Here is a 70244-nt window from a genome sequence, read left to right as displayed (position 1 = left end):
TTTCCCCCAATATTCAGGATTAATTGTAGCAATGGATCTGGGTTACTGAAATCCTAAGCAAGAAACCAGCAACCTGCCCTGGCCCTTTCTCTGTCCCATGCTCGACTTTGGGACAAATGTCACATGGGAGATGTGAGGCCATGCACTGACCCACTTGTTTGCTATCAACAGACATTCCCACATGCAGCATCTTGGAGGTTGTGGGATCAAACCCTGCAGCTTTTCCCTGTGGTTGTCCAGAGCACAGAAGGTTCTTGACTTGGGCAGGTAATCCCTGGAGGACATTTATCCCACAGAGATGCCCTGAGCAGGTAAATCCCCACCCCATCCAGGCTGGACGCCTTGTCCCTGGGGAACTAGGCAGAGTCATTTGCCCATCATTAATGGGAGCAGACAAAAACATGACCACTGAGGTGGTGGTCAGACCTTGGTGGCCAAGACAGAGTTATCCTGGGAAATCTAACCCTCAAACACATAAACCTTTGCAGCAAGGGAACTCTGAGCCTCATCTCTTACACCCTGGAGCCAACCTGGCTTTTGGCCTTGGGGCTAAAGGATTCTTAGATTTCTAGTGGATTCTTGCTGCTTAGCTCTGCCTGAGACTCTCTGTGTAGCTTTGGCCAAATCGCCTTGAAGGGGGTGGAGGAAGATACAGTGCAGCAACTCCTGAGGGTGGACAGCCCCAGCTTTCCATCTGCATGAAGGAATGGAGCAGATGGGCACCAAACTGGAGTTCCTGAGAGTTCCAGTACGGCTTCATCCTCCTCCTCCTCCTCCTTCAGGGCTGGCTTGGGGCAGCCATGGATAACAGGCAGTCTGCATTGGCTGCCTGTTTTTTGGCTGCTCTGTCTCCAGCTCAGTAAAGACAGTCCAAATATGATCCAGAATCACCACGTGCCTCAATTTCCCCATCTGTTAAACAGGGATAAGCCTTGATTGCAGCATTGGGATGTCAGCGTTGCACTGCCATGCAGAACCTGATAGAAAAGGGCTTTCTCAGGGAGGGGGATCAGCACCCTGGAACTGAGCACCTCCCCTGATTGGGCATCCCCCATCCATGGTGCCTCTGCTGATTTTGGGCATGTGCTCATCCTTCCTTCATGCCAGATAAGAAACTGGCTCAGGAAACTGCATCCATCCTGCATCTCGTGTGAAGGCAGATTGTTCACGGGCGGAGGAAATCTCCTGGAGAGTGAACCTTGTCAGCAAAAATGCAAATATTTAGAGACAAAGTGTTCATTACAGCAGAACTTGATTTCAGGGTCAACCCTTTTTGCAGCAAATTGTTAGCCAGCTAAAATGTTTATTGTCACCACACTCTGGCAGTTTTGACAGTACCTATCAAGTTGAGCTTGACAATATCTGCATACGGCTTCTCCAGCTTTCCCTCACGCAGCCATGAAAGGGATTTAAGACAGAATAAAACAGTCAACAGATAATTGGAGCTATCCCCTCCTTTGTGGAAAAGCTAGGGCTGCCATTGGCCAGGGGAGATATTTAGACTGTTGGTGAGATGGTGGTGGGGTACATAGAGAAATATCTTGATGCTTTTATTTATTTCAGATGCAAAACTGCACACATGGAACAATAACCCACCCCCAGTCTGGCAGTGCATCAACAGAAATCAGACTACAAAGGGACGGTATTTCCTTTGGTCTTTTTCTGTGTGAGCCACATGGCTTCCCAGGCCCCTCAGCGGGGAACCACCCAGATATTAGTGCAGTTTCTGTGATTATCGTCCATTCTGGTTTGTGTTCTCTTCTGCTCCCCTTAATGCCTGCACAGGACTGAGACCAGTGGCACCTGGGAAGAGGATCACACTGCTGGCAAGCTCAGAGCTCACAGGCATGAGCTCCCATCTTTGCTCTGCTCCAAGGCCGGGGGATGGATGGGGCCAACTCTGCCTCACTGCTGAACTGGAAAAAGGGGAAGCAGCAGCAGTAATTTTGGAAAAAAAAGCAACCAACCAACCAACCAAACAAACAAACAAAAAAACCCCACAAAAAAACCCCCAGGGCTAGATGCTGATGAAAACACCTAGGAGTGGACAAGGCAGCTGCAGCCACAAGGCCTCTAATAAAATTTTGGGGCTTGCTCTGCTAGACGAAAAACAGCAGCTTTTCAGCTCAAGGAGGAACTCTTTTTATCCTGCTTTTTGCTCCTCCATGCCTTTACCTTTTCCCCCAGCTAATGCTCAGGGAAGGTGAGCCAGTCTGGAGCCACTGTGAAGGGGTTTTGTTTCCTTGCTTGCTGGAGCTGAGTGAAGGCTGTTTCATCTCAACAGGCTGCTCCCAACACCCCTTAATTTGAGAACTCCTGCATGCAGGAAGCAATGGAGTTGAGTGACCTTGCTGAATCCCGGCCGCTGCAGCTGCCAGAGAACAGGGGAGGAAAAGAAAAGAGGGGAGGAGGAAGAGGCACTTTGCAGTCTCCCATTAAAGCCCCAAGAGGCTGGAGATGAGAGAGCGGAAGTTTCAAATTGCCAGAACGTAATTCTGAAAGTCATTTTCCAAGCGCAGAGCTCTCCGCAATGTCACCTCTCATCTTCCAAGGTGGGGATTGAAGGGACAATAAAGCACAGAATATTCTGCAAAGGCAGAGCTGCTAATTCAAAGAGGGAAGAGGTGCCAGTCCCCAAATGGGCTGTGTCACACCCCTTTCTGCTGGAGAACTGTGCAGATGTAGCTGTACAAGGGGCACAGCTCCAGCTCCTTTCCCCACCCATATCCAGCCTGGATGCAGGATCCAGCTGGCTTATCCAGGCCCTTCAAAGAGTAAGGATCTCAAAAGAAGTCCCTCTATTCAGCAGTTAAGATTTTTAATTTGCCTCAAACTCCTGACTTTCAATCCAATGGCAAAGATAATGATTACTGTGATCGTTATTTTCTCAGACCTCCGTGACACCAGCAGAAGACCATGATGGGTGTGTAGAAGAAAAGGTGCACTTTGATATTCACAACCCCCTGCCCCAACCCAGCAAAGCTGTCCCACCTGCTCTCTCTTCCTGCCTGCAAAGAAATCTGAATTAAGGAGTTAGATGTATTCAGCAAAGAGTTTGGCCCAGGGTCTTGCCTCAAAGAGTGAATTGTCCTCTTTTTCTCCCTACTTTGTCAACCTTTATTTCAGCTGCATCCCCCTCGAATTGATAAAATAAAAAATATCCAAAATATGCAGGCATGTCCTGCTGAGATGAATTGCTTTCAATTCTCCTTCACTTAACATCAGCTTTGTCCCATCTTCCTTATTACTGGTGCCTACTGTCCCTCCAAGCTCAGGTTTTCCCCCTTTCCCAAACTACTGAAGCTGAGACTGGGCCAGGTTTGCTCTCTTTTTGTAAATGCACTTATTTTCCCATCCAGGTAAAGGTGCAAGTTTTCACACTGACAATCAATTTTTCCTTGGAAATCCCTTCTGTCTCTCTCATTTTCAGAAATGCACTTTTCCTTCTCTTCAAGCCAGGGCTGATCCATGGAAAGAACTGGCCTTGTTTTAACCTCAAGTGATGAGCTGGGAGCAGGGGGTCCACAACCTGGAGACAGCACTTTGCCCTCTAAGCCAACGGGATATCAAAGTTCAGTGCTATCCCTGGTTAGTTGTATTATTATTATTATTATTATTATTATTATTATTATTATTATTATTATTATTTCCTGGTAACTATTTCCCTGCTTTTCCATCTGGGAGGCCAATGAGAGTATTGCTTGCTGGCCTCTATCCAGTTTTCTCCAGCTGGGATCAGTTCAGTCCAATGTTGCCATCTGTCCTTTGAGGCAGGGGGACATCCTCTTCCATTTTGGATCTCTCCCAGAACCAATTCCCCCTTTCCCTTCCCCAGTACACCCTGGACTTGACCAAAGCATCCAACAAGCTGCATGTGGCCATCATTAGACTGGTGCATTTCTAAATTGACTTGGGCATGTGAGAGTCCAGTGACTGGGCTTTCCAGAGCCCCGCCAGCCTGTGGATTGCCCTCAGGGCAGTGGCCTCTGTCCCTGTCCACAGGGTCACCTGGGGGCTCAGGTGAGCACAGGTTGTCCAGAGAAGCTGTGGCTGCCCCATCCCTGGAAGAGTCCAGGTTGGACAAGGCTTGGAGCAACCTGGGATAGTGGAAGGTGTCCCTGCCCGTGGCAGGGGCTTGGAATGAGATTTTCTTTAACCTCCCCTCCAAGCCAAACCATTCCATGACTGCCTTCTCTGGGGATGCTTCCCCTGGGGTTGTGTGTCTGCCCCACCACCACCCACACCGGGATGTGCCCGCTGTCACCGCTGTCACTCCTTCTCTGCCCTCATTAGCGGCAGGAGGGATGCGCGGAGCCCCCGCCCGCCGGGGAGGACGGGTCCCCTTGCCCTGCTCCCCCCGCTGCCCGCCCGGAGGGGGGGCCGGGAGGGGGGTGCGCATCCCCGGGGCGGGGGGGACCGGATTGGCCGCCGAGTGCGCTGCGAGGATTTTGCGGCGCGGCCCCATTGGCCGCCGCCGCCCATAAGTTTTTGCTCCGGACGGGAACTTTTCCCAGGGATGATGGAGTAACCCCGGGCGGCTCCGCGCCCGCTCCCCCCGCCACCCCGGGCCAGGCAGCCACCGCCACCCGGCAAGGATGAAGCTCTGCGGGACTTTCCTCGGTTCGTAGCCGTTCGCCGGCGGGGTTTGCGGTGGGAGTGTAGGGAGGATATTCCTTAGTGTGTCTCTCTCGTTTCTCCCCTAAAGCACTTGAGTTTCTCAATTCTGCCTAAGTCACGCCTTGGCAAAGGGGCTCTGTCGCCGAGGGCGGGGGAAGAGGGACCCGCAAAGTATCCTCCTTGTTTTATGGTGTTTCCCCGCGATCAGGCGGTAGAAAGAGGTTCCCGAGTGCATTTCGGGGCGCAGGTCTCCCTGTTCGCGTTTCGCCAGCGAGGTGCCGCTGTCACCCCCGCTTCTCCTCGCGGCGCTCCGGGCTCAGCTGCGAGGACGCTCCAGGTGCGGGGGGTGCTCCGAGGCACCGGCGGGGCTTTGTCCCCGCTGCCGCGGGTTTCACCTAATTACAAAGGACTAGGAGAGAAGGGGAGGGGGGCGAGGAGAAAATCCTGTTTTCTGCAGTTTCTGGTCGCAGTTCTGCTGGGCAATGGGGTGGTGGTGGTGGTTGGTTTGATTGGGCTTTATGGGCTCTTTTTCCACCCCTCTTGCACGTTGCTGGATAATAAAGGGGTGCGGGCGATGTTATTAAATAAAAAAATTAGTTCATGCCCGTTCAGCTGAGTGTGTGTTTCAGCGCCTGCATTAAACCGAGGCACAAAAGAGGAAGTTTTGGGATAATGCGAGGTGCCTTTTGCAAAAGACGATGATTGCTCCAATTGTTGTTCTTCAGGGAGAAAAGAGCTCTAGATTTGGCTTAGACAAAGGCATTGCCTCTTCGGGAAGGACCCGCCCAAATCGGAGCGAAGGGGCGCGCTGGAGAGCGAGCAAAGGGTTATTAAAAGTTTTTTTGTGCCTGTGCATGTTGTTCCATCTGCCAGGGGCCTGTAGTGGGCAGGTTTCTTCGCAACCCTTCAGCTGTTCCATATACAATATTAATGCTGGCCATTTCTATTCGGCATACAACAGCACTAATTGTAGTCTGAGGCATTAAGGCAGCCAGCCCATCTGCATAGAAGCTTTCAGAAAGAAACAAGGAAAAAAAAAATCTTTCACCCCCAGCTGGTAACCGGAGAAGTTGGTGCCAATTACAAATGCGTAAAGTTTGAGATCTAATTTTCTTTGAAACAGACTCAAAGAAGCCGATGGAACACCGTGCGGTGGGTTTATAGCTGTGTTTACACAAGCAAATGGAGTTTTATTTTAAATAATTTCAAACTTGAAGAGCTTGATCTGAAAACACGAGGGGGAAAAATGCCATGGAGAGCAGGGGAGGGGTGTGAAGGGAATCTGCTTTTAAAAATCCTCTCTGGGTTCAGCTCTGCAGGCGCCCTGCAGGCAGGGACTCTCGGAGCCCCCGTCTTAAACCCCCTGAAGACGAAAATACGTGAACGTTTATTTTAGACCTCTCAGCTGCACGTCTCCCTTCAGGGAAGCGACGTCTCTTTGAGACCTGGAAACGCACGATAATTATCTCCTCCCTGAAGACAGCTGTGGGGTGACTCTGGAGGGGTTTAGGGAGCGTGTGCGGGAGAAACACTTTTAAAAAATGGCTGAAAAATTCCCAAAAAGGTCGAAAGTGCGGCGGAGGGAGCGGGGAGCTGTCCGTGGTGCTGACCCGCCGCCGCCTGCAGCCCACGCGTGGCCTCGAGTTCCGCCGCGGGCTGCTCCAGCGCGGGGTGTGGGGCTTTTGGCCTGAGACGGGGATCTTCTGTGGCTAGGAAGGGAATTAGGGGCTGCGAGGTGGGAATTCCTGCCGCTGCTGAAGTTGGTAGCAGTGAGAAACTCCGGGAAAGGAGCCGCTTCTTTGCAACATTTTGGGTGAGGAGCAGAGGGGAGTCTGGCGAGTTTGGGAACAAAGAAAAGCCGAACACCCTCTGGCAGCCCAGAGCTCAGCCGGATGGTATCAGAGCTGTCAGCTGCCTTAGGGCTCGTAGGTGCGTGGCGTGTTAATAAATGCAACAGCAGCAGTAATAAAATCCCTCTCTTAACGCTCGGAGAGGCACATGTGTGTGCTCATATCCATGCAGGCTGCGTGTTGCTCCAATTTATGGGGGAGCACACGCAAGTAAACACACTTCCCTGCTGCCTCCCAGCCGAATCCATTGTGCTTTTGTTTCTCAAGTTTTAGCGTTAGGGCTCTAAATGAAACAGCGGTGGAGAGGAGCAGGCAGCATTGTGAGCGGAGGGGAGCCGAGTCCACCCAGCCCTCCCTTTGATTCTATCGCGGGTGCAGAACAATGGAGATGCAGTGTAGCACCAGGCCTGCTGCCTGCAGATAAGAGTTTAATAGAATTTCTGAATGCCAAAGGTTTAGGATGTAAAATATCCCTGTCTTCGTGGTGTGTCCAAAGGAGACAGAAAACAGCTTTTCAGGAGTACTCTCCGCAGAATATCTCTTTTATGTTAATGGTTTAGGAGCACACCAGGCTGGCAAGCCATGGAAATGGGCATCCTAACAACCTCCAAAGAGGCCTCAACAGTTTTAAATTAGTATTTCTGCCACCCTCTCCTCAATAAAATTCCTGAGATGGGAAATGGAGTCCCTCCTTCCTGCCATGTGCCCTGCAATGGTCTGTGTGTGACACGGAGCTGCCGGCAGCACCCTGCCAAGCCCGGTTTGCCGGGTTTTGGGCAGTCTGAGAGGCTTTCCCCTCTCCTGCCTGCACCTGACCCGCCCAGGGTGGGGGTGAGCCGGAGAGGAGCCTGGGGCCCCTGGAGCTCTGGAGCTGGAGTTTCCCACAGGAGAGTGCATCCTCAGCAGGATTCAACTTTCCCTGCCAGATTCCGCCTCAGCTCTCCGAGGACTCCTGGGGTTTCTGTCCATTTGTGAGCTCCCGCATCTTTTTGGAAATCTTCATTAAGATGACAGGAAAGTCTTAATTGTCTCGGTGGTGCTGGGGATGGCACGAGGGTGCAGGGGAAAGCGTTGGACAGGAAGCTGTCGCTCCCCCCTCTCCTCTCCCTAGCCCGTGGGGCTGCAGCCTGGCTGTGTTTTCCCTCGCTGTTTCCGAAAAGTTGCAATCTAAGTGCTAATGCTCCCGTCTGGCAGGGGGCAGGGATGGGATGTGCTGGTGCCCTTCCTGCCGCGCCGTGCCGGGGTCTCTCCCCAGAGCCTCCCTCCCTCCCGCTCGGCCAGGACTTTCGCCTCCCGGGGTGGCCGGATCTCACGAAAAAAAGCATTTTCAAGGAAAGACAATGCTAACTCCTGAAAAGTGTGACTGTTTCTGAGAGGAAAAGATGCATAATGCAAGAACGTGCACTTTTCTCACTTAGAAACAATCCCTAAACTGTTTTAGTTACCGTTTTCTTTTAAGACTTATGTTGTTCTTCCCATCCCAACACCCATAATGTAAAATGTAAACCACCTTCCCTGAGGTGAAGTGTTGTCTGCTGGGAATACATAGTGTCTTTTTTTTTCTTTCTTTTTTTTTTTTTTCTTTTTTTTTTCTTTTTTCCTCTTAAGGGGAGGAAAAAAATTAAAATATTTATACACCTTTTAACCACCGGCTTTTGAATATGTATATCAGCTAATATGCAATACTTCCAGGTTCATAGAGGCGATAAATTTCCCAGTCTGTTCTTTATGGTGATAGGTCATCTTCCTAACCACCAATAAATATTGTAAAGTACTTTCGCTGGAGCTGTGCTAACCCAGGGCATCTGTCACTCGCTGCTTGCTGCTATTAGGAATTATTGGGCCGTACCACGCGCCGGGATGCGCGGGGGGGACGCGGGACGGCGCTCGTCGCGCTCGCCGTCCTTTTGTGTTGCTGCTGTCAGAGGAGCCCCGAGCCTCGTGCATATTAATTATGAATCAGCTCGGGTAAAATCATTCACCTTCTGCCGGGTCTCGGGGAGGGGGGAACGCCAGGAGAGAGGAGCCGGCGGGGCTGGGAGAGCCCCAACTCTCGGTGCACTCAAGGCAGCCGCTCCATCTCTCTCGCTCGCTCTCTTTGATGCTATACTGTAAATTTATTTCACCTCAGAGAGTAAACAGATATATTGCAACCCCAAGGGTTCATGGGTAGTGTATTTACAAAGGGAAGGCGCAGCAAGCCCCCTCTGTGCCATTTCCATTAATGAGAGCGGTCATTAAGTAAATGAGACATTGCCTTTAGCAGGCTTAAGAGTTCACACACTAAGGAGTATCAGATATTTAATTGAAACCAACAACCCGTCTTACACGCGTGTTACTGGTGTAGGGAAGTGGGCTGCCCTCCAAGAACTCTCCCCCCACAACCTCCCCCATGCAAATTTCATGATTGGTTTCCGTGATGTCATTTTGTAAAGGGGCAGACAATAGCTGTGGGGAAAGGTAAGTCAATATTATGTTCTTTCGCTGACAAAGGCAGATAATGCTGGCTTTTTTTTTTTTTTTTTTCTTTTTTTTTCCTCCTTTTTTTTTTTTTTTTTTTTTTCCCTCCCCTCCCCTCCCTTGGATTGAGACAGAGGGGAAAGGCTTTCGGAGCACACAGTTGATGTAAACAGACGCAGGCGTTTCGCCTTTACAGCACGAAGGCTGGGTTGTTGTTTTGAAAATTGCACTGGAGAACCGAGGGGATTTTTATGATGATCATCATGCTCCTAGGTCCATCTTTGCTCGCTCGCTCTCTCGCCGGCTGCGAGACGCTAGTGGACGTGTTATGCTTCTGACTGAAAAGAGGTTGAATAAGATGAGAAAGGAGGAGATTTATTAAAAAAAAAAACACCAAACAAACCAAAACCAAAACCACAACGTCGCATTCAACCGGGAAACTTTCTGAATATTTCTGGAAGAGGATGCTTGCCGGGTTTGTGAACCGCGAGATCGGTGGATGTTTATCCGGAGGGAGGTGTTAGCAGAAGACGCTCCCGGGCGCCGGGAGGAGTTTGCGCCGGCGGCGGCGGCCCCGCGGAGCTCTCGGAGGTGCTGACGGCCGGGCGGGACCGGGGCTCCGCGCGTCCCTCACCGCGCTCCCCTCACCCCCAGGCCCCTTCCTGCCCAAACTCCGGCCCAAGTCCGCAGCTCCGCACTCCGGGGGCGTTGGGGAGCTCCGCGGGCCCCTCGCCCGGGGACGCGGGTGCGGAGGGCTGGCGGCTGCTCCCTTCTGCCACTGCCAGACTTTTCTTTTTTCTCCTTTTTTTCCCTTCCTCCCCCCCTCCCTCTTCTTTCCGATTATTGCCTACTTTAGAGTTCTCTATTTATAGCAGCGAAGCACAAGGGAAGTGTGCCATGTTTGTGGATTTCTCTCTATACGTTGACCACGACAGAAATCTGCGTGCTCTTATTTTTAGCTTGCTCGGAAGAGGCTTTGCTTGGCTAATCTCTTTATCAATTTTAGCAAAGTTTGTTGTGGTGGTTGTTCCGTGGGTTATTCGGGGAGGGAGCGAGGGGCAGGGGGCTGGTGCCTGAGGATGTGTTTGCGCTGCCATCGACCAGCCGGGCTGACTTTGGGGTGCAGTTTGCCGCCGGGTGGGACCGACCCTCCTCGGGGAGGCGGCCCCAAAGGGGGCTCGGCACCCTCGGGGGCTCTGCCACACAAAGGGGCAGGTCGTGGGGATCAGCGCTCTCGGAGCAGGAGGTTTGGGGCATGCTAGGCTCCCCGGAGCTGGGCAGGGGAAGGGGGCAGGTTGCCCCCCTTGATCCGGCCGGGCAGCAGCGCGGGGGCAGCCTCTCTCCTCCCGCTATTGTTGAGACCCCTCGCTTCGTGCAGTCGCTGAAAACAAGTGCGAAAAGCCCCGGCTAAATCCTCGCCGTCGCCCTGCCGCTACTTTTAGTTGTTCTTTTTTTTTTTTTTTTTTTTTTTTTTTTTTTTAAATTTCTTTCTTTCCCTTTCCCTCTCTCTCGTTGGCTCATCTGCTGTTATTATCAGCCTTTTCCATATGGCCACTTTAATTAATGGCAGACAAAAGGGAGTTCGGGAGCGGGGGGAGGAGGAATCTAGGAATTAGAGTTTATAGTTGGTTTGTCTCTCTCTGATGCTGTCATAGAAACCAGAAGCAAAGATGCCGCCTTTCCACTTCTTTGTATGATCCTGTTTATTGTTCCCGAGCGGCGCAGATTGGAGCAGGCGCGTGTTGCAAAGCACAAACCAGCGCCGGCTGCTACCGCCGGGAAACCCGGGCACAACTTGTCCCCTTCGGCTCTTTCAAACCTGCCTGCCCTCCCCCCTTCTCTTCCCTCCTTCACCTGCCTCGGGAAAAACAAGGAGAACTTGGTTTTCCCTTCCCCCCCCTTAATCTTTCTTTTTTCCCTTGTTTTTCTTTATTTTTTCCTTTTTTTTTCTTTTATTTTCCTTTTTTTTCTTTTCTTTTCCTTTTTTTTTTTTTTTCCCTTTTTTTGTTTTCCTCTCCCCTCCAAGTGATCCGGTGGGTGTGTGGGATTCTAGCCGCACAAAGAGTAGGAAAACTCTGCGAAGTTGGGATTTTCCCTTCCCAGAAAGCAGGCGGGAGCTGTCCCCGGTGTCCCGCTGGAATTGGGGCGCGGAGCGGCGGGTCCGACTCTGTCCCGGGTGCTGTCACCGAGCAGCCCCGGTCCCTCCGGGCTGGGTGGCCGCGGCCGAGGTTGGCGATTTCCCGGGGGTCCGGGCGAGGAGGGGTCTGGGCTGGCAGCGCCTCTTGTTCCCGGCTTGGTCCCAAGTGAGGAGTGGGCATCCCTTCCCCGCAGTGTCCCCGCTGTCCCGCGGCAGCTCTCGGGGGGTGAGGGGGCAGCGGGGGCACCTCGTGCTGTCGGAAAAGACAGAAATTCGGCCCCCTCTCCTCCTCCTGGGAGTCCTGGGGCTTGGCCCTGCTGCAGGGGTGTCCCGCTGCGGGATGGAGCTTAAGGTCACTGCCAAGGGTGGCTTTGGTGACTTTGGGACCGGGGTGCTCCCTCCCCTTTTGGCAAATCCTGGGCTGGAAGTGGGCGAGAACCCCCTTCCCTGAAGACCCCAAACCTCCCTCATTCTCCCCCACCTCCTCCACTCGCTGTCTGTCTGAGCCACTTGGTCCCTTTGCCTCCAGAATCGTGCTCGTCCCCAAGGCGGGGGGAGCACGGAGCAGGGGGACAGCAGCTCGGGGGTCGGGACAGGTGCCACCCCTGCATTTCCCTGTTCTTGTTTTGGGGAGCCGGACTACGGCCGTGAGTGACCCGAGCTGTGTTGGGAGAGTAGGGGGGCACGGTGCCTTCCTGCCGGGACTGTCCCCAACAACCCAGAGTGACAAACCGGGGGCTGGGGGTGCGCAGGGGCAGGCCAGTCCCCGGCTCTGCGCCTCCCCCGCCCCGTCCCGCAGAGCTCCGCGAGCCGGAGCAGTTCCCGGCAGTCAGATGATGATGATGATGATGAGGGCAGGGCTGACTTCGCAAGACGTAGCTCGGCGTCAGAGCAGCTGCCATTTTAGCAGACGGTACTAAACCCCCCCTCCAGCCCCCGGAGGCTCGGCTTTGGGGCGCTGCCTCCAAACTTGGGTTCTGGATGGGACACGCTGCTCTTCCTGGGCTTTGTGGGGAGCAGTGCGCCCTAAGTCAGCAATAGTCTCAGAAGAGGCTGAATGACATAGCTTTAGAGCTCAGGAATAGAAACTCTTTTCCCTTCCTGAAATCCCACCGCAGTTTTGCATCAGGGCTTGAGGAGGACAGGTGAGGTTACACTCCTGAACCCCCCAGATCAGTCTGTGTGATGCAAAATGGTCTCTCCCTCCCTGTCTGGGCAGGGGCAGAGCCTTCCTTTGGCAGCCTCGGGGGGTTTATTTTGTACGGGCTGCTGCCGTCCTCAGCCCAAAGGCTGGGGGGACCAGGACCCTCTGCCCCCGAGAGCTGAGCGAGGAAGGGGAAGAGGAGGATTTACAGTAAAGGCTGGAGCCAGGGCTGGGCTGGGCTTCCCAGAAGACACGAAATGAGGCGTGTGAAGGGGAGGGAGAGGCGGGGAAGCATCGCCTTTCCACGGGGAAGTCAGATGTGGAACTTTAGTGGCAAAGTGGGGCACAGGACTCACCCTTTCCTTTGCTTTGTGAGTTTGTGTGAGTTTCTACATGCAAGGGCTTCTTTTTTTTCTAGCTGTGAACTCTATGGCTGAGTTGTTAGTGCCCTTTCCTTAATGACAAAGTGCATCTCCTGTGTCACTTTGTAGCTGTTTGTCTTTCCCATCCGTGGGAGCTGAACATGAAGGATCCATGCTTCAGACTTCCAGAGCTGGGAACGCACCACCACTGTGCATTACTCTTCTTTCCCCAACAAATCCCCGTTTGGGTAATTTATTGTGCTGATGTTGTTTGCTCCCTGGCTGTGCAGAGAAGGAGGGAGGCTGAGGTGGCCCACACTTCAGGTTTATTTGGCCTTACAGCCCTACAGCAGCTATGAAAAGGTCAGCCTGGGGTTAACACACACATAGCCTCTCAGTTCCCAGGTGTTTCTGGAGTTTTGGCAGGGCAGAAGTCACTGTCAAGAAATTCCGTATTTTTCTTTGACTTTTCCTTCTTTCTCTTGTGTTTTACTGGTTTCTACAAAGAGTAACTCCACCCATGTTCCCATGCTGATCTTCCTGGGTGTGGGGTGCAGAGTTCACTGGTGTCTCTGGCACCCTTAAGGCAGGATTGTATGAAACTTCCCATCTTATAATATATTTATCACTTCTGAGGCTCTTTACCTCTGCAAAGTAGAAGTTGGATCCGTAGCCCAGGCCTTAGCGAGGAGAATCATAATGTGAATAGAGAAGTAGAGTGAAAAACACAGGATGTGAAAAGTTTCTGGAGTAGAGAAAGTCTCCACAATACCTTGTTCCTAGAAAGAAATGAATTTATGTGAGAGTTTCTTCTCTGGGATCTGGGAGCCAGGTCTTGAGTAATGGCAGAGAGCAGAGTTGGGACACTCCTTCTGCTCCCTGCAGAGATGGGAGGGGAATCTGTTCCCCCCCCACTTCCCACAAATATTTTCACCAAGGAGAAAAGGGCTTTGTGGGTTTATATTTGGAGTTTCCCCTCTTGGCAAGTCAATCTGTCAAAGGGGATTTCTGAAAGTGCAGAGTTTGCCCTTGCAGAGCTTAGGAGCTGCTTCGCTGGGAGCAGCTGTGTGGTGGCTTTGCCGTTTGGGCCGGGGCTGGCACACAGAAGGTGAAGAGCAGTTTCCAAGCATCTCCTCCCCACGCAGCTTCCCTGGGAACAGCAGCACTGGAAGGTATCTCTTCACTTCCCTGAGCTGCTTTCTCACAGTATCTTGCCTGGAAGGGAGGTTGTTTCTGCCTTGGGAAGACCGCAAGTTGGGCACTGAGGTGAGGACATCTTGGGCATGAATATGCATTGAACAATTACATTTAAAGACTGTAAACGTTAAAAATCTCCAGAGTGGAGCAGATCCTCAAAAACAGTGGATTTTCTAAGGACTGTTTCATAGAAGGAACAAGTTGGAGTTTTAAGGAAAAAATGGCAAATACACATCCCCAAACAAGTGGTTTTCTATTGTTGAGGCTATTCAGCCCGGCAATGCTCCTGTGAGGCCTGGCTGTGGGTTGGCAGGACCAGCTGGGGAGGCACAGAAGATTTCTGGGCTGGAGAGGACAAGACAAACATGCTGACCACTTTCTCTGGGAAGTTGGTCCCTTGAAGCAGGGGTTTGCCCTTTGGGAGGCCGTGTTTTGAACAGCTCTGGCTGCTTTTTAAAACCATGCACCCCTCCATGCTACAGCAGCCATTGGGGAGGAAATGCCTTTAGGAAAATGGTCCAGCAGTGCCCTGGATGGACCCAGCACTGGGAGCTGTGGCTGGTTTTGGGCAGACCCAAGAGGGAAAAGGCAGCTGTGGCTGTGGCCTGTTTGTGGATGAGTGTAGGGAGAGGATGTGGGCTGGGAGTGTGGCTGGGGCTCCATCCCACTGCCCTGCTCCTCTGCTGCTCCCATCAGAGCATCCTGGAGTACCCATTGCCACACACACATCCACGTGTCACTCGGAGGCCAGGCGTGTTTTGTAGAAGCAGGGAAATGAATTAGCTGGGAAAGTTTGCCCAGGGAAGGTTGGTCTGGTGTCAAAGGATGTCAGGAAGGGGAAACAGGGAATTCCCAGGCATAGTTTGGTTGAGGAAAAAGTGGCTGGGATCGCCTTGTTCTGCCGGTTGGGCTGTTCCCAGCAAATGTCAATCTCAGAGCAGAACACTGAAGTGCCACCTTCTCCAGTCCTCTGATTTTCAGTTAGGTTTGGTTTAGGGGGAAAAAAAATTCACCTAAATTAAAATACTTTTGATCTTTGTCTTCCATTGAACTTTTTGCTTCAGAGAGAATAGATTAATAAACACTTTCAAATGGAAAAACATAGTTTGAAAAGGTTCCCCTTTCATCTTTAACACGGAGCTTTAATGCTAACCTGAGTATGAGTTGGCTGTTCCCCCATTCCTTTTCCCTCGCTTTTTTTTTTTTTTTTTTTTTTTTTTTAATCTTAACAACAATAACTTTGCTTTTATTGTGATCATGCTGGCCTTTACTGGTCACTTTTTATTCTTTCCTTTTTTATTTTGAAGTCAGCACATTGAAAAAAAAATCGCAATGTTATTTTAATCAGACCAAATGAAAGAGCAAATCAGAGCGAGAATTTTAATCTGCCCCAAGCAAAACTGCCTTGTACATCTGTCATGTTGGGATTAGTGGAACTCTTTAAAGAAGCTGCAGACTTTTTAAACAAAGTATTAAACATTTGTGACCTGATTTCCATTCTTACAATATTCTCATTAATAAGAGTGCAGGCTGAAAAGACATCTGTTAGGTCCTATTTGTTTTAAGAATATTAAAGGCTAATAAGAATATTGGAGGGTGGGTGTGTGGTGATGGGGGGTGGGGGTGGGGGGGAGTCCAAGTGTGATATTTAGAGCCAGATCTCAGAGATGCAGTTTTCCAAAATGATTTTGGGTCTAACTTGGTGCAGGGTAGAGGGAAACGCAAATCTTGGACCTCGAGTTGGATGCTCCATGTTGTTGTTTGTGGTCGGTTTAGGCTGCTGGCTCTTGTGTGAGGCTTCCCTTTGGGCTGGGAGCTTTGCCTGGGGCTCCATCCCTGTTCAGGGAGTGGAGAAGGGGAAACTCTGCCTTTCCATGATCAAATTTAGGCTGAAATGGTGCAGATGCAGAGATACAGTGTTAAATTGCACACAAACACAACTAGCGTTCGTGTGTCACCCGCACTCATCCAGCGCTGCTTTGGACCAGCCAGGAAGCAGAGTAGAGAGGGAGTGAAAATGTCCTTCATGGGCTTGCTGCTTGTTTTGTGCTTGATAGGAAGGCAGTTAAAGTAAATGGCCCAGCTTGGACCCCTAAGGAAAAAATAAAGCCAGGCATGTGTTGGGTAAAGTACTCGCTGAAAGAAGCCTTTAGTATAAACGTGCATATATGGTTTAAGAGAAGGTTGCTGTCGACTGCAATCTTTGCATCTTGTTTATGCTTGCTGGGTAAAATATTAACTAAAGCATCTGAACATAAAGTTCTGGTGTGAAAGAATATCAGCAGGGGAGAGCCATATGGTGCCAGGCTGCTAACAAAATACCAAACGCTGGAGATTCCTTTTTGCAGAAGCCTGAAAACTCTCGTTCCCATCCATAATACATGAGTTCACGCCTTTGATTACTCCAAACATTAGTCCAAGTGGTGCAGGAGTCTCTTTGGAGCTTACACAACTTAGGGCACGCCGTGCTCTTCCCCCCTCTTCCTTTACATAAAAGAAATCGATGTCGAGCTGTTAAGATACAAATATCCAATATGCTGTAAGACAATATGTTTCCGAAACTGCTGCGTGAGCTGCCTTCCCTCTAATTAAATATAAACTGCAGTACAGACTCGGCTTTCTTCGTTCCTCTGCTTGAAACTGTTTGGCAAGCATGTGTCTCTCCCTAGGACAGCATCTGCAAGTGGGGTTGGTGCCAGTTTTGGGGAAGCCTCCAGCTCCTTGTGGGTGCAATCAGAACCTCTCTAATCAATGCTGAGGGCTGTAATCGTCTCTCTGAGCAGCAGCTCCCAGGCACGTTTATCTGAGCCCTCTCTGCAAGTCCAGGGTCGGGTGTACTCAGCAGCGAAGGATTCAAACCCAGCATTAAGAGGATCCCCTGGTGAATATTATTATAAGGTACAAGAGATGGCTCAGGGGAGCTTTCATGCACGCAGTATTTAAAAAACAAGTTATTGCTGGCAAAATCTATAGGTGACAGTCTGAGGACTTTTGAAAACCTTTTCTCTTTTTTTTTTTTTTTTTTTAAACAATCCCTTGAGACCAACAATTTGACATTGAACAGCTTGTGCTTGTCACAAGGCTCCCCGAGTGTGGCTGGTTAAGGTTTGTGGTGAGCACCCCATTACCCGAACACCTATAGAGTGCAGAGAAACCTCCCCAGCAGCTGCCTTTAGTTAACCCACATTTCAGAGCTGGAGCCTTTCCCTGCTCCTGGTGTTTCTCCAGCCAGGGAGATGCAGGTCTGGGGGGCGGAAGGCAGTGGCTCTGTGGCAGCCATGAGTTTGGGGCCAAAGCTTGCATTTGAGTGGCCTGTTTCAGCTCTTGGACATCCAAACCCTCTGGAATCACATCAGGTTTAGCACCTAAATGCAGAATTAAGCTTTCCTTTTACACTGGCTCTTCCCATTGTGGCTGTGTGAGCAATGCAGGGTGTTGGGGTGGGAATTAAGTCAATGCCAAAACGCTGCTGGCTGAATGGCAAAAGTTTTGCATCAGGGAAGGGTCAAATCTGCAATACTGTGCCCCAAAGAAAGGCTGCTCTGGTGAGCTGCTGGGATAAGTGAAGGTGTCAGGTGGGTTTTGAGAGAAGTTGCCTGATTTCAGCCTAAAACTGCCTTCTCGTGGGGCTTAAAGCCTAAATTGAGCCTTTGTGAGGGACACGTATCCACTCCTTGCTCTGCACGCAAAGCCCAAGTGTCTGTGTGGGAATGAGAGGAAAATAAATGAGTTCACTCCCATGGCAAAGGAAAAAACAAAATCTTCATCTGTAGGAAATAAAAAAAACTTTGGGTGGGTGAGATTTTGGGTGAAGTTATGTTGGGTGAGGTTAGCCCAGCTTGAGTGGCTCTGCAGAGAGGAAAGGACTCATCCCTGTAAAAGCTGATGTGGCCATGAGCATGTCTGGAGTCCCAGCTTCTCCTGCTTTTGCATACGTTTCTCTTCCATAATTCCGAAGCTTTGCATCTAGCAAGCTTCTGGCAAGTGGAGTTAAAGGTTTGTTTGTTGCCCTCAATATTTTGATGTAATTAGTCAGCGAGCAACTCACTGCTTTTGCCCAGAGAAACACGCTCTCCAAGAACACAAGTGACAGGAGAGGATTAATAGCCTTCTGGAGAGAGCTGCTCCATTTTTTATTTAATAAAAAAGAAAAAAAAAAAAGACAGAGAAAAAATAGTGCCTGGGAGCAATGTTGTTGCTTTAAAAAAAAAAATGACATTTGAAATGGTTAACTCTGCCTGCAGTATCTCAGTGGAGCACAGAGTTGTCAGCTCCTGTCCCACATTCCCCAGAAACTTTCAACTCCCTCTCATCATGGAGCAGCTTTCCTGGCTCCCAGGGAGGCAGGTGGCTCTGGCAGGTTGGCTGCTCCCACTGCACTCACCCACTGAGCAAGGACACCCTGCAGAAAGGGGAGGATTGGGAGAAAATGGTTTGGAGAGGAGAGAAACTTCCAGCCTGTAGGATATGAGCTGGTGCTTGGCTGTGGAGCCTGGGGGTGACTGCACTGCTGGGGGCTGTGGGCTTCCCCTGCTCCTGGCTCAGTTTTGGGGTGAAACTGATGCAGCACAGAGGGCTCAGTCCATGAAAAAGGCTGGAAGTGGGGCTGAAAGCTGCTCCAAGAGCAGTGCCCATGGGCATCCAGCTGCTGCCTCACCCTCCTCCTTGTTGTCCCTGCATTATATCCCCGAGCAAGCGAAGGCTGCAGGAAGGACAGAAAGGTATCACTCACCTCTGTTTAATTTCAATTACACAGAGCCTGCAGGAGCGCTCAGAACGGTGCCAGCAGGGCTATAAACTCAACATATTTGATGATTCTCCTTTTTTTCAGGCAAATGGTGCACAGCAGCCGCCCCATTCAGCAGCAATAATCCTGGGGGGCTGTGACACTCGTGCTGCAGTGGTGACTCCTGTTTAATGAGCTGACCCTTCAGAAGGCATTAATTGCCTGGTTTCGTGGTGGGCAGCGTGGCACCCTGTGACTGCCCCTGATCTGGGGGTTCTGGCGAGGGAATGGTTTGGTTTGAGTGTGCCAAGCCCGGGGGGGGGGGATGCTGGTGGGGGCTGAGAGCCAGCAGGCACTGAGCAGAGCTGCCTTGTACCCCTGGGGAGTTGCTGCTGCACAATGATCTCACCTCCTTTTATGCCTTATTGCTTCTGTCTCTCTGACTCCATATGACACACGCTTACGTGTCAACTTTTCACTTCTTATATGGCAGCAGAGAGAAAAGGCTTAATATCGTAAAGACAAGCTGGCAGCTGGGAAGTCGCCCATTTAGTCATCTAACTTTGCGTCAGAGGCACTGCCAGCCCCTTCCCTGGCTCTTCCAGGCAGCTTCTCCCTCCTCTGCCTGACCTGGTGTCACATGTGGTAGAAATCCCTGTCAGGAAAACACCTCCCTGAGCAAACACTGTTGATAAACCCCAGTCCTGTGCTGGGGGCAAGGCAGTTTGTGTTCCACAAACACATCTGTGTGCCCAACGTGGGCCAAATTTGGGCAGAAAAAATGCAGGGTTTTGTTTAAGCTTTTGGGGATGTGCTGTTGTTTTTACCCAGAACTTACAGGGCTGAGAGTGAAATGTCACAGCAGATTCCAAATAACTTGGGCTGTGACAGTCAGCACTGGGGCATCTCAGGGGGTTTGAAGCTCAGAAGAAACCCGAGAGTCGTTGACAGCTAAAACTGTGGATGGCTAAAATGGTAGAGGAAAGACAGTTCACATTTCCCATTTCTTCTACTCTTTTCCTACGCCCTGGGGAAACTTGTACTTGCTGCTCAGAAGCCGGTGCTGAACCCTGTGCTGCCTCATCCCAGGAAGGCTGTCTGTGGTTGGCCTTTTACATTTGGCTTCCCCTCAGTGCTCAGCCTTGTACCCCTTGTGCAAACACCGTGCTCAGGCTCTCTCTTCTCTCATCCCTCAGTTTCCAATCTGATGATGGAGTGGTTTGGATTCAGTGTGTCAGACACTTGAACTGGATCAACGCCTCCAGCTCGGTCTGTTTGACATCCGTCCATGCTGGGAGCACTTCCCTGTGGCAGCTTAGGGCAGCTGTGGGGAAGGGGACTTTGTTTTCAGCAGTTGCTGATGACTTCTTTCACCCCTCAGCTTGTTGGGGTGGGCTTGTGTTACCAGTTTGGGGACAGCCCTGTCCCCATGCCCACAGGTGGGGAGTTGCACAGAGGGCTGGTGCTGTGACTGCTGTCGTGGTGGAGGTGGAAGCTGCTTTCCACCGGAGGTGTCCCAACTGCTGGGAGAAATAGAGTTGAATGAAGGGAGCCTTGGAGCTGAAATCCCCGACTCTCATTTGTTCCTCTGAATCATCGTGGCTCCTCCCTCACCTGTCCCTTCTTCAGCCACCCTTCTCCCTGTTCACCTTCAGGCCCAGAGTCCTAAAGCTGCCCTGGAGCCCCTTTGTACGACACAAAGAGCACACTCAGCCCTGAAGGCCTTCCCAGACCTCCTCAGGTGGGGAAGGACACCCTTGCCCAACACTGGCACGGCCGGTGGGCACACTCCTTGTTCCTGTTCTCACCCTGGCTTACACAGGTTGTTTTCCCATTCCTGAGGCTCCTGTGCATCAGCAGCACCACTGGAAGGGTTTTACCAGACTTTTGTTACTTCACCCTGAGCTATCAGGTGGTTTCCTTCAGCAGCAACTGTCTCAGGGCTGCTTCCTTCTCGCTGGTCCAAGACGTGCTTGTCCAAAAGCATCTCCAAGAATTTATCTGCACTGAATTCTCCTGCTGGTGTTTCGACAAGTCTGCTCCACAGAGGCTTTCAATTTGGTATGAAAAGTAATTATTGCCAGGGTGCAGTTTAGCTATTGTGTTTTACAGTGCTGGTAAGGTTAAAAGAAATAATAATAATAATACAAGAAAGACTCAGCCAGAGTAACTGCCTGCAACATGCTATTTGCATTTTTAAGGAAATACTTCTTTGAGACAGCTTGGGTGAAAGGTCGGCATTTGCATATAAATGGAAAAGAAAGTGTGTGATGCTGGAAGTTACATCTATATTATTTTCTCAGCAGTGAGCTGCTGTTCTGGAGATTAAGGGACGCAGTTTGCATTTGGCTTTTTTTGAATAGGGAAGGTACCGGGAAAGGCAAATTAGAACAAAATAATGAGGGAAATGTGCGAGAAGAAAGAAGCAACATCCTGTTTCTGAGGGATGTTCTCCTGCATTGCCTGACAACTCACTCGCCTGCTTGCACATGCTCTGGGCACACATGGATGAGTGTGGCTGAGAGGAGCTCCCTTTGCATGTACAAAAGGATGGATGCTGGGGATGACGCCAGTGGCAGGAAGGGTCCCTGCTGTGAATAAGCCTGGCAGAAAGGAGGATGATGGTGCTCATCATTTGGAAGTGATATGCCGGGGTTTGCTTGGGTTTTTTTTAAACATTGTTGTTTTCTCTTTTCATTCAGGCTCAGGTATGTTTGGAGAGGAATTATCAGCCATCTCAATGAGGTTTCTTCAGTTGCAGTAGGAACATTCACACTTTGTGGCTGGCAGGGAAAAGGCAGGAGGCAGAGAAATCCACAGCTCAGGTCTTGCTCTTGCCTTGGAGGGGCCCACTTTGGCTGAGAGATTTTCCAGGCCCTGCTGCTGCCCTGGGCCTTGGAAACACCAGAAGGATTCTCTGGTGGAGAACCCCGGTGCTTTGTTTCCCCTCTTGTTGGTGGCCTCGCTCGCCACATTCAGAGCAGCTTTGTGCTTTGACAGCTCCCCCACGGAGCTGGGGGAAAATCGGATGTTGAACAATGTTCACTCTTTAATCTTTTTGATCAATACTTAAGAACACTGTGCAGACAGCAGCGGTGCTGTGGGCACGAGGCTTTTGTTCCTCTCTCACAGAGTACACAAGTGGTACAAGGATGGAAGGTGAAAAACACCTCCTTTAATGCCTTCTGCTGTGTCCTGCTGCTGTGTGCTGTGCTGCTGCCACTTGGTAGGAAAAGAAAAAAAAAGCTCTAATAAAAACTCTTATTAACTGGCCATGAACACTGGAGCATGAATATTGCTCTTAATGAGGAGACACCGCAGCCTCATTTGCTTGCCTTGCATTGTAGGTGCACAGGGCTCCAGCTCCTGCAGCCCTGGGTGATACAGACAAACAGGAGGGAATGTTGGTCCTTCCCTAGAGCACAATTTGGTGTGCAGAGGTGCTGGGCAGGGGTGGAAAGAGGACCCCGGATGAAGGGTGGCAGCACAGCCATCACCAGGGTCTGGGGATGTCAGGTCCCATGGCAGGGTGATGAGGTCTGTACCCTGCTCCTGGTGGATTTTGAGCTTGTTAATGAATCCCACCACTGAGGGTTTTGCTCCCTCTCCAAGGAGCAGTTTTCCAGGCTTCTTCTCATTGCAACATGTTTTTGTGTTTGGGAGATTTGAGTCTTTTTGTGATTCAACCAGTTGCTCACTGTCCGTGGGGAAGGGATGATTCCCTGTTCCCATCAAGGACCTGACAAAGAGTTCCAGAGCATGCAAAGGTGCCAGGTGTGACAGGACAAAGCATGAGCTGGCAGGGCTGAGGTGACCACAGGGACTGACACAACTGCCTGGGCAGGGCTGGCAGCTGACAGAAGCAGGATGAGCCAAGAAGTGAGGTGGCAGGGGCTGGAAAGGAGGACGTGAGTCACTTGTGCTTCAGGCAGTGCTGGAGGAGGGAGCCAAGGCAGGGGATGCTCCCTGGGCTGCAGGAATGGCTGGAAGGAGAGTGGCAGGTTCTTGTGGCTGGAAATGGGGTAGCAGCAGCATGGTGCTAGTGGTGACCTGTCCTCTTTCCCCTGGCACAGTCTGGTGCTCCCCTCCTGTGCCCTGTGCCCCAGGACCTGCAGAGATGAGCAGGCTGTACTTGGCTGTCAGCACCGAACACCTCGGAGCTGTGCTGGTGCTGAGCCAGTGGCTCAGTGTGTCAGCAATGCATGCTGTGCTGCAGGGGGCTGTTTGGAAGGGAAAGCACTAGAGAGGCTTGTTCCTGCTGAAATCAAACCCTTCCTTTCCTTTGGGTAAGAGGAAGATAAAAGGTCAGAGGGAGCATCACAGATTTCATGACATCAGAGTGTGCAGTTTGATAGCAGGGTGGGTTAAGCCAGCACTGTGTGTTTGTTGGGGCAGTGGAATCACAAATGCAGTTCACTGGTGCAACGAGTTGTTGGGTCTCTGGAGAGCCCTGCAGTGCTGCAAGGCACCCTCCGGCTCTGTGCTGCCCTGAGAGGAGCCACAGCTGGGAATGATGTGGGGATGAGGAGCAGAGAGCAACTTTGTGAGCTGTGCAAACACAGTCACAGGGTCAGGTCCCCACAGCTCAGTCCCAGCTTTTAGGAGGAAACTGCTCATGACCCCTTAATTTTTCTTTTTATAGCGATTACAGACTCATTGGGACTTCTTCCAGGGGACAACATCAAAGCTCAACATCCCCATCCCTGGAAGTGTCCAAGGCCAGGTTGGATGGGGCTTGGAGCAACCTCAGATAGTGGAAGGTGTGCCTGGCCATGGCAGGGGGTTGGAATGAGATGAGCTTTGTCCTTTCCAACCTAAACCATTTTGTGATCTCCATAGTGATTGCCCAGCTCCTCTCTAAATGTGATAAGGAAAACTATCTTTAGTTTAGCAAATGAACAAAGTAAATCCACAACCCAGCCAGCCATGCTACAACTCCCATCCATACATCCCATCTTAACTAATTATTAAATCATATTTGCTGATAAGTATGAGATGTAATATCTATTACACAGCTGTTAAACCTCAATTAATATGTTTTAATGATCAGTCGTTTACTGTGCAATATACAATTAACATCCGGTATTAGATCTTAAATTAAATGCGTGTTTGGGAAGCTAAATTTGCAGCACTGAACACAGCCCTGCTGCAGTAAACAGAGATAATTGCCTGGAATAGGCAGCATTCCTGTGCCCTGAGAGGGGGCTAAACCAACACTTCTGGCAGCAGAGATGAATGAGGGAGAATTGCTGAAGAAGCTGGGTTCTACATTTATCAGTGTATTTTGATTCCTACCGAGGTTTTAATTCCTTTCCTTTGGAAAAAAAAGCACCCTGATGCAGAGCTGCTGTGTTCCTGCAAGTGGGAAGGTTGAGGCCTGTGGGGTGCCGGCTCAGAGGGGTCTTTACTTGGAAAATGTTGGGCAGGAGCGTGGGGCAATTAATTGTGCTGAGTCCTGGGGCTGTGTGAGGGCGTTCAGTGCTGCAGTTTGGAGCTGAGACTGAGGCCTTAAATCAAAGATAAGGCTCATGTTACCTGCCAGCAGGAAAGCTCTCATTGCACCGAGGGCTTGGGGCCATGCAGGGAAGTAAATTCACTGATCAGTGTTCTCCAGGCAGTGGCCACAGAGCTACGTGTGTGGGCAACAAACTGCAAAATCACAGCAACACAGAATGGTTTGGGTTGGGACCTTAAAGATCATCTTGTCTCAGTTCTCTCCAGTCAGGGACACCTTCCATGACTGCAGGTGGCTCCAAGCCTTCTCCAACTCACTTCCAGGGATGGGGCAGCCACAGCTTCTCTGGGCAGCCTGTGCCAGGGCCTCCCACCCTCTGAATAATGAACTTCTTCCTAGCAGCAAATCTAAATCTCTGGGTTTTTTAAAAGCTGTTCCTCTTTATCCCATCACCATTTACCCATGTAAAAAGTTGCTCTCCCTGATTTCTATAAAATGCAGGGGTGTCAGGCAGCCAGCAGTGCAGAGAGGTGCAGCAGCCCAGGATTGGCTTCTCCAGATTAGAGAAGGTGTAAAATTTGGTTTTTGAGATTTTTTTGTTTTTAATTCATATAAAAGTTGAGGCCACAAAATGCTCCCCCTGATCCCTTACACTGCTGCAGTGTCTGCTCTGAGAAGCGAGCCCACACTGTCTGGTGGGATGCTGAAGGACCCAGCCTGTTCCCAGCATGCTGCTGCCTCGTTAACTCAGGGTTCACCTTTCCCATGAAAAATGCACCTGAACAAAAATGAAGAAAAATTTTCCTCCCTTCCTTTTTCTTTCCTTACACTTGGAGGAACAAATGAAGATTGATGTGTTTTTCCTCTAGTCTTTCAGTTTAAATATGCAGTGATGCATCTTTATGAGGAAAGGAAGCTTTCACCCCCCATGTTTTCTCTACAGAACCTTCCCCTCACCTCATCACTTTGCTATAGCAGGTGTAACCTTTGCAGAGATTTAGGGACAGGTTGGGGCTGCAACTGGGGCTCCCCTGGCAGTGTGAGGACTTGTGGGAGAACTGACTGCCACCAGGCACCCCCCTCCTCATTTTCTATTCTTCCTTACCCCAAAGCTTCCTATGAGGTTTGTTGTGGTTATTTTTTGGGGACATTTCTGTGATTCCTTGGAGGGATAATTTATTTTTTTTCTGACAAATTAATGCTTTCTTCTGTCTTTGGAAATGTGAAGTAAAACACACGTGAGTCTGATTAGCACTCCAAATTGCTGTGGTCTCCCTCCCAAGTTTCCACATCATCTTGTTTGGGGTTGGATGAGGGTGACTCAAACATTTCAAGGAATCTGTTCTTTTGGATTCCACACATCTTGCAATGCTTTGGTTCACAGCTGTAGATATCCCAGAAGGGCATAGATAAATTCAAGGTTTGGGAAAGAACATCGTTTGGCAGAGGATTTGGCGGTGGCTTGTCTTGAATGTTGATGGGGAAAAGCAGCATGAAACTCCAGTGTGTGCTCCAGTCCTGCCCGGGTGGATGGAGCTGAGGAGGGAGATGGTGGGGGAAAGCTGGTGGCTTCCCTTGGGATGTGATCCATCAGACCAGCTGAGCATCTAAGTAATTTTACAAGGGGGGGGGGGGGGGGTGGATGCAAATGCTCCGGGCTCTGAGCTATCACTGTCCTGCCTCAGTGCCAGGAGGAGACCCCAGAATGTGCTGTTCCCTCTGGGATCTGCTTCCCATGGGCTGAAAAAGGTATCTAAGGCAATATCCCACACCTCCTGGTGGGTGGCCCAGGCAGGGGTTAACAGCCACGTCCTTCACATAACCAGTGAGCTTCGAGCTTCGTTTCTGCTGAAGCCAGGATCTGGAGGGAGGTGGAAAGGGCAGAGCCAGCAGTGCAAGCTGATCCTCCCTGGAGACCAGATGCATTTAAGCAGCATGGAATAGAGGAAATCTGATTCCAGTGTTGACAGAGCTGCCTTGGCTATTCCAACTGGGCTGGGCAGAGGGACTGGAGCAGGCTGGAAGTCCCTGAGCTGGTGTGGCCAACACACCTTCAGCCAGGCCAAGGCTCCTTGCCCCAGTACTCAGTCCTTTCCCACCCCTTGCTTAAAGGGATGAAGGCATGGGACATCAGGATGAGGCCTTGGTGAGGATAAGATGGCACTTTGAGCCAGATTTAGCCAGAGCAGCTTCCAGGATTCACCCTTTGCCTGTGACTTGGCCTCACATGAGAGCACAGGCCCAGAGAGGATGAGTCTGCACGTGATGCTAATTTTTCCTCCTTGTGGTTGAATCTCATGACATCTCATCCTTTCAAAAACCTTGTAAGTTATCTTTTCTATCCAGGTTATCCAGGATCCATTGTTTGTACAGTTTAACCCTCTCTCTGCTCCTGCCCCTACTGCATCCCATAGAGGATGCTCCTGTTTTAAAACGTGCTGTTGGGAGAAGGATGCTGAGGGAAATGCTTTAGATAAGCAGGCAGGCAGTGCTGGCCTATGAGTGTGCTACTGAAACATCTTTATTTCTTCTTTTTGGATAGTTCCCCCCTCTGTTCTCCTTTCTTCTGTCCATTTCTAGCTTTTTCCCCTCATTTTCTTTGGTTTTCATCATCTGCTTAGCCATCTGTGCCTCCACACTCCCTTCCCTCAGAGCTTCTCCGAAGCAGAATAATGTTTCAGCAACCCTTGGATTTTGTCTGTAAGCCCTGAGCCTTTTCTGAAGGTCCAGGCCAGAACACAGTGCTTCAAACAGAGTTTGGAGTCTCTAACAAAAATGCTTCTCCTGTGACACCCAGAAAAGTCCCCTCATCTGCCCTCTTGGCTACAGAACAGCTGTTTTAGGACAAATACATAAAGGTGACTTTGACAGTCACATATCCTAGGAACCATCTTGGATGTACATCACCCTAAGGTTGAATTATCCCAGTCTTTCAATGTTAATTTTCAACTGTTAACAGTGTGTTTTCCAACTGAGGACCGAGCTGGGCAGAGTTGGAGTGGTTGGGGTGGGCTGAGGGTGGAAATTCTTTATGGTTTGGGCTCTTGGCCTTGGCACAGCAGCACCCTGGGTTCCTGCTCGGGGCATGGAGACCCTCAGGATTTGTACAGCCATTAAAGAAAGCAGGCAGGGAATAAACACTGCGTTTCTACCTCTGGTTGGTGCTGCTGACAGGGTGCTGGACTGACTCTGGGTCCTGACCCCGTGTTCCTGTTTCCCTCCCCAGAAAATGAGTTTCGGGGTGAGCTGCTGAATCAGAGGTGGACGTGTGGAGAGAAGATCAGCAGCTGCCAGGGAGCTGCCAGCCTGCACGGCACACGCATCAAGGTGAGCACACAAACAGGGACATTTTTAGGACAGTGACACCCCCACCCCATGTGGGACAAGGGCCACATGTGCTCCAGCTCCTTCTGGAGCAGCTGCTCCTGGGGGAATGGAGCCTTTCCAGTGCCCACAAAGTGATGGGCAGGACTTAGAAATCTCTGTGTCCACGCTACAGCCAAACCTCCTGTACAGAGAATCCGGGCAGGGAGGGCTTCCAGCTGTCAAAGTTTGGCTTGGAGTCCAGATATTTAAATCCTTGCCTTCCTCCCCGGTGCCATCCTTCAAGGGTGGCTCAGATGTGGGTATTTAGGTCACTCCCAGGCCTGTTAAAATAGGCCCTTTCTCCAAGGCGCCGGCTGGTCGGAAGGAGCCCCTTGAACACCAGGTGAAGCCGGGGTGCCTTTGGAGGGGACAAGTGAGTCATTCATCCCCACCGGGACCCTGGACAGCTCCCGGGGCTCGACACAGCCACTCATTTACTGCTGCAGCTGTGGCTGATGAAAGAGGTACAGCCAAGGCTGTCAAACCTCCTGGCAGATTCACTGCCAGCAGATTAGAAAGCTTTAATTAAGCAGAGAACTGGGCTGTTCACTGCACAAATGGTGCTTCCTGTCCTATTTTGGCCTCTCAGTAGTCAAGCGCCATCTCCAGTGAGTGGATGGACCCACCTGGGTGATGAAGAATCTTCCTTAGGTGACTGATGTTACCAACTCTTCCTGTAGCCCTAGATAAACCAAACCCCGGGAAAACCCCAAACCAGCAAAAATCCACACTTAAAAACATCCTTCTTCACTAACAAGCTGTCAGCTGCATGCAGGTGTCGCCAGGAAAGCTCACACCTTCTTAGAAAGCAGAGTAAGCAGTTGTTGCTATATTTAAAATGAGCTCAATTAAGGCTTTTCTATTGAACCTGCCAAATAAGCACTTAGGTTAGATTTAATAAGATTGTCGTATGTTAATAAAGTAATGATTACAAAAGGTAACTTTCCCAGTACCTGGTGCTCATCTGGTGCTCTGTCTCTAACAAGCACATCACGAATATTAACCATTTCTTGCAATCCCCAGCTCTGCTTATCTGTGTTTTATCTGAGTGCCTGGCTCAGGGGTGAGAGGAGGGGCTGGGGAGGGGGAGTTGGAAGGGAGCCTGGATATTGTGTGAGTGTGCAGCCCTTTTACCTCATGGGGGGAGAGGTCCGGATCACTCTCTAACCTTAGATCTGCATTGTGTGCACATGCTTGCACTTCTCCATGTGCTCATAAATATCTATTGTATTTAAATGTAGTTTTTCATGCCAGTCACAGCTCGTAATCCACAGGATGCGCAGCGGTGAAGGACAATGGGATGTGGGGCACGTTTACTTATTTATTTTTGCCTCTAAAGGAGTCCAGGCATGGGATAAAATTTCCCATGACAGGTTTGAAATGAGATCTCTGCAGTGCTGGGGAGAGCTGATCTCTGCATGGAGCCAGCTGAGCCCAGACGCTGCTGCCAGGGCTCGTCCTGACCATGGTGTCTGGTGGCAAAATGAACCTTTGTCTCCCAAATCTCTATTTTCCTGTGCCATTGGGATCTAGCTGGGAGGCAGCTGAATAGCAGGCAGGTTGTTGGTGAGGACTGACTGCTGTCAGGACAGGTAGGGCGGATGGTGGTGCAGCCACCAGGGTCCATCTCTGCTTCTCCCTCTGCAGAGATGCATCTCAGCAATCTCCTCTCATTGTGCCACTCAGGGATAATCTCATGGAAAAGGCAGCTGGCTTATCACAGAGCTCGAATACAATGAGATTGAAGAACTACAATTTTTTTTCCCCCTCTTCCCTACCGCTCCTCTTCTGGCACAAGAGCCGTCGGCACGTACGGAGCCACTTAGGTCTCCCTGGCATTGGGACTGTGCGTTGTAGCACTTCCTGGGAGTCGAGAGGAAGGTGTGTGTCAACTTCAACCACGGCCTCTGGAATCACCCAGCGTAATGCTGGGCTGTCAGTGCTGCAGAGGCACCGCTGCAGCTGCGCCTGTGTCAGATGTGATGCTCAGGAGCAGCTTTTCTGCTCCGCTTCCCTCGAGAGTGGAGGATGCTGCTGCCATCGCTGCGGAGCAGCAGCACTTGGGCAGCGCTTCACTGGCAGCACTGGGTGCATTTGGGGGGGCCCTGGACCCTTTCTGCAAATGCAAAGTGACAGCACGGCTTCAGGAGGATGTTTGTGACACAGCTGGAGTGTCGCATTCGAGGTGGGTACAAGCTGGGAGTTTGAATCTCAACATGTCAAGGCAAAATCCTCCCCCCTCGCCGGCTCCAAGCCCGGGAACACCGTGCAGGGTGTCCTTTCCTGGAAGCAGTCAGAGCAAAAGGCAGACGGGAGCTTATTCAGCCGGGAACAGGACTCACAATAGGTGGAACGTCAGGAGGATTTAAATCAAGCAGCTAGGAAGACCCTAGAGGAAGAAGAGGGGAAAAAAATCCTCCTAATCTCAGAGTGTGGTTATAAAATAGCAGCTGGGAGCTACTATTGAGCCTTTTTTTAAAAGTAGAGGCACACTGTTGATCAAGAGTATTCCTCCATCATCACTTAATTATTTATTTCAAAAATTCACAGCTAGAGAAGGTCCAGCGGGACAAAGTCCTCATTTTCTGCAATGAACAAAGATGCCATGGCACTTCACAGAGGGGAAAGGGGAGAAATTTGGAGACTCAGATCCAGGTCTCTCTACCTGTGTTCAATCTACAACAGCCAAGGAGGAATTCCTCATAAAAAACAAAAGGGAGGAGAAATCAGGTTAGGCCATTCAAGCCCATCCTTAGAGAGTGACAGTTTTGCTGCTTTTTCCCTTGAGGAGCTAAAGAAGGGACTCTCTAGATTTTCAAGAGGGGAAGGACCAAGCAGAAAACCCCTTTTCTACAATTCTGTAGGAATAAAATGTCGTTTCTTCTGGCATTTTCCTTCTGCTGCTAGGCAAATATATGTTGGGGGGTTTTAAAAACTAAAAATAGAGGCACTGTGTGTCTGTCTGTCCCTCTAAAGCTCAGATGCTGCTTCTTGCAATTGGCATTTTGCTACATCTACAAATAAGCACTGATGGAAGCTCTGCTGCTTTCAGTGTAAAATAAATATTCCCGCTGAATCCTCACCTCCCTTTGTCCAGCTGAAGGGTTTTTCAGCGTGTTTATTTTCTCTGAGCTCCATGGTGCTCTTGAATACATATAAAGTATTACTGCTGACCGGGGGGAATTTCAGCAGGGCCTTTAATGGCAGATTTGCATAGAGCTGTTGAAGCCCAGGCACACCTGGGCATCAGCACGTGCTGGGTTCCCAGTGGGTTTGTGTTCTGTTATGTTCCTCGGGTTTACATTGGAAAGGAAATGTGTATTAAGACAAGAAGGAAGAAGAAAATGTCAACCCTGTAGGTACTCCATAAAATGAAACTTCAGATCCTTGCTATGTTGCTGTCTTGACAGCAGGACAAGACCTTGACTATAGAATCTGGCTGCTAAAATTCACATTGTGCTCAGGTTAAACCCTTTTTCAAGTTTGTCTGTCTGAGCATCATCGATTTAAGTCTGCAGCACTGACAAATTATCATTATAACTTGTATTCTGCCTGTGATCAGAGAGCTCCTTAATGCAGGGTAAACAGGATGAGGGACATTTCTTACTTTTAGAGAGAAAAGAGGGGGAAAAGGGGCACCCAGAAATGAAGTGATGTTCCCAAGGTTACCCTGACTACCACAGGCAGAACACTGATCTGAATCCTGAAGGGAGTACCCAGAGACCCAGCACAGGGTCCTTTCCTGTAGTGGAAACTTGGCTTAGGAAACTTGCTATATGCTGATTTTGATTTAATCTTAAAGATAACTCACGGATAAGGTGAGGAGGTATGGAATGAACCTCTGTCTTTTCCAGCTGGACTAATGTGCTTGTGACTGGCATCTGGCAGCAATAATTTATTTGCAGGTTTCCTTTTGGACTGCTTTGTTTTCATTCAGAGTTAAAGCAATAAGACTGAAATCCAGACAGCTCCTCAGCCCGGCTGTTATGTGAACAAGAGAGAGAGCTAATGAAAATACCCTGTCGGTCTCCAGGACTGCAAACATGCACTGTGTGACCTGAAATTTCACATTAAAACGATCTGTCTAGAGGGCTTCTGGCTGAGAAGGCAACAATAAAGGACAATGGTTTCATGTAACCTTCCTGCATCTGAGCCTGATATCACAGAGGCTCCAGAAGTGCAGTCAGGGCTCTGCCAGTTGTTTAAGTTGCCTGGGAGGAGCAGGGGCTGAGCTCCGAAATGGATCTTTTTCCTGGTGTTTCTGCACTTTGGAGGGAAAATAGGATTTTTGAGGATGATCCTGATGTTGGTTTAAGCTGCAAAAAGGAGCTTGATGGTAGAAAACAGAATCTGGGAGTGCAGAGCCCACCCCATCCGAAAGGTGATGCAAGTGAAATGTTATAAATACACAGCAATGAGGCTGTGTCAGGCTCTCTAAACAAGTAATGGGGTCTTCCCTAGGGGGAAAACTCCCCAAAATTTAGAAGTTTGGGGTTGGGTTGTTTGGTTTTTTGTTTTCTATAATAGGCCAGGCAAGGCAGCCTAATTGTCTTTTCCATTCTTTGGTCCTTAGCAAGGTTGGGTCACCAGATGTCCCTTCCAACCCTGAGAATTCTGTGATTCCATGGGTCTGTCCCTGCCTTTGGTGGCTCCAGTCCCCTTTGCCCATGTGGTGACTGAATCTGCTCCTGTCTTCCCAGGGTGTTTGACCCTGGCTTGAAAGAGGAATGGGAGGCAATGGGAGGAATTGCTCTGAGGTGCTGTGGTGTAGTGAGGAGCCTGGATGCCAGCTCACACGATATTTAACTCCTGAAGACAAATGTGACCTGAAATGGGATCTCCTCTATTTATAGATAAGCAGCTTGAGCCCATCCCACCTGTCTGGCTAAGAAAAAATGGAATTTTGCTTTGCTTTTCCATGCTGTCCATGTGGGTCCCAGTCCCTCTTTTTCGGCCAGAGCTGGCCCCTCACAGGCGCTGCCCATTGCCCTTCCCGCAGCCTGACCTCCTCCACCACTCTGATCTGCAGGAAACCCGTATTGCCAGGTCACCACCCCAACATACGCCATTTCCCTGTGAGAACGATCAGAAAAGGAAAGAAAAGAGAGAGGAAAAAAAGGAAGAGAAATCCCCCTCTGAAATTCCTGTTGGTTGGGGGCCCCCAGCAATCCGAGGTGCCGTTGTGTTGGCGGCATGCGGCGGCATTGGGGAGCGAGTTCAGTGCACGCCGGCGTTGAAAGGCTCATAAATGTAATGAAGTCCCTGTGACACCTGCTCCTCTCCACACTTTAAACGGGAGCCGTTGGTCCGCAGGGAGCTGGGGCTTTAAAAACACAAATTATAGTAATTGTCTGCTGTGTTATTGGGAAGATTGTAATAAACGTGGAGCACAACACTGCCGTGCCACGAGCTGAATGCTGACAGGATGCATAAATTGCTCCAGGTTTTGATTCCCCTCACCCCCCCCCTTTTTTTTTTTTTTTTTCCTTCTTTCCTTTCCAACCTCCACATCTAACAAATCATTGCATGTTAACATTGAGTTTCTGGAAGGTGGCAGTGTGAAGGAAAAAGGTGCTTGGGGAAAACTTCATCCTTCCTCTGAGGGGGTTTTGGCTGTGATGCCCCAAGGGCCGGGGACCTTGGTCCCCTCTCCTTGCCTGCCCCAACAGCCTCCCTCTCTCTTTGCTGCTCTCAAACCTCAGGAAAAACACTAAGCAGTGCCTCCTTTGATGGTGAGGAGCCCTGGCCCTTCTGCTTGGAACTGAGAGTAGCATTCATCAAGATGTTTTTAGGATGCATGTAGGGATTCAGCAGCACACACCCTACCTGCACCATCCCTACTGCCAGTGGAGCAGCACATGCTCTGTGTGCATGTCCCTTCCTGCCCCTGCACCAGAGACAGCAGAGATGGTGTCCCTGCACTGTCAGAGGTGCTGGAGCCATGGAACATCCTTGTTTAGGTATGATACAGGAGGTGGTTTTTTCCTTCTCTCACTGAGCCTGTAGAGGATATTCCAAAGAGAGATTGTTTTTATTATGTCAAATCCCATTTGTAAATGCTTCTTCTATCTCCTTTTCCATCTCCTTGTAATCTCTGGAAGAAATGTCCCACATGGTAACGCTGCAGTAAAACCCAAACTGTCTTCCCAACCTACCAGGCTCTGATCCCCTGCCCTGCTCCCAAACTGCCAAACACTCCTGCCTGTAGAGAGAGCATGTGTGTTGAGGGTGAGACGTAAAACAGTTCTTTGACCACTTCAGCAGCTCCTTTGACAACTTTAATGACATCTCATTTATGTTATTCCAGCTGCATCTTTGTGCCATGCCATGGAGGTCCCTGTTTTCCTGCTCCCACCTCCAGGCACTGCCTGGTTTCAAAGGTGCTGTACCCCAGAGGTGGCTGCACTTCAGACTTCTGCTACCTTGTGGCATGTGGTGATGTTTAATTAATATCCAGAACTTTGAAGTCCCTGATGTTACTTATTCATGCCCGTGTTCCCTGCAGACCTCGTGTTTGATGTCCATGTTGTGGGTTATTTAGAGGCAGTCCTCTTTGTGGCAAATTTAAGCAGAGAGGAGAGGTGGTTCTTTAGGGCACTTATGAAAAATTGCCCTTTTCAGGCAGGACATCAGCTCAGAAACATATTCAGAGATTTCTGAATCTGTGTTGGCATTCCACCCAGGTGCTCACAGCAGTTCTGTGCTGTAAGCCCAGAAAAAATCATTTCTGCCCTTCACGAGGGCTATCTCAAGCACAGCCAACACATCTGGGTGTTTGTCCCTCTGTGCTACTCGACAGACAGAGTCCTTCCTGTGTCCCAGGATGTGGAAATCAATTTAAAATTGCTGAATCTGGGTACTGTGGGTTGAACAATGGCATTAAGGTAAGAACCCTCCATCTCAAAAACATGGGAAAACTTCCCAGCCACCCAAATATTTACACAAAGCCACAATCACATATGAGCTTGTCTTTAATGATGATTTTCTGGTTATCTTTCAGTAATGATTCCTTTCTTTCTGTTGCAGATGAGTTTAGAAAATGATGATAAGAGAGCACGCACGCGATCCAAGTCTATCCGAGGTGAGTGGGAGCACCGGGCTGGGCAGACCTCAGCTCCCTGCACTTTCCTTGTTCCAAACAGCCTTTGGTTTTTCAAGTCCAGGCTTAACTTCTCAAATTATGCTCACTACCTCTGCCCCACCCCCACGGAAATTTGTCTAAAAAACCTGCAAAAGTCCCAACCACAAAACTATATAGGTCCTTATGATATTTAACCCTCATCTTCCAAACTCAGCTGAAGGAGAAAACCAAGCAAATTAAGAAAAAAAGCCCCCGTGCCTGCTTTGCTGTAGGGGATGGCAATCACCGGAGCTTCAGATCAGCTCCTGGGGCTTTCATCAGGCTCACTCTGCCAGCGGCTTTGAAGTCTCACATCTGAGAGCGCCTGGCAGAAGTAGCTCATGTTGGAGAAGCAAATGGGCCATGCCCCGGCAGGGATGGGAGGACAAACAACTGGTTAATGCAAAGATTGATTGCTATTTATTTCCTGATTAAAAATAAAAAAGAAGAAGAAGAAGTGAAATTCTTTGCATGCTTTCTCTCTGGGAGAAGGCGAGAGGCTCTGATAGAGCCCAGGGCGTCACCTCAGGCAGTCCCATAGCCATGTGTCATGGTTACAGACCAGCCTCTCTGTTTTTGGGTTCATTTTTGTGGCTGTAGATGTGACGAGTGACAAAGGTGGCTGGAAGTGAGGAACCAACAAGGTTGGAAAGGTGTGATGGCTGCAGGGACTGCAGCTTCATCCTACAGCTGGGCTGGGCCACCTTCCTTTTGTCCTCACTTTCCTTCCTCCTTGCTCTTCAGAGCATCTGCACCTTTTAAAAACAAAACCAAACCCAGATGTTGCCAGCTGTGTTGAACTGAGCTTGAATATTTGGATTTCATTGCTTTGTTGCACATACACAAAGGTGCTCCTTCAGGTTGCAAATGAGAACACCCTGATTCTATTTATTTTCTCACACCCTGCCTTCCCCACACTCGAATCTGGGTTTCTGGATGTGAAAAGGTAATTTATTGCCTGCACCCTGGGACTCGTCACTGCCTCCAGTTTGTTGAAGCTTGTGAGTCATCCCACCGGGAGCTGGATCCCAGGAAACCCAATTAGCTCAAACAAATTGAGCAAACGTGTTATGGTTTTTAGCCTGGGCAAATTTAGACTTGTGCTGAGGGATTTTTTTTTTCCCTCTTCATTATTTGGATTCCTGGCTGGATGTAAGCTTTCAGCTGCGATGTGAAGTTGTTGTACATTCTTCTTGTGCGCAGCGAGAAGGCCTCTTATTCACAAGTGGGGAATAATCCCTAAAAATCCTACAGACTCTTGTTTACCCCATACCCCAAGTAAAAAATCCCCACCATATGTCTGAGCACTGGCAGGGCTCTTGCATCAGTCTGATGGGACAAGGAGAGGAGAGAAATGCTGGTGTTATAGAGGTGAATGTGGCCTTTGCAGGAAAACAGTTTTGAACTGGGAGAGAAGAAACTGATGAGCAGCTTTAAAGGGCAAAAAGAGAGATGAAGGCATGAGAAAACTCAGCCCTTATTTAGAAGTGTTTGAGTTACATCTGTGCATGTCAGAATAGCTCCACTGAGTTCAAAGTCACCATGGAGTCAAAGAAGGGAGGTAGTCCCTGATGCTGCTGGTGTGCACTCACCTGCTTGAAAATCAGCACAGGCCTGAGGATTTACAGGGCAGGATGATTTACTACAGGCTGGCATGCAACAAAGGACCACAGGATACACTGGCCCTTTCTTTTCCAAGTGGGATGTCCGGGGAGAAAATAGAAACTGAGCTGCTGGCAGGAGAGTTTCAGTCTTGGGAAGGGCGGGCACCTCTGGATTGTTTCTGACCTTGTGTTTGTTTCCATCGCTGCATCCTGCCCTTGGCCCAGTGCCCACGGAGCTCATCGGCCAGGAGGTGAGGTAAGGACCCTGCTCCTCCTTGACCATGGGAGGGATGGGGGGCACATGGTGGGACTGCCTTGAGAGAAGCCCCTCAGCTGGGAAACCCAAGTGAGGGGAGCAAATCCATGAGACTCATGGGGTCTTGCTGGGGGGCTTCTATTGGTGGTTGTGTCCGAATCGTCAGGGTATCACTAGAGAACCCATCAGAGGAATCACAAGGGTTAAAGAAATGAAAATCCAGGAGCTCTGGATGAATCACATCAGACTGGAGGCAGACAGCCACCCACTGTCCCACCCCAGATCCAAACCCCGGTCAAACCTAATGCCCATGATTTGTGTTTCAGGATCACTGGGGACACTATCCTACTAACCAGAGGTTTTTTTCCACATATTTGTCAGTCACTTCTGGTCCCGGATGGGGACCTTCATGGGGGCTCCTTCAGCCCCCCCTGTCCTCTGTTCAGTCACCGAGCTCCTGTTGTCACTCCAGAAGTGCTGGGATGCCAACAGCAGCAGCCAAAAGAGCAGCAGCAGAGCCTTTGCAGCCCTCCAGAGCCTCTCTTTAGATGTAACAGCCTCCCCCACCTTTAAGCCTCCACTAAACTTTGCACAGGGGCTTCTGCCAGAGGTAGGAGCCTTTAACCTGGACAAGCACTAAGAGCAGAGGCTTCCTCCCCTTGCAGCCTCCCGCGTGTGTCGAAGAGTAATTGGACCTAAACCAACCCAATTTCAGAGCATTTTGATCCTCTATCCTCCTATTACTCTGAAGAGCCGGGAGGAGCCAGCACCGGGCATGCCCCTTCTCCAACTTTTATTGCTGAACACTTGAGTGGAGGTGGTAATTGGAGCAGGTGACATATCTAAGGGGCAGGACAGAGTGCTCCACAAAGCCATCTCTGCAGCTGTCACCTAATTGCCTGAATAACTGGACGATTAATCGACTAATTGGAAGCAGGGCATCGTCTGCATAACAATAAGAAGCCCTTTTGTCAAGCAGATGAAGGCTGCGGAGAGGGGGAGAGCTGGTCGGTGTGGTGGCTCTTGCGGGATGGAGAGCAGCTTTAATAGACCTCGAAGCCCGTTTCCCCTTTCGGGACTCCTGCCAAAATACACGAAAACTCCCCAAAGGAGAGTGGGGAGGGAAAGCCTGGCCCAGAGCATGTAGAGCATCACCTTTGTGCTGGTGCTTTTTAAACGTATTAAATCAACAAAGTGAAGCCAAAATCATCCCAAACCAACACCTGCTTTGGCAAACCTCGATGCTGAAGCACTTGTCTCTTTCCTACATACTTTTTATTGCAGGCTTCATTTAACCACATTAAAAATGGGGTGATGGGTAATCGGCTTTATTGATACAGGAAAATTTATAAAAGCCTGTAACATCTTCGTCAGAGCTGCTCTTGTTTGCCATTGAATAAGGCCTTTTTCAGGCAAGTCACTGGTGACATAAACACTGCTCTGTCTTTTGGTGTGCAGTCACTGAAAGTGTGGCTGGGGCTGCTTGGGACAGAGCAGCCTCAGTCAGGTCTGAGGGCAATTAAAATTAAATAGACTTTTAGATCATAAGCAGCGAAGAGGGAAGCTCCCTCTTTCAATAGCACACATTAGTGGGATGAGATCGTGTTCTCTATGGCCTCTAGTGTCCTGCTGGAGAAGGGACACCATCCTGTCAGGCCAGACCCCAGGTGTGGTGGGGCCGGGGCTGTGTGTGGATGCCAGAAGAGCTGGAAGCCATCCCACAAGAGATGGCATTGGAGGGTGTGCAGCATCATGGGTTCAAGCCAGGTCACCAGCAAAGGGGACAGCAGGAAGGGGGGACTTATCTGGAGGGGACATGAGGTGCAGCTTCCACCTCCCCAGAGCACTGTGTTCCCTTAGGGGATGTGGTGCCACCATTTAAACTCTCAGCATTTGCTTTGCTAACCCAAAGCCGGTCAGTCTCCCTGAAGGAAGGACTTCTACTCTCCTGACAGCTCAGCAGCACTGTCCTGCCTCGGTTTTGGGTTGAATTACAGTTTTTGAACACAAAGATCTTGTATTCTAGGGAGTTGAACCATTAATAACCCGCTGGTGCTTCCGGAGCTGCTGTACCCATTAGTGCAGGCAGACCCTCTGTGTCCTCAACTTTCTGCAAGGTCTGAGCTCTGCCGGGAGCAGAAATTCCGAGTCCCTAAAGCCTGACTTGGCACTTGGTACTATTTAATGTTGTCCCATGTCTTTTACTCGGAGAATAACAGGCTGGCCAGATCCCCTCTGGGCTGGCGATGCCTTCTCCCTTTGCACTGTCATCAAGAGATTTCATTAGCACTTCCAGCTTCCCCGGCTGAGGGTGATACAGTGCTAAATGAGGTTATTAATCCTACACGACTCCAGAATTCCTCAGACATCAGGCAAGTCACTTGGGCATCCTATAATCAATGCCATAATCTGGTTTTGCCAGAAAATGTTTGCTTTAATGCTTCTTATCTGGAGCCCTTACAGCTCCTGAAGCTGGGACTAATTACCCCTGCAGGGGAGACGCGTGGTCCCGTGTGAGGGATGCTCAAGTGAAGGCAGCAGTGGCTGCGAGCAGGCTCAGAGCTCCCTTCAAGCCTTTAACTCATCCCCTTTGCAGAGCAGCAGGAAAAAAATGCAGGGATTTGGGAGATCTAGTCACCTAAATCCTGTCCATTCCCCCAGAAACAAGGTTTTGAGGATTTTAGTCTTGGGGATCTCCATCCAACGTGTCTGGCTAAAACCTCCTTGAAAAAGTCCCAGTCTGCTTTTCCCCAAAACACACACATTTCTTGCTTTAAGTGTTTAAGTGGCCCCAGTTCCCTGACAAGCCACTGGATAAGGGAAAATCCCATGTTTTCCTCCTGAGAAAAAGAAAACTGGAGAGTAGCAGCAGGGAGGCAGAGTACAGTTGCTGTCTGCCCTTAAAAGCTTGCTCTCACACATGCAAATCTTTAATTAAACATACTCATAAAACTATAGCGAACTGTTCATCTAATTAAATGGGGTGAGTAATTTCATTAATTTTTAGCAAACTGCAAGGCTGCTCTCCTGCCCTCCTCCCTTGGAATTCAAAGGGACAAATGGAACCATTTGAAGGAAATTAACTTCCTGTTTGCAGCTAGCTTGTTCCTTGGGCATGGGACCTGTTTAAACTGACTGTAGTTTATACAATCCTAATTAATTCTCCGAGTCCTCTTGCGTTTCCTGATGGTAGTTTGTTTCCCTCCCAAGCTGTCCAACCCCAGGCTGTAACGGCTCAGGACATATCCGTGGGAAGTATGCGAGACACAGAAGGTGAGGTGGGGTTGAAGGGAGTTGGGATGGAAAAATGTGAGCAACAGACCCAAGACAGGCATTAAGTCTGGTTCAGAGAAGCAACCCAACTTGTCTGCCCCAAATCTTCTTGTTTCTGCCTCTCCATCAGTCCCTAAGGGATCCTGAGGGGATCTGCTTCTCCAGACTCAAAGCAGCCCTCCTATAGACCCCAAATTTGTCCAGAAGTGCCTGACTCAGCTGTCTGGGGTTGGTGGGAGCTGCTGAAGGGCAGAGATTTTGGTCTTCCTCGTGCGTCTATGGATGGGGAAGGCAAATGAGAATACATTGGCTGCCTTGGAGGTCATGCAAGCCTTAACTGAGGGTTTTCATCACCCCATGAATCGTGAAATTGGAGCAGTTGGTGGGTGTGTCCCAGGGGCTGGTTCTGCATCCCATGCCTGATTTCATGGTGCCCATCGCCAACATTAGTCCTGGGATGCCACATCCCATCATTTGTGTGCTGATCTCCCAAAAAAAGTTGATGTAGTTGCACAAAGTCAAGGTCTAAGAGCACATCTGACCACAGAGGGTTAAACCAGCTAAAAATCTGGGGTGCTGGATTTTTTTTTTTTTTTTGTATTTGTGTATTTGTCCCACTTACTTTTGCCTAACCATTTGGGATGAGGTAGCCAGGCCTTCCTCACTCAGCAACGCCTCCTCTGTGCTCCTTGATCCCACCTACAGTTTACAAAGCTGCCCTCTAGCCAAGAAGAGGAAACTTCAGGATGCCGAGGCCGAACATCTGGTGTCGAAGAGGAAATCCCACCCGCTCAAACTGGCCTTGGATGAGGGCTACAATGTCGACAGCGACGGCAGCGAGGAGGCGGAGGCCAAGGAGGAGTCCGGCTCCGACGATTCCGAGGGGATGCTGGAGGAGGACGAGGCAGAGGCGCTGGAGCAGGAGGAGACCCGCAGCCCTGAGGCAGCAGAAGGTGTTTTGTCATTATTGATTGCAGAGCTGTGCTGTGCAGATGAAGAAAGGGCAGGAAGTGTTAACAGCCAGGAGTTATAGCTCCACTGAATTATGTACAGGATGGCTCCCTCAATTGTTGGGGAGAACCATTGTTGGGTGGAAGCACAATGGCAAAGCTCTGGTTAAGCTGAGAAGGCACAGTGCCTCCAGTGTCTTAAAAATGAGGGCTTTTCCATCAGGGATGCTCCCTAGGGGAAGACCTATGGAAAGCATAGAGGAGCTTGCTGTGTGGTGGGGAAGGCAGTCAGGGTCCCACACAGGGGCCATGAGGGGCTCAGCAGGATCCTCCTCCCTGGGCAGGTCTGACCACTATCCAAGAGCAGAAGAGTGGCAGGAAAAAGACATGGAAAAAGACGTAGATTTCCAGCTGGGGTCCTGACACTGCCTTTCTCACTGGTTTGGAGCCCTGGCCTGGGGAGCACTGGAAGCAGGGGTGGCAGTGGGAAGATGGTGCATCTGAGTCCCATGTGGAAATCCTCTTTCTATCTGCCACCCCCAAATTCAGTAAATTAGGCTGCTTCAGGGGTGGAACTGCCAGGCTCTGGTTTTAATTAAGTATAACAAAGTTGTATTATAATAGTTTATATCATTACTTTCTTTGCCTCCTTTTTTTGTTCCCTCTTCTTTTCTCTTCCCCCTCCTTTTCTCTTTTACTCCTTCCTTCTTTTCCTCCTTCCATCATTTCCTCACTTTTTTTTTCTCTATTCCATCTTTTCTTTCTTTCCCCCTTCTTCTTTCTATTCCTTCCTTCCCCCCCCCTTCAGAGAGAAGCCCAGCAAAATCAACCCACTATGGACAAAACACAGCAACGAGTACATCTGGGCCCAGCAAGGCCAACTATAGCAGCTACCAGGAAATAATCGCCAACTCTCTCCTAAACCTTGGCCAAATAGCAGAGGAAACGCTCGCCATTGAAGGGCAGCTGCCTGAAGCGGAGCTGCAGGGCTCCAAGCCGGCGTCCAACGTTGTGCATTTGGTCCACGAGGATGCAGGAGAGGAGCTGGTGGAGGAGGAGTGTGACAAGGAGATCATCATCCAGACGGAGGACGCCGAGGAGGTCATCGAGGTCACCAGCGAGCGCAGCAGCGAGTTGTGCCCGGAACCGCGGGACGACACCAATGGAGAGGAGTCCTGCAAACTGGGAAAGGCTGAGGCAGAAGAAGAGGATGAGGAGGATGATGATGAGGAGGAGGATGAGGAGGAGGAAGAGGAGGAAGAGGATGATGAGGAGGAGGAGGACGAGGAAGAAGAGGAGGAGGAAGAGGAGGAGGAGATGGCTCCTGAAGTGATCTGCGAGGAAGCTCCTCACACTTCTCAGGACCCCCAGAAGAACCACTGTGAAGGGCAGTTCAGCCCCAAGCCCGAGTACTCGGTCATCGTGGAGGTCCGGTCGGACGATGACAAGGACGACGATGCCCGCTCCCAGAAATCAGCTGTGACTGATGAGTCGGAGATGTACGACATGATGACCAGGGGGAACCTGGGGCTGCTGGAACAAGCCATTGCCCTGAAAGCCGAGCAGGTGAAAATTGTGCGGGAGCCCAGCCGGCTGCCAGGAGAGCACGTGAAGCACTTCCAGGTGGAGGACAAACAGAACAAACCGCTGGACAGCATCCGGAAGAGCTACTACGGCAAAGGTATGGGACAAACCTTTGTGTATCTCCCTCTTTCCCACCCCTGGTGAAAGAGCTGAACTTGTCTGCTCAGCACAGACTATTGGGCTGATGCAGGGGGAGTTCACAGCCCACAGGGGGAATTCAACCACAAATCTTTGATGCCCAGAGGAATAAGGACATCCTTGAGGTCAACAGTGCATGCATAAAATGATGGTGTCCTCTACACTGTCACGAGGGTTCCTCCCTCTGAGCAGAGGAATTGCTTGGCTAAATTGTCAGTTAACCTTGAAAATCTCAGCCTGAGCAGAAAGGCTGGTTTAAAATCCAAGTGGGTTTTAAAGTAGTGGTAGGAGTCTGGCCACAGAAATGTGAGGGCAGGGGCTCCAGCATCCCCTGCCTCTGAGCTAGGCTGCCTGCTCAGTCGCTGTGAGTGGCCCCATGCTCTGAGCTGTGTTAGTTCCTCAAATCACTTTGCTGATTTCAGTTTTTGAAACTTCCAGTGTTACACTTCAAACTCCAGGAAAAAACCCCTCCAAATCCAAAGGCTTGCCCCTGCTTGACTGGAAAGGTAGAGAGAAGCATCCTCAGCACTTCATGCCCTCCAAATGCACTAACATGCTTCCTTCTGCCCTTTCCCTACAATCCTCAGATCCTGCAAGACCCGAGAAGCGAGAAATCAAATGTCCAACTCCTGGCTGCGATGGGACTGGGCACGTGACGGGGCTTTACCCTCACCATCGCAGCCTCTCCGGTTGTCCGCACAAAGACAGGATCCCCCCTGAGAGTGAGTACATGCTGGGCTACCAAGGGCTGCTTCAATTAGTCTGCAGCCTAATTTTCTTGGGGGAATTTCTCAAATGATTTGAATTTTATGACTGAGTCCCTAGAACAAGCCTGATGTCATTCCTTGGAGTATAATGAGAGTTTTTGGGGTGGGATGGTGCTTTTCTGAGTTGATCCTTGAGGTTTTTATACATCAGTGTTATCTCTAATCACAGGAAACATGATGGGGATTTACTTGGAAGTCCTGTCCTTAAAGGATTTTTAGCACCATCCTGTGGAGAATGAGATCCCTTCTCTGAAAATCAAAGAGGGGCTTTAAAAACACCTGCCCAACTCCAGGGGTGTGTTAAGCAGTTCCCATCTTTACCCTGGAAGTCACATGTTTTTCTCTGCTTGGGACATCATGTTGGGGAAAAAAGGGGTATTCTTCTTCCTTGCTGTCCAAATATGTTGTCATGCTGGAAAGAAGAGGAGTGATTCAGGATGTGCAGGATTGCTGAGTCTCCTATGCCCTAAACACTGCAAAATTCCCAAAGTGCTTTACCAAGATTCACCTGTTCTACAGAAAATATTTATCATCCTCATAACAGATTTTTGTATATACATATGCGCAGAGGGAGATTGTATTTCCACCTCTCTACCAGCGTCCTAAATAGCTTTCCCTGTACAGATACATAAAAATCAATGTTGTATGTTTATGATAATGGCATAATAGACCAAAAGAAAGAGAAGCCCTTCCTTATCAGTAATTTCAAATGTTGCAGACCTGACATAAACACAGAACTGGAAGAAACAACGTGAAAGTTATCTTCTTACAGTTATCTTCACAGGCTGGAATGCAAGCAAAAATATTAATAAATAACTAACACAAGCTGTGGGCTTTACGAATGCTTGCAGATCAAATTATTTTCTTTACTTTTAAGGTCAGCACTACAGGAAGCAATAATCCTGAAGATTAAAAAAAAACCCAAAAAAAACCAACAAAAAACAAAGACTAGTCCTAAGGATAAAGGCAGAGCTACAACTTCAATCACTTAAAACTACCTGAAAATGGAGACCTGGTTCCAAAACAGGGGTGGGGAGGAGGGGCTGGGTGGGGGAAACTGGATTGCAATCAGAAAATGAGGAGAAAGCCCAGGCTGTGTGCAGAGATGCTAATTTATTGCTGACCTGGGCACTGCTGCCTTGTAAATCTTTTATTTTTTCCTCAGCAAACTCTAATTACAGCATTTCACATCCCCTAATTTCTAGGAAACCAGTGTACAAGGCTTGATGATTTTCTCTTCTTTTTTTTTTTTCTTTCTCTCTGATTTTTATTAAGTTGTTTTTCTTTCCCTTCCCTTCTCCCCTTCCCCTTCTCGCTCCCAAGTCCTGGCGATGCATGAGAACGTGCTGAAGTGCCCCACGCCCGGGTGCACAGGACAGGGTCATGTCAACAGCAACCGCAACACGCACAGGAGGTACCACCTTTGGCTTCTTCTTACACAGGCACGGGCTGGCAGGGTGGGGGAACGGCTTCAAAATGACAGATAACAGGGTTAGATTGGAAGAAATTCTTCCCTGTGAGAGTGGTGGGGCCCTGGCAGGGGTTGGTCCCTCCCTGGAAGTGTTCAAGGCTGGGTTGGAAGAGGCCTGGAGCAACCTCGGATAGTGGAAGGTGTTCCTGGTCATGGCATGGGTGTTGGAATGAGTTGAGCTTTAAGGTGCTTTCCGACCCAAACCATTCTACAATCCATGATTCCATGATTCTGTGTTGATGAGGTGCAAGGTGAATTTGTCTTATTACTTGTTCAGTGTGGAGGAAGTAAAAACTTCTCTTGCAGGGTCAGTGCAGCTCTGGGTCCATGAAAGGAAAGTTTTTGTGCTCATTCCTCATGCTTGGTTTCCTTCTCTCTTTTTCTTCTCCATCAAAAAACCCTGAACCAACTCCCACAGTTTATCTGGGTGCCCCATTGCTGCTGCTGAAAAATTAGCCAAATCACACGAAAAGCAACAAACCCAGTCTGGTGATCCTGCGAAGTCCAGCTCCAATTCTGACCGGATACTCAGGTAAGGGGGGCAGGAAGGCTCAGCTCCATGTTCCCACCCTGCCTCAGCCCTCTGCTCCCCGCTATGCTCCCAGGCACAGCCGCCACGGCTCCCTCCAGCTGTATCTTGATACTGCTGAGTCCTGTTATTATGATCATAGGTCTCGCCAAGGTGGGGAGATATTTAATTGATGATCCCAGGGAGAGCATTGAGGACAATGAATTGCTTCTGTAGCATCAATTAATGCTGAGGCTACAGGCCAAAGGGTTTTAGCAGTGCAGCAGAAGGCACTTGTGCCGATTGCTCCGCAGCACAAACTGCCAGTAAGGGCTGGTTATTATATCAGCGTTATAAGTAGGGTGGGCTCAGGGAGGGGGAGGAGGAGGAGGTTTAGGTTACACACAAATTACTCCATGGCACTTGTGCATTAAAGTCCACCTGCTTTTCCTCCTTAGCCCGCATGTTTCAGATGAGAGGAACCTGCCGCTCCTTTCCAAACCAGTCACATTAATTTTGATACTTTGCCCGTCTCTCTCTTCCCGGGAGAAAGGGCTGTCTCCCATTAAGAATGTCCCTGATAGATGCTGGCTTCCGTAGCTGATGTGATTCATGAGGCTACAGATGGATTGGAATATGGTTGGTTATTTTGCAACGAGAGCAGGATAAAAACTGCGGTGCGAGCCCTGAGCAGCCCTCCCACAAAGGCATCGAGCTTTGATTCATTTATTTATTTGCTCCCCAGGACTGCTGAGCACCCTGGTGCTCCAGCTCTCGCTACTTTGGAAAGGCCATTTAGGGCGATTACTTATTTATTTGCAGCGGAGCCCGCGCAGAGCGCTCTGAGCGCATCACGAGGACGGTCCATGCTCCACGGAGCTCCCGCTCCGAAGACTCTCTGGTGGAAAGAGGTCACGGGAAGGAGAATAACAATAGGCCATTTATATACAATTTATATGCAAGACAAATTGATTCATGATAGGCAGCCCACAGCAGCGGGTCTCCAGGAGGGGCCGAGGCAGGGGAGAGGCCCTGGTGACTCCGCAATGAACCTGCAGCAGGGAGCCAAGCTGAGCTGGGGTCCTCCTTTGTGCGCCACACTGTGTCATGGGTCCCATGAGGGAGTTATTGCCCAAGTTTGCTCTCTTCTGGAAAATGCTGCCACACCATTACAGCCTGCAAGAACATTGTGCTGGATGACACTTTGATATTCTGCTTAAAAAGAGGGAAAAAAAGGATGTAAAAAAGGATAAAAAAAAAATTAAACTGAGTCTGAGAGATACAAATCAGATGCAGATTTGCTGAGGGAGAGCAAAAAGGCTGTCACCATGTCCTTGTCCCCAGTAACCTTTAGGAGCAAGGTGGAACTGTGCCCCCACTGTGTCTGGTCCCCTCTCAACTGTCACCTTGTCAAGGAAAAGAGAACTAATTGCTGTTCATTGTTTCATCCTCAGGCCTATGTGCTTTGTGAAGCAACTGGAGATCCCTCAGTATGGAAGCTACCGGCCCAACATGGTCCCAGCAACCCCCCGGGCCAACTTGGCCAAGGAGCTGGAGAAATACTCCAAGGTCACCTTCGATTATGCAAGTTTTGATGCTCAGGTTTTTGGCAAACGCATGCTTGCCCCAAAGATTCAGACTAGCGAAACCTCACCTAAAGCCTTTAAATGTAAGTAGGGAGCAGGGATGGGCTTGGTTTTTGCATTTTCTGCCTTTCTCAGCATGTGGCGATGCTCTTGGGGTCGTGGCTTTGGGGTGATGGGAGACTCTTGGGGGGGGCTGAGCTGCTGGACCCTCCTGGCATGGGGAGGGTGAGGTGGGTCCCAAGGTGGGCACCGTTGATGGTGAGGGAAGTCCATGGCTGCTGGGAAAGTCTCTTTGGCTTTGGGAAGAACTGTGATGGGAACATTAACCTGAGTGATGTCTCGAGGTGGGATAAGTTACACAGTTGTCCTCAGTTGGTCCCCATTGCTTTGCAGCTCATATCTATTGATCTGGCTTTCCTCATCTAGCTAAATGGATTACAGTTTTCTTCTCTTCCATCTTATATATGACCCATTCCCCCCATTTGTCTTCCCTGCCGTGCTCTGCTCTCCAGTTCTACCTATCGATCACCCACCTCTATCTTCCAGCTCCTTCCTATCGTAGCCACCCACTCCTGCTCTGTTCTGAGGATCTTGCACTGGTTATAACTCTGGGTGAAAATGAAATGGCTGACTCAACCCTGAGGGGCCGGGCTGCCAAGGGCAAGAGGGACACTGCATGGGGACACAGCCCTTGCAAATGTGTTATTTGATACCCACTGTGCACCTCAAGACATTTTTTTGAGGGGCAAAAAAACCCCCCAAAACATTTAGGAGATCAGTTTGTAGAAGTCAGCAGCCTCAAAAGGGCTTTCTGTCTGGCTAATCCCACTTCCACAATCCTGTTTAATCCTGATGCAGCTGCTCTCTAAAAAAATGCTCGTACTTGAAAGCATCCTGGTTGTTGCACTACAATGGGAGCACCCTTTATTACAGTACTAAATCTGTACAGGATCAGACAATGAAATTGGATGGAGGCCAGAGAGCACAACTGCCACTGTCATCCTGGGTTAGGGCTGATGGAAAAGTAATTTGTTTCCCAGTACAAGTGATTCTCTCGCTGAATAGATTGTGTTATTTGCAATATTAGCAAAGAATTTTCAGGGTAATTGTACTGACAAAAATAATTCCAGCAGACCCACTAGGATAATCCTTTCCATTTTTTCTCATCACTTATTTCACTAATTTGCTGATTGCGAGTCTATTAGTGGTAGAAATACTTATGAAATGGAAAAGCATCGCTGAGCCTACGGTGTGAAATTGAAATTGGCATTTCCCGATCCTGGATATTGTCAGGTTGGGTTGGCGGATCCTTGCACCCCGCCTTGAAGACATGGATTAAACTGGACAGGAAAACAAGCAGCCAGACACAAGAATAACCATGTGGGCAAACCTCCAATGAGTTAATCAAAGCGACAGGATGAATATGATTGCCAATCATAGCAGGGAAATCTGCTCCTTTCACTGAGAACTTATTTTAAAGAGATCTTCATCCAGAGGGATTTATATTCCCCCGCATGCGTGTGCATAACTCCCATTAATGTCAATATGCATTATATACGCACGCAACGAGGAAAAAAGCAGTGCTGGGGAAGATTAGTATTTTATAGTGTCTTATATTACGAGTTTGTAATGGGAATAATGAAATCACTTTGCTCTGTGGCTGCATTAACTGAGGTTGGCTTGGTTTTGCCAACGATCAGGCCAAAGCTTATGAGTCTTCCCGGGGTGAGCTTCCCACTAAGGTAGGGGATGCTTTCCCCCAGAAAAAGCATGGTGGAATGAATTAAGAATTTGGAGATTTTGATAATTGATTCAGAATACAATCCCGTGACTGTTCTAAATCAGATGATCTCCTGTTTGCACCCACTGAAAGTACTCAGGGCCCCTAAATGGGATCAGCTTCAAATTTTATTAATAGGAAATTATTAGTTACAATTAGGTAAAGTTTTATTGTGTGTCCACCCAGAGAAATGCTTTCACTTCACAGGGTAATAAGACAAATTTTATCTCCAGGCTGGATTTGCTGCTGCTGTGACATACAGGAGCAGAGCAGCAGCGTGGCCATGTGCAGCTGTGCAATGAATCCTGTTACTCTGGCATATTTAAATGATATGTCAGCTGTCAGAAAATCCATATTTCACCAGTGTCGTCCTTGGAAGCTCATACTTTTTGACCATGTTTTTTCTATTAATGTAATTTTATAAATTTAAAGTTTTCAAACATGCTACTAGAAATGTTCCTGTAAGGCAGCCCTGCAGATAAGTTATGGACAGAGAGAGAACAATAAAAAAAGAGCCAGGAAGCTTCTCTAAGCTTTCTCTTTTAACTGCTTCCACTGAGGAGCAGCTCAGTGAAGAAAAGCACTTGTGTTTCGGGTATTGATGGCAGAGTCAGTTAATGAATTAACCTTTCACACCGAGCACAGGCTGCAGCCAGCGCTGCTCCTGTTGCACGTCCCAGGCAACAAACCAGCCCCTGGATTGGGAATAACCCCAGGAAGTGCTCATACACTAACTGTGTCACACTGACTTAACCTTTCCCTGCTGCTCACGATGCTTATACATTCGCCTTGTGTTGTTCCTTCTCTTTTTATTCCAGCCAAACCTTTTCCAAAGGCCTCTTCCCCCAGCCACAGCCCCTCCAGCAGTTACGTGAAGAGCACTTCATCTTCCTCCACAGGCTTCGACTACTCGCACGACGCGGAGGCTGCGCACATGGCGGCCACCGCCATCCTCAACCTCTCCACCCGCTGCTGGGAGATGCCTGAGAATCTCAGCACCAAGCAGCAAGAGGCCCCTGGAAAGGTGGGTGAATGTGGCCAGGAAACATCTTGGTTTACCCTTCCTTTCATTTAGTTTTTTTTTTTTTTAATATAGAGGGAATGCAGGCACTCATCCAAAGTCTCCCTTTTGGCTCCCCACTTTGGGTTTGGAGGAGGGAATCTTGGCTCTCAAAGTCATGTGGAGGTGCCTCCCATGTGAGATGAACATCAGTCCCAAGCCAAGTCTTGGGCTGAGACTGGATATTAGGAAAAAAATTATGATTTTTGATGGTCAAGCCCTGGAACTGGCTGTCCAGAGCAATGGTGGAGTCACCATCCCCGGAGGGATTTAAAGGATATGTGGATGTGACACTTGGGGACATGGTTTAGTTGTGGGCTTGGCAGTACTGGATGAATGTTTGGGCTTGATGGTCTCAGAGGGCTTTTCCAACCCAAACAAATTCAGTAATTCTATGATTCTCAGAGCTGGTTGCAGTTTTTCCCTGATCTGTATCTGATGCCATTTGAAGTTCCCCAATTGTGTGCAGTCTGATCTCCAGCTGTTTTTCAGAGGAACACAGGTTTTCCCAATGTCCCGCGGAGCACTCCCAACCTTGGGCAAATCTTTTGGATGCCATGAGGCATCCTCAGTGACACTAGATGCCTGTGTTCAATCAACTGAGCCAAGATATAATACTTGCTGGTAGTCGAGTGGTGTCTTTGCACGACATATTCCTGGTATGTTTAGGAAAGACCAACCCTTTTTGTTCAGTTCCTCCTACCTGGCTGTGGAGAGGATGACACGCGAATACCTGCCCACTGCACTGAAAAAGACAAGTGGGGAGGCAAGATCCCCATGGGGACTTTCTGGCAGCTGCTAACAGTGGTTGTGTTTCCAACCTTTCAGTCCATGGACATCGAGGTGGATGAAAACGGGACTCTGGACTTGAGTATGAACAAACACCGCAAACGGGAGAGCACCTTCCCCAGCAGCAGCAGCTGCAGCAGTAGTCCCAGCATGAAGTCCCCAGACGTGTCCCAGCGCCAAAACAGCACCAGTGCCACGAGCAGCACCATGACCTCCCCCCAGTCCAGCCAGACCTCCCGCCAGGATGAGTGGGACGGGCCCATCGACTACACTAAACCAAACCGTCAACGGGAAGAAGAGCCGGAGGAGGTGAGCAGTGGCTCCTGATGCTTGAATAACAACTCAGGGGACATTGAACACCATGTTTGCCTGCACAGTTGTCCTATTTCCCCCAGAACCCTCAGTCTGGCCTTTGAGCCAAGGGAAGAAATATTCCTGGCTTTGTCAGTGCCAGGGAAAACCAGGCAGGAAGCAACTGCTCTTGGATCTGTTGGGATTCCCTTGCAAAGGAAGAAGCCACCACTTTGCTTGTCCTGGGTCTGCAGTGTTTTCTTCATTGCAAATCCTGTCAGCTCCCTTGCAGCAGTGCTGCTTCTGGTGATGTTTTTCAGGATGATTTATACCTGCCATTAGCAGCTATGGCCCTGCATGGCACTGACATTAATCCTGCAGGTGGGGAATTCAGCCATGATCCCAAGCTGGGGTGAGAGTTCTGGCTCTGAGAGCATCACCTGCCTCTCTGCCCATGGGGAGGCTGCCGAGGAAGAGTATGACAGGATTGCACTGATCTTCATCCCTCCAAGACCTTGGGAAAGCCATGTGTAAATCCCTTTACAGACGTGGTTTACACATTTCTCCTAAAAATCCAGGAAATTACAGGCTGTTGGATCTCTGGGCAGGGTGCTGTGAGGTGCTTGCAGGGGGCTCAGGAGTGCTGGTGATGCTGCACTAACCCTTAGCTGTGATGAATTTGGGATCCTTTCCCATCACAGCTCAGCAGCAATGATCACACCACAACTCTGCCCCTTTCCTTGCAGTCAGAGCCTGCTGCTCACTCTTTTGCCTCCTCGGAAGCTGATGAGCAGGAAGTGTCAGAGGAGAACTTTGAAGAGAGAAAATACCCAGGTGAAGTTACTTTAACCAACTTCAAGCTGAAATTCCTCTCCAAGGACATCAAGAAAGAGCTGCTCACGTAAGTCCTGCCTTCTTGTCTCTTCCTCCAAAATCTATTCATATGTACTTAGCCAGAATGGTTGGAAAGAAAATTAGTAAATACATTTTAAAAATAAGAACTGTAGCTCCCTGTCTTATTGTAATTGATCTTACTCATCCTCCCACAACAGCTGATCAATGACACAAAATATGTTCCTACATTACTTTGCAGCGATGAAGGGAACCTGAGAGCTTCGTGCTCTCGGGATTTATGGACAGGGTTGTGGGAAACCCCATTCAAGGCCAGTTTTTCCTGGTATTTTCCTGCAAGAGTGTTTCTGGCATGGTGAGGGAACCTACCCAATGTCCTAATCCCCTGTTTTGGGGCACTGTCTAATGTTGTGGAGCCAAGAGCACCCAAGGGATCTCAGCACTTTCTTGAAGGGGGTGTTGAACACAGGCTGTCTCATTGAGAAGACAGGATTTGTTGGCTTAGAGCAATGGGTCCCAGCATTGTGATACTGCAGGAACACAAAATGTGACCTGAGGCTGCAGCAAGTTTGCTGTTGTGTTGCATTTTGCATTGGAGATGTGACCCAGCTCACATCTGTCTGTCCGTTGTGTGGGTGGAAGTACAGACCCAGATCTGCCCTATGGGATGGAGGATGGCTCTGCATCCACACTGATTCCCACAGGAATGGTTAACGTTTAAATGTTGGAGCAAAACACGGCAGCTTGGACCTGGCTCTGGTCTAACAGCATGTAGGGATCAGCCTGGAGGTTGTGATGGGGAGGTTTCCCCTTGCAGGCATCCCAGCTGCTCCTGGCTTCTTCCCTGTGCATCTGACCCTCCCACACATCACACAGGGAGCTGGTGGGCACTGTTCTGCTGCTCACATCTAACTCACTCGTTATCTGCAGGCACGAGGCTGAGGGAGCAGCCAGCCAGGGAGGAGATCTGTGGGGGCAGAGCAGCAGCAGCATCTTCCCTAAATGAACAAAGCTCAGACCAGCTGCCCTACACAAAGCTCTAAAGGGTTTTTTTAAATCCCACCAGTGATGTGAACAGCAATTTCTGCGGTAGAGCCCCGAAGTCCTCCTGTGCTTTAATTTTATTGCGATGGTAAAGAAATTTCCTAAATGGAAACAGCCCTAGAATAAATAAACAGTGTCGTGGGCAGTCCTGAGACTTTCCTCTCCATTTAATATCCTTGTTCCCCTCCGGCCCAAGGGCTGCAATGAATTAGCTGCAGTTAACTCAGGAGCAGACTCGCCCGCTGTGCCTGATGCTCTGTGTCTGGGTGCAGTTCGTGTGCCACTGCCAGGCAGGTGCCCCTCACCTGTACCTTCCCATCACCCCCAGGCACAGTTAGAGGTTACTGTCATTCCCTTTCAGCTGCAAACAGTGTTTGCAAGCTTTTCTTTGCAGCTGTAAGGGCTGGGAGAAAGAAAAAAAAAAATCATTTCAGAAGGCTGAAATCTGAAGCACCTTATTCAGATCTGAAATCTGATCAAGATGATTCCTGCAGCCAGAGCTTCAGTATGGCAGGAATCATCCAACCTGGCAGCAGCAGCCAGGGGTGGCCACGTCTGTCAGGCTGTACCACCAAGCAGGTCTGTCAGTCCCCCACTGCCACCAAGCCCTCCTATCAGCTAAGGGTTTTAAACACTTTCTTTGCCTTTGCCAGAATTTTTTCCTCTTTTTTAAAAAAAATTGTGGTTTTAGGATCCTTATGATCTTTTAGAAGTAAAAAGGGAGGAAGGGGAGGTGAAAGGGAAGCAGCTGGTTTATATCCATGCAAAGATAGAAACACACACCAAGATCTGATGGATGGGGCTGGTGTCAGGGGTCTGGCAGCAGGGCTGGACTGAGACAGACCCTAAGGGGGCCCTGCTGGCTCTGCCCACCCGTGGGGCTTGGGGGAATCCATTCCTTTCCCACACTTATGCTCTTTGTTGTTGTTGTTGCCCAGTTGCCCAACCCCAGGCTGTGATGGCAGTGGACACATCACGGGGAACTATGCCTCTCACCGCAGGTGGGTCGACAGTTTTTCCATGGTTTGAACTTTAAAAACAACTTTATTTTTTTTTCTTTTGGTATAATTTGTGACCATGTGGATAGTTTGGTTCTGTTTCCTCCCCCCTTCTGTTGCCCCTCTCCCTCCCCATGCCCCAGCCCTTTTTCTTTTTCCTTTTTCCTTTTTTTTTTTTTTTTTTTTTTTTTTTGCTTATCCAGATATTCCATCTCTTCTCTTTCAGCCTTTCTGGTTGTCCTCTTGCTGACAAGAGCCTCAGAAACCTCATGGCTGCCCACTCTGCTGACCTCAAGTATGTTTGTGCTCAACTTGGAACTCCTTTATTTTCTTTATTTCCACACTTTTTTTTCTCTCCCTTCCTGCCCCCACACCTCTTGCTCTGCTTTTGCTTTTCCATCCCCTCCCTTCTCCTTTCAAAGAGCTGATCAAAACCTGCCTGCGAGGAGCTCTGGTGGAGTCCAGCTTCCAGCTGCTGCATTGAAGAGGCAATGGCATGGAAGAAGGATAATTTTGGGGAAGGGGCTGATGGCAATGACTGGAAATAACCTGGACACCTGGCAGGTTTCCTCTGGGCACTGTAGACATGTTATTTTCTTTTTCACTTGGCATCTTTTCCCAAGCTCTTGTTGCCTGGTTTGGGCCATAACCCTTTTCATTCAACATTTTTGTCCATCTCAAATAATCCAAAGCCTGGATTTATTTTTGGGTAGAGACACAGCTGGGAGCTCACTGCCAGCACACAGACGAGCCAACTCTTTTGGAGAACCTGGGGTGCTATTTTTATGCTACATTTTAGGGGCTGTTTGGGATGTAGTGAGAGAGGTTCCTCTTCATTTCCATGATTTGTGAGGGAATGAAAGAGGGAGTGAGCAAATGCTTGGTGAGGCCAGATCCTGAGCCAGTGGTCAAGGGCTCACAGAAATTCAAACTTTCTCATTCCCATTGCTGTTTCTGAAGGGAGGAACCTGGTTCTGACATTTTCATTCAGGTATCGTCCTCTGAATCCCATATTTAGCTTTGCTGCTGTCTTCTCCAAACTCCTCCTTTTCAGTAGGAGCTGATTTTTCAGAGGTGAGTTTCGCAAATGCTCTCTTAGGTTGCCTTCCCTAAAGAAAGGTGAAATTGTATTTAGTTGGGAACACCGGGGAGACCCCAACCCCTTCCACCCAATCTGCATCTCTGGGGTAAAACCCATTGTGAAGTTTTTTCATCATCTCTTTCATGGGCCCAGCCTATCCTTGCAGGCTGAGTCTCCTCTGAGTTCCCAGCTTTGCTGAATCCAGTTATTTTGATAATTTAGACACTGAACTATTCATAACTACCACTGAGGAGCCTCCATGGAGAGTAAAGCCTCACAAAGGGCTTCACATTGCACAGGGCCACCATGAAAAAAACCCCAAAAGTGCTGTGCCCTGTGTGCAATCAGGGGTGTCTGGAGCCATAGGTGAGTCAGTGGCTGCCCCAGCGGTCACTAAGGTCATTGGAAAGGTCCCAAATCCCTCTCTGGTGGCTCCTGGACTTCTCTGTGCCCCACAACCAGTGTGGTGGCTGGTGCCAGGAAAAGTGTGAGTTAACCACCTGCTCCTTATCACAGAGGTGGACAAAATGGCAGGATTAGTTGATATTAATAGAATTTGCTGGTGGATGGCAAGGGCTGCTGTGATTAGTGCTAAGTACACTTAATCAAGCACTATAGACCATACACATTTTGAAAAGACCTCTTCAAAGAGCTTTGCTGAACTGGTGTTTCTCCAACAGTTTGAAGGAATAGCCAAGTGATCAGACAATTAGTGTTAAAGATATTAAAAGCTCTCAGGAGCAGTGGCCATTCCCAGTAAGGGCCAGACCAAAAGCAAATGGGCTCATCCCTGAGACCAAGAATCATTTCCAGCCTTGCTGTGTGGCATCCTGTGTTCCCCTCTGGCATCCAGTGTCAGTGCTTTTTATCAAAATACTCTGTAAAAAAAAAGGAGACTTCTGGCTTCAAAAAAGCTTCTTAATATCATTTCCTCAAATACCACTTTTTTTTTTTTTTCTACATCCTGGTGGGGATGGGAGCAGAGGAAGGAGGAAGGGATTTTGAGATGTTATAGATTGCACAGTCATAGCTTTTCAGAACTCCAGATAAGACCATGCCAATGTTTCTATTATAAATTTTATTTCAGGGGTTAATATCCCTGATATTAAAAAAATAGCTCCAGGCTGGAACATGCAATAAAAGGTCTCTGTTGGTATGATTTGTCTCCAGATAATTAAAAATAAAAATCAAATTACTTCTCTCTCCTCTTTAAAAATCCTGAAAGGGAGAAAGAGTTTGGTGTTAGTGTTTTCATAATATCCTCCCACCCCGAAGCTAGAACAACGGAGAAATAGTTTTGCTTTCTACTGTAACAGTGTAGACCTGGGAAATATCACAGTCATCTCCCAACCCTGTAATTTCTAAATGAGTTGAAGAATTTGAACCCCCCATTGAGGTCCTGCTGGATGTGTCCTGCTCTTACTGCACCAGACCTGTGTGCGCTTGTTTTCCTGGCTCTGAGCCTCCCTGTTACCCCTCTAGGACCAGGACACGCCCCTGCTCTCCTACGCGAGGTGAGGTGCCAATTTTCTTTGCCAATAGAGATTATTCAGTGATCTGCAAATGCCAAAGTTTCCTTTGGAGCTACTGCAAAGAGGAGAATTTTGATATTCTCTGAACAAAAAAGAGACGACTTTAAAAAAGGCTATTTTCCAAGCTAAAGTCACCTGTGGAAACCATTGCTCAACTGACTCTCAGGGGGCAGAGCACCAGCGCAGAATCACAGAGTAGTTTGGGTTGGAAGGGACCTTAAAGGCCAAACCTGCATTGAGCAGGGGCATCTTCAGCTACATCAGGCTGCTCAGAGCCCTGTCCAACTTTGGGGAAGTATCTGGCCTTTCCCAAGGGCCCTGACCCCGGGGGCTGCCCGTGCATCACCACGTGTCCCATCATTTCACTGGCATGTCCCGGGGACACCAACCCCTGCCCTGCTGCAGCTACCGGCCAGTCACCCAGACCAGGCACCGGTGGCTTTAAAAACAGGGATGGAGAAAGTGGGGACACCCAAATCCCCTCTCCCGAGGGGAAGGGGCGCGCTGCAGGCTCGTGGATGTGCCCTGAGCTTTGCTCGCTCTGCTCAGAAGGAGCAGCTGAGCATCTCCCCCTGGCCCCGCGGCAGCACGGCGGATTTCCTCCCCACACCCTCTCCCCCGGCCGTAATCACTTGACTCAAACAGCCCTGGCTAATTGGCAGGCTGGCGTGCACATCCTCTGCACACACTCTTCGCCTCTCCTCCTTGTCCCCATGACAACTTTTATGTCCGCCGCGTCACCTACAGCACTGGGAACAGATCTTTGTGCTGCGGCACTTTACATCCCCTCACCGCTCTGGCTCTGAGCCCTTAATGATGTGGTGCTTAACTCGGGCCATTATCTCCGTGCCGCTGGGTGGGCTCGCAGCCCCCGCCAGCCTTTGTGCAGGTTTGGGCGATCGCAGGAGCGATCCCGAGCCTTTGCTGGAGAGCGCTGGATGCTCACCTGGGAGCTCAGGATGCGCCTCCAAAGGGCACTTGGTAACGCAGCTGCTGGGGGCTGAGGGGCAGAGACTGCACCAAAAGCTGCTGTGTGGTGACCCGGTGACCCTCAGCCCCTCACAGGCTGTCCCCCTGCTGTCACCCTGTCCCCTGCCCATGGTGTTGTGGAAGGAGGGGACCCAGGTATAACCCAACATTTTTCCTCCTGTTTCTTCATCATTTTCCGTCAGAATGCTGGCCAGTTTTGTACTCTGCGGACACTCCTGCTATGGGCTGCCTGTTTGCCCTCACTGAGATTATGCTCTCTATGTCACCCAGACCCGAGCCAAAACCTTCTGTTGGTGATGGCCATGGTGGCCCTGCTGTCCAGAGCTGTCAGCTCTTTTCCTGGTTTCTTGTCTCTGCTTGGGTCCATCCTCCTGGCCCTGGATGATCCCTGCCTCCCTCAAGATGACAAACACTGTCCTGGAGGGGTATTTTAGCTCTTTTTCAGCTCCTGAGCTGTCCCCTTCACGAGGGTGGGGACACAGGTCCCAGCCTCATGGGAGAGCAGCCCCCAACATGGCACAGATGTTCCTCTCCAGTGTCACATCGTGCAGGGCTGCATTGACTTCAGTACCATGGATGTTACAGGTCAAATCCTGTCCTTACAGAGGGTGAAGGGACAGGAAGGATAAACCTGCTCCTGTGTTGGCAGTGCCCAGATTTCTCTTTGAGGAGAGCTGTCAGAGTGTGGATCCCCTGCTCATATCCCCAGGCTAATCCAGGCCTCCCTTGCCTCCGCAGGTGCCCTACTCCTGGTTGTGATGGCTCTGGTCACATAACAGGAAATTATGCATCGCATAGAAGGTAAGATCTTCCTTAAATTATTTTCTCTCTAGCTTCTTTCTGTGTTGCTTTTTTTTTTTTTTTTTTTTTCCCCCTGCAGTGGGCAGAGTTGTAAAGTTCTGAATAAAACATTAATGTTACTGACAACTGAAGCCTATTTTCATCTCTTTAATCTGACTTCTTTTTTTTTTTTTCTGATGTTTCCAGCATCTGATTAGAAGCTCCTTTCAACAGAATAAAAGACAAAGGGTCAGATTTTAGCTGATGCAATGTTCCTGTTAATATGGCTACCTATTTATGACTTCTATTATCACTTTAGAACATTAATAGCTTAGATCTGAGCCTTCTGTTTCAACAATTCCATTAAACATTGCAGGCTGTTAGCAGATATCTTCTTATCTAGACACCATTAATTACTGTCCATCTCCCTCAATTTTTTGCTATTTTTTTCCTACTGACTTCTCCTCGTGATGTGAAGCTGCAAAGCGAGAGAGATCAAAAACACTGTGCCAAATTCAAGGGAAAGATGACTGAAGCGGGGGAATAGCAAATGCAGAGATTCTGCCAGTGAGACAGGCCTTTCTTCTCTTTTTAACCACAGTCTGTCAGGCTGCCCTCGTGCCAAGAAAAGTGGGATCAAGATCACCCCGACAAAGGATGATAAAGAAGACCCAGAGCTGATGAAGTAAGTCTGGAAATAACTCCTGAACAGAGCTTGTCACAGCACCCACCCCACATCCCCCCTCGCTCACACTGCTTTGAGCATCCTCTACCAAAGCTCTTTGCTGTGTTTTGGTGTTGCAATTTTGATATTTGCTGCAAAAATGGGATGGTGGGGAGGCAATGGTGTAGTTTTCTTGCAGATGTGAAAGGGAGGTTGGTAGAGCACAAACAATTTCTCTGCTACCTGTACTTTATATAATTCCTGGGAAATGACACCGGTGTTGTAAATGAGGGCAAAACCCCACAGTCAAGTCAAACATTGCATGTTTTTGGGAAGCAATGGGCAGGCAAGGGCTGATGGACTGGTTTAACTGCCAGGAGCACAGCAGAAGTAGAAACTACCCAGCACTGAGTTGGGTCAGGATCTGGTAACCCTGAATAAACTGTGCTTTGTGGAGTATTTGCCAGGGCAGAATATTTGAAGTGAACTGAAAAAAACCCTCTCTCTGCTGCCTCAGGCTGAAGTTTTCAAAACATCCCAGGGGAGTTATTCCTGTGGGGAGTAGAGATTTAAAATTTCTTAGTCCACCCCAGTAGTTTTCATGAGCTGTGAAATCCATTTGTCCTGACTTTTTGCAAGTCTGAGCATCACAGGCTCAGCATGTGGGGTCTGGCATCTGTATCTCCTTACACAGCTACAGGACATGAAAGGCAGCACTCACTCCAGGATTTTTTTTTTTTTTTTTTTGTACCTCAGAGCATCTCCAGCTTTTCTGAAGCCCGTACACTCACCCAGCAAGTGCAGGTGGAAGGGGGCAAAAAGAAACATGGAAAAAAATTATCAACAACTTTCAAGAGTTTCTCATTGCCCATGAGCACTGGCATTTCTGTCCAAACCCCTTTGGCTCAGCAGACTGTCTCCAAATGGATCTTTTTTAAAAACATTTTACTCCCAGGGCAGGTCTTGCTGTCACAGAGGAGCAGAGGTGGATATCTCCATGTGCCGAGGTTTTGGCCTGGAGCAGAGGCTGAGCCAAAGCAGGACCCAGCAGGGGTGGAAGAACCCTGTGGGGGCCGTGGGAAGCTGGGATGTGCCTGCTGGGGGGGAAGGACCTTTCAGAAAAAGATGATATTTGAGCCATCTGCTCTGTTCTTCCTCCTCAGTATACAGGAAGGAAAGCCTCCTAGTTAAATGAGCCATGTGATAATTAGCAGGAGTTAGCAGAGTTTATTAAAAATTAAGCAACCTATTCGAGAATCTGCAGGAAAAAAGGCCTCTTTTGGCTCAAATACACTGAATTGCTGGTGGTGTTGCAATGCTGTGCCATTAACCAGTGGCACAGGGGAGGAAAGGGCAGGCAGCAAATTGGGGGTGTACAACTGCTGGCTGTTGTACCTTTGCTCTCACCATGGCTGGAGCCTCCAGTTGGGAGGTGACCCCTCTCCGTGGTTTCCCCAGGGACACGTGCCCTGTGGGGCTGGGGAAGCTGTGGTTTTGTTCATTTGTACTTTCCCCATTCAGGGCAGGACAGGGCAGAAATGTGCCAAGCAGTTTCCCCAGTGTGTTTTCTCTGCACAGAAATCACTTCCCAGTGCAAGGGGAAAGGAGTTTTTATGTTGATGGTTTGTTACGGGGACCATGGGGTGGGCTGTCAGGACACCCACGGCAGAGTGAGGGTCCCCACCAGCATTCTCACCAGGGGCTGGGTTTCTCCTAGTCCACCCTAAAGATGCAAACACTGGGGAGATAAAGTTGCAAGAAATCACGTAATTGTTTGGGTTGGAAGGGAACTTAAATCTCACCTCATTCCAACTCTCTGCCATGGGGTGGGACACCTTCCACTAGACCACATTTCTCAAAGATCCATCCAGCCTGGCTTTGGACACTTCCAGGGGTGGGGCATCCATAGATTCTCTAGGTTCCAGGCTCCAAACAGGGTAGGAGCACCACCAGAGCTGGACTTTCTGACTCCTAGAAAGCTGGTGCCATCCACCCCCAGACAGGTCTTGGTGGAACCATGGGCATGTGTGCAGGAAATGTGGGATGGGCTGGGAGGGTCTCTGCAGCAGCAGGAGGTGAAGGCATTCCCTATCATCCCATGGCCCAGACAGCAACACCCCTCTCTTCCAATACAGCCAGGGGGAGCAGAAGCTCCTCTGAGATGTGCAAAACAATGTGGCCCAACAATCCCAGCTGGTGCCTTCCCCCAGCCTGTGGAAGTGTTCGTCCCAGCACCCACAGCAAGGTGTGCCTGGGGTGGGTTTATGTTAAGCAGCTTTGGCTCTAAATCCTTCCTCTGTCTGCACCGAGCTCCTCTTGGAACCCGGCTGAGTTTTGCACGTCGTCACCGAGGAGAAAGTCATTTAGCCCCTGTTGTTTGTGCTGTTCATCCTTCAAGTAATTTGCTGCAGACGTGATTGAACAGATCACCTCAACCTTCAGCCCAGCCCATAGAGAGGAAGCATCCACAGGTGTCTAATTGATCAAACACTACTGGTGCTCCCATTAAATAATAATAATGTAAAAAAAAAAAAAAAAAGCAACTTTAAAATATGTCCAAGACAGCTGTTTTGTGCAATAAGGCTCTAGTTTACTTTTTAACAATGAAAATGTAATAAAAGTTAAATTAACGGTGTAAAATATGTAATGGTTGGGCTGTAACGGCTGCATATGAAATGCTGGGGTTTGTCTCTTTCTCTCTTGCTTTTCCCCCCCTCTCCCCCTTCTCCTTTTCCTCCTGAGGATTCAGTAATTTGCTCGTGATCATATAAAAGCAATGATGTTATGAATTTACTGAGGATCCTGCTGGCAGGGATATTATAAGTGAATTGTGCTGCATTTGCAGCTGATTAAAATCGAGATCAGCATTTTTCAAATTATCTTGGGAAAAGGCTGGGTGTAGGGCCCCCCCCTTTTGCTGTCATCTCCCTTTTGTGTAGAATGTAAACAATCAGGGCAATAATTTCTGCGGTGAAATGCAGCTTGCGATTTTCAGGAGCAGCTCCACGAATGCTTTTGCTGGAGAGCCTCAAAGTCCCTAATTGCTTCCAAACTGAGGACATGAGGGTTATTTTTGTCATTTCTTACCTCCTTCCACCTCCCCTATTTTTGAGCAACCTCCCTTGAGTAATAAACTTCTAACTGTATTTATAATTGAAAAGCATTTTTAAAACAAAGACAAACCACAGCAGAAACCCTGATAGATACACTGGGTTTGTAGGATGGCTGGATTTAGGGAGAATGCCATTAGGTGAGGAGGGAGGAAAGAGATGCCTTTTAGAGAGCCACTCATGTGCTTGGCAGTAGCACAAGTTCTGTTGGTGCTTCCACAAGGCTCCTCACAGCTCCTGGGTGTTTCAACTGGCCATAAAGAGGCAGAGGTCTGGTAAGTGCAGGGCTCATGTCCTGCCTTGATGATAATTCCCATTTTATCCCCTCGAAAGCGTGGGTTGATCTCTCCAGAGAGGCAGTGTGTGAGCCAGGAGGAGGAGGAGGAGGCAGGAGAGGCCATGCCGTGGCTGCAGGGGGAGTGATGGCCCAGTGATTGGTCCTGTCTGATGGGGTGCAGGCTCAGAAACCCCTCGGATGCTGTCCTGGCAGGAAGAGGGCTGCAGCTCTTTGTGCACAGCCTGAACAGCTCCTGGCTCAGGGACTGACTCCTGGCTCAGGCTGTGTCCCCAAGGGCACAGACAGTGCTCCTATACCGTGTTGGCTGTGCTGGTGTAGGGTGATAAGAGATGAGCCTGGGTTCATCAGCAGTGACACAGGGCAGAGCCAGCAGTATGTGTGCGATGGTTCAGTGTGAGTGTCAGCCTTGGGCTACAGCAGGATCCCATGTCAGGCAGCCCAACCTGCCCAATCCATCCCCAGTGAGGCCCCCAGTACCTGGTTTCTGACACCATTGGGACCTACTTTTGCAGCCTGTGATGTGACCTCCACAGACTTCCCTCCGGCAGAATTCTCCTTGACTCTCTTTGGCTCTTTCGAAGGAGCAGTCACAACTCTTAATTTTCCATCTGCTGTTTCCATCAACCAACTATCTCCCCTGCAAATTCCAGACGAGACCCAAATGTAAATGCTCCTTTCCCAGCCTCATCCCTGCTCATCAATAATTCCCTCATGCTTTTATTCCTTCCCTCTGTTCCTCCCTCTGGATTGCTGTGCTGTAACTCTGGGTGCTTCCCCGTGTGCAGGTGTTGTCACGATCCGCTAATACGGATGGGGGTCATGACGGTTCGTTTACTGATCTCAGAGTGCAAAGGACACAAGAAAATTACAGTTTTAATCAAAACAATGCACCTTTATTGAGTGCCTACAGCATGGTAATGTGATAGAGGAGAAAGAGAGAGAAACAAAGAATAGAAAGATAGAAAGAGAGGGGAATAGCTACCAATAGATGAGATGAAGTCCTTGTGGCTGTCCGCCAATAGATCCGTCATCTTCCGTGGGGAGATCTCCAGTTTTGGTTAACCTAGGGATTCTCTTTATGGTCTTCCCAAAGTGACAGGCAGTTGGCCAAAAGGTGGGGAGATCACTACGAGGTCCGTTGAGGGAACGGCTACAGGACAGGCCAGTCCAGCAGCAAGCACAGCCAGTCCACCATTGTTCCTGCACGGGTTCCCATGGGAATGCATGCCAGTTTTTTGGTCCAGCAAACACACCTGCAGTCAACATTTGGCTGACGTCCCACCTCAGCCAGGCCAGAACTCCTTTGTTGGGGTTTGCAAGTTTCAGTCTCTGTCCTTTGGAGTTTAGTCTCTGTCCTTGATGACAGTCATGAGGCAGATGAGGGATCTCTGGGCCATCTCTCACAGGTGTCCGGTTCCGGGCTGCGTGGGGCTGGGACACATCAGCGGCAAGTACGCGTCACACCGGAGCGCCTCTGGTTGCCCCCTGGCAGCCCGCAGGCAGAAGGAAGGATCCCTCAACGGCTCCTCCTTTTCCTGGAAGTCCTTGAAGAACGAAGGCCCCACCTGCCCCACCCCAGGCTGTGACGGTTCTGGCCACGCCAATGGGAGCTTCCTCACTCACAGAAGGTAAATCCCGGGGTTCAAGGTGGTGTGAGCGTGGTGATTTTGGTGTGGATGAGCCTACCTGCCCCAAGATGCTGCTTGAGCAGTGTTCAGGTCCTGATGTGAGGCTCAGGAACTGGTGCTTTTGATGCTGAGTTCAGTCAGGTTGAAGTTTACTGAACAGAGGAAATATGTGTTTGTTTTAATATTCACAAAATCACAGGATGGTTTGGGTTGGAAGGGACCTTAAAGATCATCTCATTCCACCCCCCTGCCATGGGCAGGGACACCTTCCACTATCCCAGATTGCTTCAAGTCTCCTCCAACCTGGCACTGGACACTTCCAGCAATGGGGCAGCCACAGTTTCTCTGGGCAGCTGTGGCCTCACCACCCCCACAGGGAAGAATTTCTTCCTAATCTCTAATGTAACCTTAATTTGCTGGAGCAGAATTTGAGCACCACAAATAGGAGTTTGGTGCCCAAGACAACCAGACTCATCTCACCCTCCTCACCCGGCACACCTCCTCTTTTAGGAAGCAATGTGTTTTTAATCTTTGCTTAAAGAAAATTGCTCTCGCTCTATAAGTGGGGTGTTTTGTGGCATTATTCATAAAGCAATTTCCTCTGTACCATAAAAAGCTTTTAGAAGAACTGTCTCACAGCTTGAATTTCACCAAATGGCACATGCTCTTACGTTGGTAACATAAGCACCTATAAATACTGAGAATTTATGAAACCCATGTTTACTTGTCTTTCAGTTTGTCAGGGTGTCCAAGAGCTACTTTTGCTGGGAAGAAAGGAAAACTCTCAGGGGATGAAATTCTCAACACAAAGTTCAAGACCAGTGATGGTAAGATTTTTCACTCCTTTGCCTTGCGGGTGTGTCAGCGTACTGAGCCCATAGATCTTTTTCTTTTTAGACTGGGGAGTTTTCAGCTGAAATCTGGGCACAGATTCCAAGGACATCGTGTACTTTGAAGACCCATTCCTTGTGTTCTCTGGGTGTTTGTGGTTGCATGGTGCCAGTCTCACTCCTTGAGTCACACATTTTAAGGCAGCAACAATAAAGAAGGCAAAAGAAGTAATGCTGAAATTCAGATATTTTTTTTTAATATAAATTCACTGGCATTTTTACAAATCCCTTGCAGTCATTCAGCAATTTTCACCTATTCAGGGCTTTTAATACTGAGATATTTCTGGACCTGGAATTTTGTTAGCGATGGCACTTTGCATTTCCAGTGCTATTACTGAGTTTTCTGTGGTATTTGACAAGGTTCAAGCATTAAACTTGATAGTTTGGAACCTATAAATACCTGCACTCCTCTAGAAATATTGCTTTATTTTATGGACCTTGTAATTTCTCATCAAGACATGCATTAGTTTTTTAAATGGCATCATTCCAAACTCAGGATTGGAGAGAGTGACCTGATGGTTCAAAACAATCAACCTTGCCTGGTGTGGGGATGTGTTGGACTCCAACTGCTCTGCTGTCCTTTGCTTTTGCATTTACATATTGACCTGTTCAGGTCTCAGTGAACTGTGATAATAAAAATAATAATTATTAAAAAAAAATAGAAAAAAAAAAGGCAGGTGAGAGGTGTGTCCTGTTTCGAGGCTGTAAAAGCCAAGGTGAGGACGGTGCTCAGCAGAAAGCCCAACACTTTTGCTCTTCCCAAGAGCATTTGCTGACTGCCTGTGACCTTCCCTCGTGCAGTTCTGGAGAATGATGAGGAGATCAAGCAGCTGAACAAGGAGATCAGTGAGCTGAACGAGTCCAACTCGGAGATGGAAGCGGCCATGGTGAAACTCCAGTCCCAGGTTGGTGTCCTTGGCCATGCACTCAAGCCCAGGGGCACAGGGTGTTGGTGGGTGCCACAGGTGAGGGCTGGTAACCCTGCCGTGCTCCTTGCTCCACAGATCTCCACCATGGAGAAGAACCTGAAGAACATTGAGGAGGAAAACAAAATCATAGAGGAGCAAAATGAAGCCCTGTTCCTGGAGCTCTCAGGGTTGAGCCAGGCTCTCATCCAAAGTCTTGCCAATATCCGCCTTCCACACATGGTAAGAAACTTTGACAGTGCTCAGTCCAAGCTGGTGTCATTGAGGGAGCTGAGCCAAACCCAATTCATGATTTTTCACAATTAAAGAGTGGGAGAATTTCTTTCCGTACACCTCTGTGTCCTTTATAAGATCAGTACTTTTCCCTTATCTCTGAAGCTTGCATTATATCTCCCTTTTGTTGTCATTTTCTGCTGATCTCCCTTTGTATCTATTGTTCTGTCTCATTACATCTGGGAGCACTATCACAAAATAGGAAACTTTATCAAGGGCACCCAGTGCCTTTTAGGCTAAGACAGCACAAGCAGAGATCAGGAGGGATTGGATTTCAACGTCAGAAAGATCTTAGAGCTCCTATTATAATGCAGGTAGTTTCAATTCCGTTTTGAATAGCTGGCAGCTAAAGAATAGCATTCTTAAAGAGAGTGTATTTTGTTTAATTTAACAAGGTCTAACAGCCCACAGCATGTTACCATAGAGTTACTGAGAAATGAAAAGACTGCATTAAAATAGTAAAACCACAAAAGGCTATTAATTACCTTCTCTCTATTCCCAGGAATGTAATTACTGTTGTCAAAACCAGGTGTGTGGAGGTGGGGCTGGTGTTGTTGAGGAAGCTGTCCTCTTGCAACTCATAAAGACCATTGCAATGATCAGAGGAATGAGCTTTTGATTTATTTTTTTCTTTTTTTTTCTTTTTTTTTTTTTTTTTTGGAATCCTTTTCATTGGGGTTTGTATTTAAATTCAGGCTGGTTGGAGAGAAGCCATCCTCCAGCAGAGCAGTTTTGGATAGTATTCACCCAGCTGCCTAACTGGCAGAAAACCACTCGCTGAGAGCTTTTTTGTAAAGTGTTTGACACATAAAGGTCAAATAAACTGTTCAGCAAATATTTTTTCAAGGTTTCAGGCAACTCTAATTAAATGATGCCCATGAGACTTTTATGCCCATTTTATTCCCATTCTTTTTCTTTCTCCTCCCTCTCTTTTTTCCCCCATTAAGCTCATGTTAGATACTTGCAATGCCCCTTAAAAGCAGAAGCTGTACTGCAGCAGAGAGCTGGGCTGGGCAGCTGTGAGCCCAAGGTGACCCAACTTTGCCTTTGGTTCCCTCCGTGATGTTTCAGCAGTCCTGTTGTCCTCCAGCCCTTCATTTCCATGCCTTAACTCAGCCTCCAGCCTGTCAGGCTGCCTGCACACGCTTAACCTGATCCTGTTAATAGCTCCACAAGGCCAGTGCATAAAATTAAGGACCTGGTTAAGATCTGGCAGGATTAGGGCAATGATGAGATTCCTGTAGATGCAGCACAGCACACAAAAAGGCTTTGATGTGGAGACCTCCAGCTGTCTGTACACACAGAGAATCATGGAATAGTTTGGGTCAGAAGGGACCTCAAAATTCATGCTGTTCCAGCCCTCCGCCATGGGTAAAGACACCTTCCACTAAGTGAGGTTTCTCCAAGCCTGGCCTTGAGCATTTTCAGGAATCTACAACTTCTCTGGGCACTAAAATACACAGATGATTTATTGCAAAGTCTCTCATCCTCTTCCTGCTCTTCTACTAACGCTTTTATTTGGCTTTTTTTTTTTTCCATCTGCAGGAGCCAATTAGTGAGCAGAACTTTGATGCCTATGTGAACACACTGACAGACATGTACACCAACCAAGAGTGCTACCAGAACCCGGAGAACAAGGACCTGCTGGAGAGCATCAAGCAAGCTGTCAAGGGCATCCAGGTGTAGTGCCGTGGGATGGAGAGCAGCAAGCAAACAGACTGTAAGATGGAACTTCCCCTCCAAGTATTCAGGTTTACAAGTTAGAAAACTTGTTCAATGAATGAAAGAAAAAAAAAAAGAAAAAAAAAAGGACCAAAATATAACCAAGAGGCCATTTCTGAGACATGGAACTGATCAAACTCAATGTTCTCGTTTACTTAACTTTGGACCTTCTTGAGAAAAGTGGGATTTTTTTTCTACCTGGACCATGAGGTAGATCAGGATGGAAGGTTAAATTCTCCAGTAGGCTGTGGGGCTTGGTAGCAGGTGAAGAGCAGGCATCTTCCATGAGTTGCTTGTTCTTGCAGAATTGATCCAAGGGTTAAAACGTTACAAGAACAGAGTCTTGTCTGATCCAAGACTAGTGTATGACTGGCTTAAACCCTCATGTTGTCTATGGTCGTATGTCCAGATCACCTACTCACACATGAGTTATATTCTATGTCGCTACAAGTGCTGGAGCTGCAAGCTACCTGTAAATCTGAACCTGTGCTGGGCCTCCCAACCCCGAAGTGTTCAGATATCCACTGGGCATGGGAACTCTGAAGTATTATAAAGTAGCTTATTTTTATTTTCTGAAAGAAATCTGAAGAGCAGTTCTGGATCTCCAGTGGAAAGCGCAATGGAAAAAAGGTTCTCAGGGAAGCTTTTGGAGTTTGCAACTACAGTATTCCTTTGTCTGTCTTAAATATGAGAGTAGCTATTATGAATAGGCCAATCCAGATATTTCAAACAGAAGAATTTCTTTAATGTGTCATGGTCCGGTGTATATGATTTTTTGGAAATCTGTTTGATGACGGTTCTGGTTCTTTTCATTATTGTGATCATCCCTACAGTGGCGCAGTACTGCCAGTCCAGAGATCATACATCAATGCCAGAGAACGGTTGAGATTGCAATGAACAAAACAAAACAAATCAAATCAAAAAAGAAGCAAAAAACCAACAAAAAGAGAGATGTTAATTGATGGCCAGCAAAGTGCTTACTGTGAACCAGGAGTTGATTTCTTACACGTATCCACAGGGCAATGAGGATGGTTTGGTTTGGTGTTCTAGGATTTGTATGAAATCACAGCTCGAGCGCCATTTTGCAGCAACAACAACAACAACAACAAAAAAAAAAAAAAAAAAGGGAAAAAAGGAAAATAAAGAATGGTTTCAGGTGTTGGGAATTCTTCCAAAGAAGCAGTTGTAAGCATCTGGGTACACGCAGCCCTCTGTGCACTTAGAGAACAACTCTGTGAATGTCTTTGGGGCGTTGCCCTGCAGCACTGCTCCATGGCCAGGGCCGGCTGTCTCCCCACGGGGCTGCTCCCCACCTTGGCTCCCACCCGGAGCTCGCTTCCTTCTCCAAACACTTCAGTGGGGCAAAACCCCCTGAGGGGCCCTGGCCTGGGGGCATCCCACATCCCATACCCTGCATTGCTCCCGGCTGTGGGGCAGGCAGAGCTGGGGAGGATCTTGTTGACCCCAATAAAAGGCAAGAGTGTGGTGTCGTTTCGAGCCTAACCCTGCAGATATTCAGGGTGTAATTCCAGATTTGGAGAAGTCAGTGGAAAGTCCCAGTGACTACAGTGGCCACTGGATCTGGCCTGGAAGCCCATGAGTGGCTTGATTGGAGTTGTTCCCTGTGTTAAGTCCCATAGGGCAGTTGGCCTGGGTGGGCTTGCTCCCATACTTAAGTGTTTGCAGGATCAAACTCCACGAGTTCACTTATTTTAGAACCCATACCAAGTGCAAAAATACAAAAAAAAAAAAAAAAAAAAAAAAAAAGGGAAAATAAAAAGTATAAAATTTGAGGTGTTAAAAACACAACGTTCTTAACATGTAAATAGAGTCCAAATTGATTGTGACTGCAATTCAGTTAGTATTTAAAAGTAGAGAAATTGCACTTACTGGAAGAAAGAGAAGAAAAAAAAAGTAGTTAGTTTAATTATCCTGTAAATTATTTAATTTTGGCAAGATGTATGTAATTTATATTTACAACACCTTATGTTAACTTTTTGCTATTTATTTAACTTTTTTTATTTATTAATTTTATACTTATTTTAAACTGGACACTGCACCATAGAAATGAAGAATAAAGAAGCAAAAAAAAAAAAAAGGTAAAAATTAAAACTTTTGACCATAAAATATGATATTCAAAAAAAAAAAGAAAAAAAAGAAAAAAACCCCTCTACAACTCCTACTTGTAATTTTGATGCAACCAAGTTATTTTTTATATATTTTGTTATTTATTCTTTTAATGATGGGAATTTTTTAAAGATATTTTATAACTGAGACATTTTGATAATTTTTTGGTTTGTTTTTTTTGTGGGGGCAGGGGCACTGGGGGGAAGAGAGACTTTTTCAGTTTTACTTTTCTTTTTCATTCATATTGTTTCAGGCACTGACAACAGGAAATGAAAATTCTGTATTTATTATTTATTTAATATTTAAGTCGGGGAAAAAATGAACTGTGCTCTTGTTGTATATTTATTTTGTCGTTTGTGTGTTGGTTATGTGATGACTGAGTACTTGTTTATGTGAAGGAATACTGTTAATATTTAAATAATAAAGAGTCACATTGAAAGTTATAGCAGGCTACATGTTATTCTGTGAAAATGAATACTGTGATCTACTTTCCTCAGGAAATGTATTTTGCAGACAGAACTTCCTTATGTACTGGCAGGGTTATTTCATAATAAAACCCAGTTCTGTTTGTGACTTTAGTTCCTATGGTCTTTCTTCAAGCTGCTGCCAATGTGTCCCACTGGGCTGTGTCCTTGTCCTGCACTGTGGCTTGGGGGTGGTGAGTGTGTCCCTGCTGACCTGAAGTTCTAGCCAGAGACTGTGCACCTCCCACCTGGCTCTTCCTACCTCCTAAGCTGGGGGGTTTCAGGGGAATTTAGGTTTGGTACCCCTGAAGGCTCTGGAGAAAAGGGTCTCCCACCATCCAGCCAAGCAGGTGCTTAAAACCCCACTAGTGCTG

At 48.7% G+C, this 70244-nt stretch overlaps 1 protein-coding gene across 1 annotated transcript; it reads left to right on the top strand.

Moving 5' to 3' along the window:
* Positions 1-27207: 27207 nt before the first annotated feature.
* On the top strand, positions 27208-69979 carry MYT1 (myelin transcription factor 1). Its single transcript, XM_066198998.1, has 22 exons — positions 27208-27275; positions 34341-34395; positions 36264-36294; positions 39505-39567; positions 40273-40520; positions 41326-42198; positions 42827-42961; positions 44330-44420; positions 44896-45009; positions 46440-46654; positions 49170-49375; positions 50240-50509; positions 51238-51392; positions 53326-53388; positions 53612-53680; positions 57727-57789; positions 58370-58453; positions 63247-63468; positions 64204-64295; positions 65160-65263; positions 65363-65506; positions 67103-69979. The coding sequence occupies exons 2-22, from the start codon at positions 34341-34343 to the stop codon at positions 67241-67243; spliced, it is 3438 nt and encodes a 1145-aa protein (XP_066055095.1). The 5' UTR covers positions 27208-27275; the 3' UTR covers positions 67244-69979.
* The last annotated feature ends 265 nt before the right edge of the window (positions 69980-70244 follow it).

Source organism: Chamaea fasciata, unplaced genomic scaffold (genome assembly GCF_029207755.1).
Source record: "Chamaea fasciata isolate MVZ Bird 193981 ecotype frontalis unplaced genomic scaffold, bChaFas1.0.hap1 SCAF_17, whole genome shotgun sequence".
Lineage (NCBI taxonomy): Eukaryota > Metazoa > Chordata > Aves > Passeriformes > Sylviidae > Chamaea > Chamaea fasciata.
This window is presented reverse-complemented; position numbering and strand designations above follow the sequence as displayed.

Excerpts from the sequence above, each read along its gene's own strand:
- MYT1 (XM_066198998.1), top strand. The coding sequence starts at position 34,341 with ATGAGTTTAGAAAATGATGATAAGAGAGCACGCACGCGATCCAAGTCT. Across the intron at positions 53,681-57,726 it reads GCCCACTCTGCTGACCTCAA|GTGCCCTACTCCTGGTTGTG; the intron begins GTATGTTTGTGC and ends TTGCCTCCGCAG. Across the intron at positions 58,454-63,246 it reads GAAGACCCAGAGCTGATGAA|GTGTCCGGTTCCGGGCTGCG; the intron begins GTAAGTCTGGAA and ends CATCTCTCACAG.